Raw genomic sequence first — 65,796 nt, forward strand, 5'->3', positions numbered from 1 at the left:
CAATTTGTTGCCCAACTCGAGAACGACTAGTATCCAAGTTGGATTCATCTACTTTGTCTTGGTAGACAAGATGAAAGACTCGCTATCGACTATAACTGGATAGGTGGCGGCATATCAGCCCTATATCAAGTGGAGATCCAGACCCCCGGAGGGGGACAATGGAGGAAACTTAGACATCTGCAACTCGACGCAAGCACTAAGACTATAGGAGATACTCGGCGACATCATCCTTAGTTTACCTTAGACCCAATCTACTCCCTGTAATAGGTCTAGACACATTGTTTGACTCGAGAGATACATATACATCATCATCCATACATGATGTAGGGTATTACTCCAACCGGGGGTTCGAACCTGTCTACATCGTGTGTCTCACTTCGTGTTCAATCGTTAATCTCAAAATTAGCCCAGTTAATTATAGATATTATCAGGAACTAATCTTCGACAATTCGAGCCTTCAGGTCCTTCCTCAAATTCTCCTTCATCTAGTGAATGTGATTTATCAATGGAAGCAAATAAAGGACTAAGAACAACTAACAAAGAACCAAATAAACTCCAAAGAATTACCAAACTAGTGCATATGGATAGATTATGATTTTAGTTAATTTAGGCGAAAGGATCAATCGAAGCTGAAACAGGCTTTGAAAGTTCATTTGGAAGGTTAATTCCACAAAATGAAAAGAGGAGGAATATTCTTAGTATATTCCTCAAATTTAATTAATTTATGTTAATTAATAATAATTATTGGAAAATAAGAAAATATTATATGACTGGCAAGTGGGACCGATCAGTGGTCAAAGTCAACAGTCTATGTTGACCTGGTCAAGGGTCAATAGACTCTTAATTAGGTCCATGAGCCATGGACTAGAGTCGGTTACAAAGAGAGATTGAGATGGAACAGAGAGGGGAAACAGAGAGAGCATCGGGGCTCTTTAGTATCCCTTTGCTGCAGTCCGCCATGGCCAAGCACTACCACATAAACGCTCATCTCACATGGCTTAGAAAACTTCATCTCACACAGTTTCTAAGCCATCACAATTCTATTATCATATATTGCCGCCTATTATCTCCCACGAATAAGTAGCTGTGTGAGATACTCGCTATCTCCTGTGGTTTGCAACTGGAACCATAGGAGACAAGACATTTGTGATAGAGGTTGAAAAAGACAAATACACAGTAAAATGTGTCCCTAAAAAATTCGCCAGTGCGTCGCCATTACTACATTCAGGTGGTGCTGAAATTCCAGCCCATATTTTTTTCACCATTTTCGCCAATGCAGCACGGAGAGGAGCAAGGTTGGCAGGGGAGTGGCGGATCTGGTTCCTATGGGTGCGGTGAACTCGGCGGTGCCAGCCTTGACGATGGCGGTGTATTGGAGTAGCTCCAACTCGATCCAACTATGGTGGTCGGGGTGGTTCAAAGCAGGGATGTGTGTGCGCTTCTTCTAGGGGAGGCGAGGTGCAAAATCGTGTGCATGTGATGAGGTAGGCTCAACCGCAACGGTCTCTGGCTTCGAGGAGCACGGGTCTGGCCGGCGGCGAGGAAACAGAAGCAGCGGTAGCAAAAATGCCACGGCCAAAAGGCGAGAGCTTGTTCACGGGGTTTGAACGGGGAGCTGGTGCGCAGGAAGGCCCTTGGGCCGATATTGTTGGAAGAATCGCTCCCTCTCTCTAATCACTCTTGGGTTTAGCACAAAACACTCACGGACAGGCTCTCCTCTTGCCTTGCCTCTCTCACTGGTGGTCAACGCACACACACAAGAACAACACAAACTTTTTGCGACGCTGCCCACATAGCTCATGTCTCTTCTCTTGCTCTTTATATAACAATGCAAACCTGATTACAAGCTAAACTCCCAACACACCGCTAGCCACTAAGTACTATTCTTAAACCACTAATACATACATAACTTGATCCCGATCCATGATTTACATGAATCGGTCATCTAACCTGACCTCAGCTGACTATGCATGCACACATGCATGCATGTATATACACTAGCTACTTAATCCAATGACTCTACTTTAACTAACGTGGACCATGCTGTGATGCTGCTTAAACTAGCACACACTACATGCAAGACTCGCAAACACATGTACTATCTTACTCGCGTACATGCAGCTAACAGGACCATGCATTCACTAAGGACTCAAACACGCTAGTCAAAATTAATGCTAACAGATATGGTGTGCCGACTGAGCCTACGCGGCATGAGAAAGTCACTGGCGACGCCTATAGGCTCGGAGACGTTCGGCGGCGGTCGGCAGCAGGCAACTATGGCGGGAGTGCCCCGGTCCAATGGGGAACTCGCCGGTGGCGCGCGATCACGAGCTCGGATGTGTGCAGATGGGGTTTTTCACCAAGGAAATCGAGGGGGAACGTGTGAGCCGGACATGATGAACTCGTCGGTGCCGCTCGTGGTTTGGAGATGCGCGAATGGGGCCAACGGTAAGCGGCGGCGGCAAGATGCCTTGGCCGAACGGCGAGAGCTCGCGCAGGCGGCTTAGGCAGCAAACAGGTGCGCTCCTCGGCACTAGCGCAACATATATAGAGACTGCACCTAGCCCAAACTCAGCCGCGCTGGACAGCTACGGCCGCATAGCGAGGTTGAAGACGTCGAACAGAGGATCGGATCGCACGCGTAGGCGAGAGAAAATAGGAAAGCGGGAAGGGAGAGGGGCGTCTCTCTGCTCGGTTGGGCACCAATGCTGAATGCCCGCTGATGGTTGCGGTGCGGGTGCGCAGGTAGAGAGGGAGGAGGCCAACTGGGCCTTGTTGGACTGCAGAGCTAGAAAAGAAAAGAGGGAAACGAGCTGTAGAGCCAAGCCGGGCTAGAGTTTGAGCAAAAGAATAGAAAAGGAGTTGGACTTGATGCAAGACTGGGATTTGAGATGGAAAGGGGTTTCAGCCCAAGAAGAAAGGAGGGGAGTTGGGCCACACTGCTAGGCGCATGAAGGGTATGATGAAAAAGAATTCGGCCGGGAATAGATTGGAATAAAGGAATGGATTTGGAACGGAATTTAGGGAAATGGATTTGAACAAAGGAAAAGATTGGAAATTATTTAGGGGCTTTGGATTCAAAAGGAAATAAGCCCGAAAGATTTTAGAGAATAAGGAATACAAGAGGATATAGATTTGAGGTTTAGGAATAGGTTTAGAAAAGAAAAAGATTCAATCCGACAAGGGCGTGGACAAGAGAAAATTTTGGAATTTAAATAGTGGTTAGGATTTGAATTACGAATTAGAGTTGAATTCAAATCCTACAACACAAAGTACCAATAAGAACCAAATAAAATAACCAGCGGCATGATTCATTTTATGCATGATTTTTATGAATTTTGAAAAGAGGCAAAACACCGGGAGTTACAACCGCCACCTCCTTGCTAACCAGCGTTGTATCTAACGCTGACAAGCCTCTTCTACAAGCCTCTGGCCCACACCTCCTCTCTTTCTTGTCATGCTTGCCCCGCACTGCCCTCCTTCTCCGCCTCTAGCGGTGTCCCCGACGTCGAATCCGTGCCCGGTGCCTTGCCCCTCCACCATCCACGGCCGATGGTGCCCTTGCCGCCTCATCACACTATCCACAACTCGCCACCATCGTCGACCGGCGTACGCTCCCCGACCATTCCTCTAAGTTTGACGGCTACCTAACTCAAAATCCTAACCCCAACAACCCCTAACTCACCGGAGCGAGCTTGTCGACGGCGGGAGCTCATGGAGGATGGGGTGTGCAAACTTGGTTGTTGGGTCACCTTATGCGACTTGTAACATCCCGGTGGTGGAGGCTGCGAGACCAAATTGGCTTTTGGCCCATGCAATGGCCCAACCTAACAGCAAGCGTACCTAGATCTGCTCAAACAAAATAGAGAAAGGATGGTTCTTGAGGACAAAAACAGAGAGTACAAAGGCATATGTCTCCATGCATTGTCCTATCACAATACCAGACCCTTTTCGGCCTGACATTACTATGTGCACTACAATTCCACCCATTTTCATGCCCAACAAGAATTGGCCCTAATGGGTCGACATGTGAGATCCCAACCCCATTCGTTAGCTAGCTTGCGTCTCTTGGGTAGCCCACTGGAACTGCCTCGGGCTAGGCCCGACTGCTTTGCCCTCGCATTCATATGAACTTTGTAACGCGGTCGCCATACAAAGACCGACCAACAACTTTCTAAATTTTGTGATGTCACGGTTTGGCCCAACTCCAACCACCCGAAATCAGCCACCGCATGACCATCGGAAGGAGATCATGTGCGGAAACAAGAGAAGCCCACTAATCCACGCCACCTTGAGCTGGTAGCTCCTTCCCGCGGTGGTACGGGTGGGGGAGCGGCCGCAGGTGGACGCCGACGAGGGCAAGGGGGAGGAGGCGTGTTGGCAGCAACTGATGGGGTTGATAGGAGGAATGTATCAGTTAGGTTTAGATTATATTATTATATTTAGTGGGGTGGAGAGAGAGAGAGGAGGATTTGGATGTTGGATCCCATCCAATTGTTCAGAGAGAAGTCACTGGTATTATAACAAAGTTTCAGGCACATGACCAGAGTCAATCCTAAGAAATTAGTAATGCACTTTCACAAGTATTTGTAACAGACAGACAGACAGACAGAAAAAAAACCCCCACCGACTGGCCAGTACGTTCCTGCCCTGCGCCTAGGTTTCTACAAGTAACTATCCCATTTCAACCACTAATTTTGAGGTGTTTTTCCCCCTGACAATCATAATCAGGCTACACTAATCCTCATGCACAATAATAAAAAAACAAATTCAAAGTCCAAACCATAAGCAAGTTATAGCATCATCATTCAATTACTGTTGCACGGACGGGCTGCGCGTCCACACCACCCTCCCGTCGCCGAAGCCGCACGCTATCCTCGCCGGCCGCGCCCACGCAGGCGCCGCCGTCGCCGATGACGCTACGGCCCTCGCGGCCGTCTGGCCGTCGGCGAGCTGCACCGGGCGGCGGCAGAGCGGGCACTCGGGGCGCAGCGGCAGCCACCTGCCGATGCACTCCGCGTGGAACCCGTGCCCGCACGCCGGTAGCGTCCTCACCGCCGCCGACTCCGACAGCACGCAGTCCGAGCTCTCCGCTCCAGCCTCCAGCACCGACAGGCACACCGCGCACTCCTGCGATGTCGTCGGCGACGACGTCTCCACCGCCACCGTGGCGCCGTTTCTCCCGTCGTCGTACGAAGACGACGACGATGTCCGGGCAAGAACCGCCGCCGCGACTGTCGCGCAGGCGGCCACCGCCACGGCGGCGCCCACGATGACCATTGCGGCGAATGGATTCTTTGCTCTCTGGCGCTACGCGTGCGTGTGCCGGTGTGGGTGCACCATACGGTGCGTGCGCACGTATATATCCGCGAGAGACGAGGGCGACGTGGGCGCATCAACGCGAGCCCGCGCGCGAGCGACGGGTGAGGTGAGCACATCGCACAACCGAAAGGCTCCGACATGAAAGCAACGCCCTTCCATTCTTTCTTTCATTTTTCTTTCTTTTCCGGATGCTTAAAGAAAGGGATATATGCGCATTAAGCTAGCGATCAGCGACCTGATCTGGTCGTTGAAGGTGCTTGCTACATTAGTTACATGCATGATATCCTTGGTTGCATGATTAGGCAAATTATGTGCGTGTGTCATGTGTGCCTGCACCTGTCCAATAATTCAGATGCTGTGGTATAGTATGATAAAGAAATCACTTTGCTATTAGGGTCAAGTATATGCTCATGCTAAATTTCAACGGCTGGAATATAAACATCGATTGGTGGAGTGCCTCTCTAAGGCATGTACAGTGGAAGTAGTGCTCAGACATGGTGCTTATATAAGAAAACCATTTTTTCTACCACGTCAGATGAGTCCGGGAGGAAGAGGTGCTTAAGTTTGTTTCAGATGTTTAAGGTGTGCTAACAGGGTAGTTGAGTCTATTTAAACACCAATTTAATTTAGAGAGAACAATTTACATACAAGTGCTTAACGATGTGACAATATTATCATTTCTTTGGCACTCTGGTCAAGCATCTTGCAATGTATATATCCGCTAATGCGCTAGTTAGGCCGCTCTTAGTGCTAGTTTCTTAGGTATTAATTAGACGTTCATATAGGATAAAAGATGATGTGACAGAGTAGTTAACGAAAATAGAGAATGAGCTAGTTTCTTCAGGAAAATCAAACTAAGCACAATATCCTAAAGCTAGAAACCAACAAATATAGGATATGTTTGTATTGCTCCGCTCTAAGAATTCTCGTAACTAGAGCTCGGATGAATACACCGAAAATGTTTGAATGAGCTATTTTATTTTATTTTAATATAAAAATACATACTTAAACTATTTTATCTTAGCTTACAAACTTAAAAACTGACGTGGAGCTAAGAGCTAAAAGTCTGTCGAACAATTGGTGGAAAGCTAGTGCTCTTAAAGTGTGTTCTTCTATTTAACAATTGGTCATGAAAAGTTACACATACATCACACATAGATACTATGCATTGAGATGTTTTTATCTACAAACTAATTTATTCATTCTCTCACCTCTATGAAATAAGCATACACACTATGCACTAGGAGTGGCCTTAAGCCAGCGTAGAGCCTGGCTCTTAGCCTCACTTGGGCCACTAGCGCTTAGTAAATTACTAAGTAGAAGTCGTCAAAGAAGCAGCCAGATAACAAGGGCATTCGTTTATACACATGGCATCAGATGCCTAAGGCCTTAGTATATATCAACGGGCTGGGCTTGATATTAGCTTTCCATTAGTTATCAAGCAAATATGTCCGCCTTGAAGAATCCGTAGTAATTTTCAGGCGCATCGATCATCCAACATATGTACAGATGGGAAATTGGTGTATATACCTACTACACACCCAAGGACCACCTGCTTAAGATCCGCCCCGGCCTGTGCGTGGCTGCGTAGCTGTCTAATCTTATAAATATATCTATGATGTATGCGATACTTCCCACGGGAATGATCGTGGTGATTTGGTTTGTACAACAAAATACAATAGAGAAACTATGAACAAATTCGGTTAGATATCAATATTATAAAAAATAATTTAGTGGAACATCTCTGTACATATGTTTATTTTGAGTCGTCTACCCCAGACGGTTACAAATTACAATTGTCTGAAAAAATAACGAGAGAAATTTTCAAAAAATAGAATACTTTAATACAGACAATTCTCATTTAGAAACCATATATATTAATAATATAGATAGCTATCTTCCATATAATTATCGTATACTTTTACTTTTGTGTTGCTATTTGACGATCCGACATTGCATCCCGAAACAAACGACCATTTTGTTTTGCAAATATTGTAGACAGCATTCTTTTTTCCTCTGTGAAGAACAACAGTAAACTAACGGTTTAGGTCAACTCCAACAGATCCTTCAAATTTGCAGATTCAGTGATACAGTAGTTTACGTGTTATTGTAACAGCACTGTAGCATCTCCAGCAGAATCGGTACCGAGTTCTGCAGTGCGCTACAGTGCTGCTACAGTACTACAAGAATATACAAGTGCAAATCTGCGGAGTTACCGTAGCATCCGTAACACTGTAGAACTGCTGTATTAGTACTGTTTACCCTGACAGGGGACTCGGAGCCGAAAACACCGTCGGTACTGTAGCAGTGCTGTTTACAGAAACTGACCGTGGGACCGAAGAGAGAAAAAAAAAGTAGAAGGTAGGAAATGAAGTAGCTGCTGAAAATAAAAAAATAAGGATGATATAATAGTGATAAGAATATTGTAATGGTATTTTAAAGATAAAAATTTAAGATAGTTGTTAGAGATGGTCTTAGTAAAAGTACTGGCAAAACGTTTGCAATTAGAAAAGTCACTCATGGGACTGTCTGACGTGACTTGATCGGACGTGAAGTCCTACACTTCACGCAGTGTACCTGACCGCCCTGACATGTTTTGACTGTCACTCACTAGTTGGGATGGGCATACCATGCCCATCAGCCACTTACTGTACTCCAAATAGCTGTAGGTGGGCTCACGTGGCGTGGCGGTAGGGCCTTTATTTGTTGGCTAACCAACCGAACGTACACTGTGCAGTTGATCGCTGTAGCACAGATGGATTCGGATCTTGCTTCTATTACTGCAGAGGAAGAATGAGCTCTTATCTCAACCATCTAACTATATTCTACCTTACATTCTACCTTATCTGAATGGCTCTGATTTCTTGCACATAAAAAAAATGCAGCAGTACGAGAGGCAAGAGCACCAGCCTGGGAAGTAAAAGAGCGCCAACCACAGCCTGTTTTTTTGGCGCCAAACATTGATCCTTCTCAGGATCTTTCTCTCCCTCTCGTAGTCTTTCTTTCCTCCCCATTTGTCTCGTCATGTGAAGATTAAGTGAAGAAAGGAAATAAGTCACACAGGTAAGATTATTTTGCTTCAGTTGAATCATTAAGTTTTCTTTTGGCAATCGAAATTTTGTGAAAGATGTACTGAAGAAAAGGTAGATCAAACATCAAAATCATGAGAATCAGGTTGTCTTATTGTTAGGATGGAGAAGCCACCGTATTGGATGCCAAGGATAGACATGAAATTTAATAGTGTAGATGGGGCTTGGAATTTCTGGTCACATATGTGGTATGGTAGGTTTTGATGTAAGCCCATCCTCAACCATATTTCTTTCATTTTGTTCCCTTCTTGATTTTCCTTCTCGTTCCCGTTTTCGTTCTCTTTATTTTCTCTTATCTCTAATAGCTTTCCTTCGAAAGGATTTGTGAAGGAAAAGGAGAGAGAATTCCATCCTGGAGTGAATAGCCTCGGAAATCCCTTTTATGACGGGAACCGTGAAGAAAAACTATTGGAACGCTGAAGGGAACAAAAATCCATTTGCGAAGGGATTCTCGTCCATAAAGTGACTTCCTTAGGGATGGTATAAGGAAACAATATAACAACAAGAGTCCAGTACATGTAGTAATTACGTCTAGTAGATTTGTATACTCAAAGGATGGTAAAGGGGCAAGGATAAAATAGATCATCTAACAAAGAATCCTCGGATAGAAACGAGAACCGGTTGCAATGTTCGAATGGTAATAACATTAAATCGAGAAGAAGGAAATTATGAGTTATATGATTTGGTACTTGAGCACAAACATATCTGTCGGAAGATGAGCTCCACAAGCGGGGATTCAAAAGGACACCCTTTGAGATTCGGCCAGGGGGATGATTCTGAATCTACCTCGTACGTGAATTAATGAGAGTAAATAGGATACAGGTGGGATGGATGATCGGATGCTAGTGGAAATAAATGCTCAGGGGATTTTAGACAGGTTCGGGCCGCAAGGAGCGTAATACCCTACTCCTGTGTGTATGCTATAAATACTCTGGAAATGCCTCTCTGAGGATCTCTTGTGTTACAAGGATTTCTGTCTAAGTCTAATAGCGTGTCTCGGTATATTCAACTCGTGAGACTTGGTCGACTTCCAGAACCTCTAAAAACTTGTGTTCTGAAGCACTTGTCCTAGTCAAGGATGCACCCCCTCCTTTTATACCGTCGGGGGGGGGGGGGGGGCTTGGCGTGCCCAGAAAGGAGGGCACGAGTCCCAAGGTGCTATAAATAGAAAAATAACCATCATGGACTGTAGCTTGATGTTACGGGGGGGGGGGGGGGTTGAAAATGCGCCTCCTTCCGGTCCTGTCGTCATCATCCCGCTTTTCAGCGGGTGCAGCAGGGAGGGCCCACCGGGCAGTCACCGAGCAACCCCGCGTGCCCGCCTGGTCAGAGCAATCCTGACATAGCAGGGCGGCAGACGATATGCCTAGAGCCCAGCGACGATATCCCGAGGCGTGCCGGATGACGCGCGATGGGACCCGTCGCATTAAATATCCCCACGCCTCCCTGCCAGGCAGTGGCAGGGACTGATAGCAGGCGTGGGGGGAGTGGTTGGAAGTGACATGCCACACTCTCTCTTAAATGCAGCATCGGACCTCTCACCAATTGACACCTCACCGCTGAGCCCTTGTGGGGTCCACCGGCAAGGGGCTTCTCAAGTCATCGGGGAACTATAGGTGCTCGAGACTACTGTTCATAGCCCCGAGCACCCTCTCCCGGATATGCCTTTTCTCGGTCCTCGGAGAACTCGGGTACTCGGGGACCACTGTTCATGGCCCTGAGCACCCTCTTCCGGAACTGTGTCTGCTCGGGTCCTCGGGAAACTCGGTTACTCGGGGACCACTGTTCATGACCCCGAGCACCCTCTCCCAGAACTTGGTATTCTCGGACCTCGAGGAGATAATCCCCGAGGGAGGACGCCACGTGGCACTCTGCTGTCCTGACCTCGAGACTCGGGACCCCCGGTTCCCATGTCACCGACAATATCCTTCAACTGTCAAAAACATGTCATCTAATACCATCACAAAGTAAAATTTTCAATGTACAAGATTGTCAAATTGACATGGCAGATGCTTCTAGGATTATGCTTAAAGATGCTCACAAATTAGCTAGTAGACAAGTTGGTGGCTCAAGTAACCTTAGTTACACATGACTAGATTATAAGAATTACTTAAAGACTAAGAGACAAAGAAATTTGATGTATGGTGAAGCTAGAAGTATCTTGAGGTATTTTTAAGATAGAAGTGCAGAGAATCCTTCATTTCAGTCTGCTATGTAGCTAGATTGTGAAGAGACAATAATCAATATATTTTGGGTAGATGCTAAAATGCTTATTGACTAGCTCAATTTGGTGCTGTCATTACTTTTAATACCACATTTGGAACAAACAAAGAGATTAGACCACTTGGTGTGTTTGTTGGATTTAACCATTTTAGAGAAACTGTAGTGTTTGGGGCTGCTCTACTGTACGATGAAATATTTGAATCTTTCAAATGGTTGTTTAAAACTTTTTTGAAAGCACATAATCAAAAGCACCCAAGAACGATATACAATGATCAAGATATGGCAATGAAAAAGGTAATATCTGTAGTATTTCCTGAAACTTGGCATGAGTTATGTACCTTTCATATTATGCAAAATGATGTCAAAGCACCTGGCTTGTCTCAAGAGTGATGAATCCAACATCCTAGTAAATTTCAATGCTTGCATGTATGAATATGAGGATGAGACAACCTTTGAAGAAGCTTTTAGTGCCTTAAGAAGTAAAGTCCAAAATGATACATGGCTGGTTTTTATCTATCAGCAAAAGGAGAAATGAGATGAATGCTACATGAAGAATGTATTTACACTAGGAATGTGAAGTACCCAATTAGCTTAAACAATGACATGAAGAACTATCTAAAATGTGATCTAGACATTGCTCGGTTTTTCACACATTTTGAAAGGGTTGTTGCAGACAAGTGAGCCAAAAGAGTTTGATTCAGAATATAACTCAAGGAAAAAATTACCAAGGATAAAAATGATGATACCTTTGTTGATACAAGCAAGCACATTATATACTCCATGTATTTTTGAAGCTTTTCAGGCTGAGTATGAAAGATCAATGGTAGCGTACGCTAGAGCAACTGGAAAGACTAATGAATACACAGTAGGGATTGGGGCTCTTGACAAAAAATCTGCAATGGAAGAAGAGTACATAGTTGTGGGTGATCCCTTCACAAAAATGGTTTCTTGCAACTGTCAACAATTTGAAAGGCACTACCAGAAACTCAATTTTCGGCGACAGTGATCGATATCCCTGATTTGTCCACTTACACAGTCACAAAAAATTGTATCCCTGACTAGCCCACCTCAACTATCACAGTAGCCCATATCATCCCTAATTGACCCACCTCCACGGTCACGAATACTGCAACCGTGATGTGAATGTACCGCCAAGGTTCAAATTCCATTGGCGCGACCCAAGTGGGAGGGAAAAATGCAGCGCGCCAGACCAGTTTTCATTGGCAGGCTTGGCTCCCGCGCCTACCTTCTCTCCATTTCCCTTCCCCAAATCCATTGAGCTCTCTTCCCCAAATCCCACTCACTTCCCCCAAATATCACCGAACACGATGAACCCTAGAGCCACCATTGTTCCAAAAATCCCAAATCCACCAAACTCTCTTCCTCCCACCATCATTTGCATCCAAATCCTGCTCTCATCTGCCCAGCGCATACTCTAGATGACCTGCAACACCGCCCCTCCTCTGGTCCACCGGAGCCACCACGGAGCACCAGCGGCACGGTCCACCTCAGTCGCATCCTCCACTACTCCTAGGCCTACGCCTCCTTCCCCAACTCCCTCTTCATATTCCTACCCAGACCTGGAGGCACACCGAGTCCTGTTCTGGTAACAGCCCCCCTTTCCCTCTCTCTCACTCACTCTTCTGGATCACAATGATTATTTGTTTGTAATGTCATTTGTCGATCTGCAAGTTACAAATTTAATTAGTACTTTAATTGAGCTTTCCCGGGGGAAATTGATCTGTTGACACTCTAATGCGCCAAAGGAAAAAGTATTATACTCTCACAAATCAGACTCAAATTCTCTTGTTACAAAAAAATTAATTATGGTCTAGAGTAAGATATAGGCGCACGTCTGTTCTTCTTCTATGTACTAATTGTGCGTACTAATTAACAAGTAAAGAAGACTGCACTTTTAGTCGTTAGTACAGCCATTAAGAAACATTACTTTGAATTGTGTTCTCATTACATATCAGTTTGTTCAGCTTCTCTAATTGAAAAGAGACAAATGTCTTCACCATGCTTGAATACTGCCACAACCAAATCTGATATTTGACCCAAAGTAAATTACATAAACAGAGATCTAGAAGCATTATGAGTTTCCTTCTGTTTTCTTTTGTTTTTTGTTTGGTTCTGATATGAGGTGCTAAAAGAAAATTCATTTGGATGGACTAAGAGTGATGATTATGAGTTCTCTGCATAAACCTGACATATGATGTTCATGCATATAGGTCCTTTCAAAATATAATATGACCCTCTATGATGCCGTGGTGCAGGTCAAGAAATCTAATGTCAAACTTGTGGGTAGATCTAGTCTAAGACTTGTCTCCACGTGATCTGCTTTTTGCCTCCACCTGTATTCTCATGGTAAGACTTCTTCATATCTATACTAAATCATAGTGAAAATTTGCTTGTCTATGTTATTTCTGATCATTTATGATAATGTGCCAAAGTTTTTAGCGTTCTTTTCTGTTGAATCCGATATAGTGTGATGCTTTCATGCTGTTTGTGTGTGCTGACACATACACCCCTAATGAGTTATTTTTACAAATACTTTTATATTGTTTTGTTTATAATACACATAGCATAAACACTTTATTTACACATAAATGATGCCGAATTATAACCTGTAGTAGTAGGAAAAATCGCATGCTTAAATTGACTAAAAAATTATAGTTTTACTCATCTCATCCTAATGGTAATCTCAGCTATAACCAATGGCAAATTGTGAATGGATGTATGCTCGTTGGAAACGTGGTAGACCATCTAAAGAATGGATTGAAAACACTAATCACTTCTTGGATCATACCTTCTCTATGTCTAGTTTAGTTGAAGAAGGTATTGCCAAATTTCCATGCTCCATCTATAGGAATTATGTTAGGCTCAAAAGGAGAATGTAGAATTACACTTGTGTAAGAATGGGTTCAAGGAAAACTATAACAACTGGATAGCGCATGGTGAGAGATTTGTTGGTAGACAAGATGCAGCCGGCCCTTCATTTGAAAATGAGGGGTTCGGTGAAAATAATAGGATGGACAATATGTTGGCTAACATAGGTAATGAACAACAAATAATGGTCAATGAAGAGTCCATTCCTTCAGCACGAGCATTCTATAGGATGGTTGCTGGTGCCGATGAGATAGTTCATGATAAAATAGCAGACTCACACTTGTCTACCATAGTCCGCATGCTAGCCATCAAGTCAGAGTACAATATGTCTATTTCCTGCTATGATGATATGTTACAGCTAATCCATGAACTGCTGCCACCCGAGTCAAAGCTATCAAAAGACTTTTACCATTCTAGAAAGCTATTGGAAGGACTTGGTATGCCTTATAAAAAGATTGATGTGTGCTATAACAATTGCATGATTTATTATAAATATAACAAGAATAAAGAGAAATGTAATTTATGTGGTACCATATGTTATGAAGATGGCCATAATAAAGTTCCACGTAAGGTCTTAAGATACCTCCCAATTGCTGATAGACTACAAAGATTATATGCACATGAGGAAACAACAAAACTATTGCGGTTGTACAAGCCCTTAAAGTCCGGTAAAATGGTTCATCCATGTGATGGTGAAGCATGGTAGCAGTTTGATATAGATTTTCCAGACTTTGGAAGTGAGCCGAGGAATGTGTGGCTTGCTATAGCCAATTGATGGTTTCACACCATATAGTTTGGTTGCTGCTCCTTATTCATGTTGGTCGGTTTTTGTAGTGCCACTAAATCTTCCCCCTAGTGTTTCTATGAGGTCGGAGTTCATATTTATTGCCTTAGTAATCCTTGGTCCTCAACATCCAACAAAGAATTTGAGAGTCATAATGCAACCACTAATTGATGAACTACTTAAGTTGTGGGAGGGGATACAAACATGAGATGCTTCACTAAAATAGAACTTTGTGATAAGGGACGCCTATCTATGGTCAGTTCATGCTTTTTCAGCATATGGAATGTTTGTTGGATGGAGTACCCATAGGATATTGGCATGTCCGATATGTGTGAGTGACTCTAAGGCATTTTGACTTCATAATGGCCAAAAACCATACTAGTTTGATTGCCATAGACGTTTCCTACCTAGGAACCATGAATTTAGAAAACAAGCAAATGTGTTTCGGAAGAACACAATTGTTCTTAATGAACCATCAATTCGTTTAACTGGAGAACAAGTCAAGGCTCAATTGAACTCTCTTGTGGGGGATGAAACAAATTTTGGTAAAGAACACAATTGGACACACATAAGTGGCCTTTGGCAACTACCTTACTACCATAAATTATTGCTTCCACACAATGTTGATGTTATGCATAATGAGAAAAATATAGCTGAAGCTATATGGAACACGTGCTTTGACATCCCAGATAAGACAAAGGATAACATGAAGGCGAGAAAAGACTTGAAAATGATCTGCAGTCGTCCTTCCTTTCATTTAGAATTGAATAAAAATGGCAAGTGGCATGAACTGAGGGCACCTTATTGCATACACAAAAATGATAAGCCCATCATTTTGAAGTGGTTTCAAGAGCTTCGATTTCTAGATGGATATGCAACCAACTTTTAGGTGCGGAGTGAACCTGCTCCAAAAGAAGATTTTTGGCCTAAAAAGTCACGACTTCCATATCTTCATGGAACGATTGCACCCTGTTGCTTTCTGTGGCTTCATCCCAGAGAATATACGGGTTTGTTTAACTGAACTTAGTTTCTTCTATAGGCAATTGTGCTCAAAAGAACTTAGGAAAGATGTAGTATTAGCAATGGAACAGAATATAGTGGTGTTGATCTGCAAGCTAGAGAAGATATTTCCCCTGGATTCTTTAATGCTTTGCAACATTTAATGATACATCTCCCATATGAGGCTCAATTAAGAGGTCCTGTACAAACCGGTTGGATGTACCGTTATGAGAGGTATATAACAATCAACTAAAACTTAATTTTTTTATGCATCGGTGATAAAACTGAAATTATAGTTTATTTGGTCCATGTAGGTTTATCCAAAAACTTAGAAAAAAAGTAAGAAATAAGGCTTGAGTTGAGGGTTCAATTGTCCAGGCTCACCTTGTTGAGGAGGCCACAAACTTTCTGTTAATGTATTTTGCCTCAAAAGTCCATTCAATTCAAAATAAGCCACCAAGGTATGATGATGGTGCTACATCATTTACAGCTTTATGCGACCTTGAAATTTTTCAATGTCTTTGCCGATTATTTTGCCCTCAACCTAGTCGTGACCTCATACCAGAAGAGTATAAGGCATCATTCCTATATGTACTCACTAACATTCCAGAGATGGATGATTTTTTCACATAAGTAAAATTTCTACAATAGTTGGATCAGCTATGTATGTAATGTTTTTTATAGTTACTAATGCTACTTCACCTTTTCCATATAGAAAATTTAATGAAGAACAATGGAAGAGCAGAATTGGACCAACACAAAAGCAAATACATGACTTAAGATTGAATGGCTAGAAATATGGGAAGGCAAATAGACATGGCCCTAACCTTTTTGATTGGTTCAAAATTCTAGTAATACCCCTAAACCATTATTCATGTGTCTAATAATTTATTTCTAAAATCAATACAAAATAACTAACTTTACAATTATGTAGTTCCAAGGAAGCTCAAGTAGCCATAGTGCATTGCGCCAAATATCTTATGGTTTTTGCCTAAGAGTTAGTTCTTATGGTTGTTATGATGTTAATGGCTATAGATTTCGTTCGGAGAGATATGAGAGGTTAAGATCAGGATTAACTACTTGCAACAGCAGTGTATGTGTGTCCTGTGTTATGGTGTTATTGAAGACATTATCAAAATTTGTTGGGAGGGCATGATTCAGCTTGAGCTAGTGTTGTTTTGGTGTCATTCGTTTGATCCAACAGCTACTGTTGTACGACATTATGAACAATTGGGCCGTGTAGAAATCAAGCATAACTCTAGGCTATCAAACTTCGAACCCTTTGTGACGACAAGTCAAGTTACACAAGTTTTTTATTTACCATACTCGTGCGAAACCCATCCAGATTTGCAAGATTGGTCTGTTGTATATTGTGTACCACCCCGAGATATGGTACCAGCTGAGCATATGACTGATGACAACAACATTGTTGAAGGGTTAGAAAATGGATATGAGGTTTTTCAAGATGATGGGCTGGAAGGCACTTTTGTTATTGATCTAGGCATTGACATGGAAAATCTCTCCCCTATGACATCTGATGAGATAACTGGTCCTAAGGAGTTGGAAATATTAGTCAATAATGGATTCTACAGATTTTCCATGTGAAGATGTTCAAACAAATGATGATACTGATGATCAGCTTCAAGCACCAGATTACAATAAGAATGACTTCTGAATTTGTGCTAATGCAATTTAAGTTGTGTGTGCTTTTTGTTTTATTTGTGCTCACAAGTCACAAGTGAACTTGGAATGTATTTTCTAATTGTTTGATTCAAGTTGTGTGTGCCTTTTATTTTATTTGTGCTCACAAGTCACAAGTGAACCTGGATGTATTTTGTAATTGTTTGATTTAAGTTATGCTGAAAACTTCCATTATTTTGTGCTGAGATCTCTATTTTTTACCTTCACTATTCTAGTTCATGCACACTTTCATGGCTATATGTAAACTGCACTTATCCTTTCTAATTGTGTTTTGCAATGTAGGAGAACATTGGTTTTGTTCAGACTCACCGTTGATCATCGCAAATGGTTCCTGAGCAGCAGAACAACTCTGTTACACTTGATCAGCAAAATTGTGCTGCTGCGCTTGAGCAGTAGAACAACTCTGCTACACCTAATTGTACTAAACCTTCAACTGGGAATGACTCTATAGAAGCTTCTGCATCCCCATCTAAAAGGAGGTGCCTATCATCAAGACAAAGAGATAAATCTCCAAAGGGAAGGGGCCCAAATAAATATAAACAACCACCTAGGGGAAAGAAGATTTCACTTGAACTTGAAGGCGACGAGTGAGTTTTTGTTTAGCTTAAACAAATTATTGTATGTCCTGCATTCTTTTGACCGTGACTGATTAATGTAACAATTTTGCAGTCAATTTAAGTATGTTGATTATGATCCTGACAGTAGCATGAAGGTTGGTCCAATGCTTGGTGTTCTTGTCAGGTGTGAGTATCCAACAGTGGTATTTGAGAGGAATCATGCTGGCATTCCAATTGCAAATCATATTCGCCTTGCAAAGATATGGGATGACTATTATGAAAAGAAACTTGATGAAGAAAATACTGCTACAGAGAGTAAAAGATAAATTTTGGGTAATTATTTGTTCATGCATGTTGTACTAGTTTATTTGAATGTGTAAACTACCTTTTGTGGTTTAAACTAGGGTAAATGCATTCCAAACACACATAGAGTAGGTCTGATGCCTTGTTCTCTCCATTGCTAAATAGCTAGTTTTTAGCACATGAGTTGTGGTAGGAGCTTTTTGTTCCTAACATTTCATTAACTAAACTATGCCATTTCATTTGTAGCATATTTATGAAGTAAAGCTAGAAGATGAGTAGAATGCTGATCATGTCATTGGCAATTGTATGGCTAAAGCTGTTAAGAATATGATATACCAGACTCGAGTTGCTGTGTTCAAGAAATATCATAAAGATTATTTGCACAAAAAATCGATGACACTTTTGCTTGCACCATAGAACTTGAATTTGAATAGTACATGAAGGCCAAGCTGGTAACATTTTCCACAGCCCAAGGATGGCGACTACTTTGTCAGTATTGGTGTTCAAGTGAGTACAAGAAGAAGGGAAAGGTTGGTCAAACAATATGCTTACAATCAGAAGATGTGGCTCAAAATAGAGGTGGCTCTAGACTCTTCGGAGAGTACCAACAATTTCTGGTATGGGAGTGATTACATGTTATGTACCATACGCTAATCCTATCTGACCATGTCCAATGCACTATTTATTGAGCTTCATAAGGAGTCAAATTTGGAGTTCAAAAGGCCAACCCCATAAACACATATGCTTGCATGAAGGTAGGATAGAAGAACATTGATAGCAGTGGAAATGCTGGTCCCATCAGTAGCGAAAAAGTTTAAAAATGAATATTCTTCCCATATTACATTCCTACTATAATTTCAAAACATGGAGAATAAATATGTCACTATATTGTAGGATAATTATACACAGTTTACCCAAGCTGAGCATGGGGATGGTTGGGAGCAGCAGCTGCTTGATGGAAAAATTGTGTACAAGAGCATCGGTGGTATGCCACATGGCTGTCTTGCAATAGGACATGGTACTGTAAGGAATGCTTATGTTCTTATTGCTGCCAAAGAAAACAATATTAGACCAAGGACCTCCCTCTCTTACCGAGCTATGCTTGAAGATAATCGATGATTGGCTCGCCAAGCCATAGATGTCATTCATCATTATGAATCTAAAACAATCATCAATAGGGAGATGCTTCTGGTGATGATTGCTCCCTTTTCTATCTTCATAAATTAAAGTTTCATATTCATATACAGAACAAATGATTATATGTTGTCCATAGGTGCTTCATGCAAGAAATGGAATGGAAGTGCCACCTTGTGTAACCCCCTTAACTAGCCTTCATGTTGAAGACCATGTACTTCCATTTCTTCTTTGTGTTGACTAGCTACTAGTGGAGCACTTAGTTCAGTTCAAGCTAGATTTAACACATCATCCAACTAGCCAACTAGGTGCTAATTTTATTAAAACTGATGCAACATGGATTTTATTGTGATCTGTAACAACTGTACTAATTCTCCTTGTAGATTTTGGTACTTAAAAAATAACTTACTCTTTCACTTTCTTTTCATTTCTTGTACTAGTTATGCAATCCAAGACTCTTGCTTTTTTTATCTTGCACAATGTTGAATGGATTCTAACCATGTACTTTTTGTCTTGTCTTATATAGGCCGATACTGGATCTTTTCATGCTGACCTTGAACCATCTGACCACAATACAAACTATGATGAAGTCAATTAGTGAAAAATAACTGTGTGTTTCCTATCCTTTTGACAATAGCTGACAGAATATGATAGCTAGCTTTTGTTAACCATATGTGTGTGGTAGTTTTAAAGTAGATGATAACATCTTTTGTAGTTATGTTTAGCAGGTTGTTACTACTTGCTTGGACTTAGCACACTTGTTGAGATGTTTGACTTATGTAGACTGCAACTATGACCTGAATTGATATCTCTCTCTCGAAATTTGTGTGTTGCATGATGTGAATAGTGACTACAAGTGATTGATCAGTGAGTGCTATGTATAGTTCATAGTTTGTGTGCTGCACCGGTCAGGAAAAGCATAACTATGATGGTAGCTGCCCAGTCAGCGGAATTGAACTAACTCTGATGGTACATACACAGTCAGGAAAACATACAACAATTATGACCGCTCGGAACAATTAGGGATTGTTGAAAACCAACTGTGACGACAAGCAACTATCAGGGATCACTGAAAGACAACCGTGATAGCTAATAACCATTACGGATCACTGGAAACTATCTATGAAGGTAGGAGCCGTCAGGAATATCCACCGTCAGGAAACACCGTCATGGAAAGACATTCGTGACAATTTCCTATCAGCGAAAAGGAGGTATCCCTAACTGGAATGCTTGATGGACGCCTACCACGGAAGCTTATTCTTGACAGGATTAGGTGTTCCATGACGGTTTTTGACCGTCGTTAGAAGTCCATATCCTGGTAGTGAGGATTCAAATATTGTGTAGCCATGCTCTAAAAGTTCTTGACATGATGAATATTAAGTTATTGTCAGAGCACTATGTTTTGAAGAGGTGGACTCGTGAAGCAAGATGTGGGATTGTACAAGACATTCCTGGCAACAATGTTTTGGAAAATCCAAAAGTTGATGCGGCACGACGCTATCAGCTTCTGTCTCACAAATTCCTTACAATTGCTTCTCGAGCAGCTAACTTCAAAGAAATCTATTCATTAGTTTATGATGTACTGAACAACCTACACTGGCAAGTTGAAGACAATACTAAAGATACTTCAATTATTTCAAGTAACCAATATGAGGGATAAGAACCATTTAGACTATCTAAAGATTTCTCTCACATCACTAGAATAAAGAAAAGGGAGGTTCAGAAAAGGACTTCAAAGCGAACGGAAAGTTGGGTCGACAAGTTTCACAAGAAAAAGAAGCAAAGAGCAAGCCAAAATATCTCTCAAGATAATGTCAGCCAGACGTCTATGCCTCCGACACAAGAACAGAAAAGTTTCACAAATAATGATCAAGTGTTTGAGGAATTTGAATCTTTTACTAGCTACACTGAGCCGCTAATGGTAAATCTCAACATATACTTGATAAAATTGAGCAAGTTAATTTGTTCTTCTAACCCCCTGTTTTGATTCATGTTGCAGGGTGGCTCTAATACTCTAGATGTTTCACCAAGATCAAGTCATTTTGGTGGAAACAAATGATATGCTAGGAAATTAATCAGATTCAATGCATGTGCTTGCTTTTGTGATCTATGTTTATAGTAGTCAATTTACCTTTGGTGTATACAAGTAGTTTCAGAACCTTCAGTTTGGTTGAACTGAAAAATCTGAGTTATTACAGAAATGCTAAATCAATCTAGCCACATAATGGAGAACTCAGTCTGCAGTCACAGTTATGCATAACAGCGTAAATGAGTACACAATTGTACTGACCACCGTGGTGTTCATTCTTGCCGGTGGGGACGAGTCATGGTAGTCACAATGGCTGGCAGGGAGAATTTCATGGTCGTCGCAGTGTCTGACGAAAGAGCTAAGCATCCGGCAGGGACGAGCTGTGGTGCTTGCGCTATCCGCAGGGATGGAGAGAAAATAGTCCCCACGAGCGGGGGTGGGGATGGGGACGAGGAATTTTCCTTTGTTCGGGGATGGGAATGGGGAATTTCCCGACGGGTAATTCCCCGTTGACATCCCTAGCAATGCAGCTTAGTTCTGGCACATAACTGAGTTAGTTAGGATGGAGTCTGATCCGAATGATAGGGAGATGATTATTGAAGATGATACTTGGGTTGATATTGTTCTGAAACACAGACAGCTAAGATGATGTCAATCATTTCATTCTTTTGGAATACTGTGTCGACCAATGATGTCAATTATCTCTTCTTTCTGGAGGACAACATCTCCAATGATGTCAATCATCTTGTCCTTCTGGAAGATGACGTCAATGATATCAAGCATCTTGTCCTTTTGGAAGCAAAATGTGTATAGCTAGGAATTATGAATAACTAGCTAGATTTATGTACTCTAAACAATGTGTGATGTGCTGATGTGTGATATTTTTTTAACCTTTGTGATATGTAAATATATGTGTTAAAGTTCTAAACAATGTGTGATTCATGTTCTGAATAATGTGTCAATATGTGATATGTAAATAATGCTTGTGATGTTTAATTTGTAAATCATGAACTGCGTATGCCACATATTATGAGTGTAGCTACGAAGCAAAATAGTTTTCAAGAGGAGAAGGTCACACAGATAGTTTTAAAAAAAATCCGTTTATAATATTTTATACATACGGGTTTTAACAAAAACTGTATGTGACCCTTACTACTCATAAATGATTTTACAAGAAATCCGTCTATATGTATCTGTATGATAGATGAAGTTATAACCGTCTATAATATAGTCGATATTACAGAAACTTTTATATTGATTCACAAGGAATGAGTAGGCCTTGCAAATAAGTCGTTGAAAATTAATCCTAACAAACCTGACAATCTCATAACCACCGGCAGCACTGCAGCAGTACCCGGCCTGATCCTCATGTTTTCAATGGTAGCTTGTTGAAATGCAACTACCATCCTTTTTGTCAGCGCGTACATTCTGCTTAGATTAAGATGTCACACCAAATAATCGAACTAACTAATCATAATTGCCTCAAAGAAATTTGCCATCTTCAACCATGCTGGTTGCTTGCACCAGTGATCCTGCATGCCCAAAGGCTAAATCCGTTGTTGAATAGGGTCTTATTGTGAAGAGGCGAAATTAAGATGGTGCAAAGAGGTTGGGGAATTGGAAGAAATCCTAAGGCCGTCTCCAACGGAGACGCTATCGCCTCCTGCAAAGCACTGTAGCGCGAGATTTACCGTTTGTAGCTCCCGTATCCCTGTCCAACAAACACCGTATCGAGCGGCACAGTGATGCGGGGAGGGGGCAGGCGACGGCAATTTTGGGGCTCGATGTGGCGACGGCTTCCCTGTGCGCGTGGGTTCTCGCGAAGGAGTCGTTGCTCCCGCGGCGAGGCAGAAGCGGTCCTGGCGAGCCCTTGCGGAGGCGAGGCGGGCGGCTTCGGTGGCCGACGGAAGCGAGCAGGTTCCGGCGACCGGGGAGACGACGCATCCTGTCCCGTGGGTGACGACTGGGGCGACGGAGAGCCGGCGGCCGCGCTCGAAGGTTCACCACCGTCCGTGTGCTCGGCGGCAGTAACACGACCGTGGTCCTCCCCAAGCCTCCGGTAAGTCGTCGGGTTCCTAGATCCATATGTTTGCGTGGCCGACGGTCGGAGTTGGGCTTGGTCGCCGCCGGTAGTGAGGAAGATCCGTGTATTTCTCGAGGGCTTCCTTGCTTCATAGCTTTTTTTGCTTGGTTTGAGCTGATGCATCTCTTTGCTTGGTTGGATTATTGATTCATGAATCTGTGGGGAGACGACGTAGATTCGATTTTGGAGTGCACATATGTGATTGGGGACAAATGGGGTTAGTTTTACAGATGTCAAGTGTCAGATCTGCATCCATCTCGAATTTGCATATGTCAAAGCACTGAACAATTGTTTCTGTCTACTAATTTTGAACAATTTGTAGTCAAAAAATGATATATTACAGGCGTGTTATGGAAATGCAAGTTGATAAAAGCTGAAAAAGTGCCATAAGATGGGAAATAACTTGCAGCCTAGCATAAATCAGATACCTATCCTCGATTTACATGGTTCTATCTGTTTCATTCTGGATGCATTGCGGTTGTATTGCTCTAGCTGGGGTTCCTTGGCCTTTTGGAAGCTGAGATGCTGTTTGAATGACTGGTGTGAATGTGATGACAAGAGAGATGGGAGGGGGACAACAATGCAATTCACTTGTAGGGGGGTATAAGTTCTGTTTGCTGATTTGAGCTAAAATTGGTGTAAGAGCTTGTAGATTGGATTACTAGAGACGAGTAGACTCATTTAGGAGTTGGATCACTAGAGCAAAACAAGTTTGTTGCTGGTGGAAGAGAATTCCATGTCGCACATCTCAATTTACATACAGTAATTTGGTAAAGCAAAGTACTGTGCAAGTTTACCTCAAATTTAGTTTGTAACTCAATTTTATCTTAAATCAGCACCCATTAAATAAGTTTGTTGATCTTTAAAGTGGTGGACTAGTGCAGATCTTGAATTGGATTGGCATGTGCATTCAGGGTTGAACCTTCACTCCACATGCATCTTTAATACCAATTATATTGCATGAAATGGTTAAGCAGTGTACATGTTAATACCAATTATATTGCATGAAATGGTTAAGGAGTGTACATGTTAAGATAAAATTTAGTTCCTCGCTGTAGTCATTCCTCTCCCGTGCTTGTAGATGGACACCGCAGCGCTTGCCGCGCTTGTGTCGAAGATGCAGGACCGTGTGCAGGAGGTGGCTGCCGCGTTGAAGAAGGTGGCCACCATTGCGGAGGTCGACATCATTGCGGCGGACTTGGATCAGCTCGTGTTCGAAGTTGAAGATGCTGTGCGCGGTGGTGGCGTGGCCAACCATGTTGGTCACGCCGACAATACAAGCGTGGCAGTGGAAGAGGAAGCGTCGCCCTCAAAGGACGTTGACGACGATGACGTCGTTCCCATTGACTGGAGCCCGGATCAGCTTCTGATTTCGGACGACGGCATGTCCGTCGAATCCGATCGTTCTTGGAGGCTATAGTTGGGTAGGGTGTGTATCTAGTTCTTCGGTATTTGTCGTTACTCCTCGTATTGTGCGTAATATTATGACATTTGGCGTAATATTATTTTAGTAATCGAGTGTGCACTGTTTATGTTATGAAAAAGTGTTATGTGTTCATTGATCGCTTCACATTTACTTTGTTTTCTTATTCCTTATATTCTTCTATGGGTTTATGAAAGATGAAGCTTGTCTGCTTAAAAACAAAGTTCTTATCTGACCTCAATAACCAATTTACAGAGCTGGTCACCTTCAGTTTGTTCCCAGCTAGTTACTGTCATTGCTTTGTACCACCAACTTGTGATTGCAATGATTAATTGCATTTCTATGATCAAAATGTTGTTGTATTTCATTGCTGCCATGTATCTGGTTTGCAGGGACTCTATGGAGTACGCCCCGTTCCTGCGTGGTGACGACGATGGCATGAGCTGGGACGATTTTGTGCCCGACACCCAAGAAGGCATCATCGGGACACATTCTAATGTCAGAGAGGAGCAGCACCTAGAGGCACCGGGAGAGGTTGCATCTGCAGGTGGCCGTGGAAGCAGTTACAGCATGAAGGAGGACCTTCTTATTGTGTCGGCATGGCTGAACGTGAGCATGGATCCCGTGGTGGGGAGCAACCAGAGTGTTGGGGCTTTCTGGCAGAGGATCGAGACATTCTTTCATGAGCACAAAGACTTCGCTTCGAGCCGCAATAAGAAGTCTCTGGAGGGGAGGTGGAGGTTCATCAACGCTATGGTGCAGAAGTTCTGCGGCCACTATGGCAAGGCCACGCGTAATCGGAAGAGTGGGACGACTGAGGCCGACACGGTACGTTATCTGTCAACTTATTTTCAATTCGGGATTCCTGACTAGAACACCAAGGTTGACAATTGTAGCTTATGCAAAGATACAGGACCAAATCTGTTGCTTCACATGACTCAGTGCTTCTCTGTTGCATTTGTGTTCCTGGTTTTATGCTATTTGCTTATGACATTGGAACATCTTGCCAGATCGCGGCGGCATTGCAGATGTTCCAGGCTGCGGAGCACAAGGAGTTCACGTTGATGCCATGTTGGCAGCAGTTGAGGAATCATCCCAAGTGGCAATCGGAGTCTTCGCGCAAGAAGCAGAAGACCACCGCCGTGCCAAGCCCCTCATCGACGCCGCACGTTGAGTCTTCTCCCGGGCTCAACGTGTCTGAAGGTGTAGCTGCAGGACCTTCCATTGGCAGTCCACGTCCAAAAAGGCCACTTGGCCGCAATCGCTCGAAGGAGGTTGCCCGCGGTTCGTCCTCCTCGAACTCAGCTTCCGCCCCAATGGTTGAGATATTTGACCGACATTTGGCCATGAAAGAGAAGCTTGAGAAGGAAAATGCAGAGAGGTTTGCTGAGATGATGAGAATGGAGCAGCAAAAGCTCAGGCTTGAGGAGGAACGTGTGCAATTGGAAAAGATCAAGGAGGAGAGGGAAAAGGTAAGGGAGGAGAGGGAAAAGTTAAAGGAGGAGAGGGAGATAATGAACATGGATCTTTCGCAGATGGATGAAGACCAGCAGGCCTACTACAGGACCCTCAGGCAGAGTATTATTGCAGCTAGGCGCGCCGCCTCTTGGCCATCCGTCTAGTTTACGCTCTTTCTTGTGAATTAGGTTGTGCGAAACATATCTGCACCTTTCGAAACCAGTTTGTTCTCCTGTGTTATGTAGCCTGCGCCAGATGGCTTTGTTTGCATGTTGTAGTGGAATGACTTCTCAGTTGTAGTAGAATGAATTTATTGCCTTCCTGTCTTCCTGCTGCAAGTGATGTTCAGTACTACCTGGACACCTTCCGAATGCAGTATCTCTATAATGCTGTGCAAAGCTGATCAATAATATTTTGTTTCTATGTTCTGTGTTATAGGATAGGACACATTCTGATTCCATCTTAATGCAGTCCAAAAATATTTACAAATCAATTCACACTTTCGATGTATAGAATTTTCTCAGTCCCCAAAGCTCGAGCTGTTTTGTTGAATGGTGCTGTTAGAAATGGGGAGCGCCTGGTTCCCCTAGGTACATTTGACCTGTCCATGAGAGCATGCATTGTATTATTTCGTTTTTCATCTCGCATTGTGCACGGTTCTTTATTCAAAACAACAACAATCAGAGCACACCGATGCAAGGACTAACATAATACGCACTTACGTAGAACATAGTTGCATATGACACACTACTAAACATAATACGCACTTGCATAGGACTAAGCAGGTTATTGATCAAACAAGATGAGGTTGATACTACTCTCCTCCGTGGAGCTGCCAGAGATGCTCAACAATGTCGTCACGGAGTTGGTGATGACCCTGCCTGCTTCTTATAGCACGATACCTCTGCATAAATACTTGCAGTGGGGGGGTTGAGTCGTGCGACGTCTCCACAACCTCACCAGCACCCTCGTACATGTGTTCGACTTCCCCATCCGGTCTCTCATCTTCGATTATCATGTTGTGCATGATAATGCAGGCGGTCATGACGTCGTTAAGGGTTTCCTGATCCCATAACCTCGCTGCCCCCCGGACTATGGGAAACCGGGACTGCAGGACTCCGAAGGCCCGTTCCACATCCTTCCGTGCTGCCGCCTGCTGAACCACGAAGTGTTGCCGCTTCCTCCCAACTGCAGATTGTATGGGCTTCACGAACGTGGCCCACTCCGGATAGATGCCGTCTGCAAGGTAGTACCCCATGGTGTAATGGTGTCCATTAATGGAGTATTGTACCTTGGGGGCCTCGCCAGCGGCAAGATTGTCGAGGAGATGTGAGCGGTGCAGCACATTGATGTCGTTCAGAGAACCTGGCATGCCGAAGAAGGCATGCCAAATCCACAGGTCCCGCGACGCTACCGCCTCTAGAATGATCGTAGGTGCACTGACATGGCCAGTGAAAGAACCCGACCACGCCGTCGGACAGTTCTTCCACCTCCAATGCATGCAGTCAATGCTTCCCAGCATCCCGGGGAAACCTCTTCGCTCGTTGATAGCAATCAAGCGAGCAGTGTCCTCCTCATTCGGAGCACGGAGGTACTCATCGCCGAACACCTCGACGACGGCACGAACAAACCGCCTCATGCTCTCAACTATGGTGGACTCCCCTAGCCGGAGGCACTCATCCAGAGAATCGGCTGGAGCATCGTATGCTAGCATACGGAATGCCGCAGTCACTTTTTGCAAGGAGGACAGCCCCAGCTCGCCTGCAGCGTTCCTCCTTTGCTGGAACCACGGGTCATGCTCCTGAACCGCCTGCACAATCCTGAGGTAAAGATCACGTTTCATCCTGAACCTGCACGAACACCGAGCATTAGCACCTCAGACACCATCACTACATAATACTTACACAAGAGAGCTTTTTCCAAATTTGCCTGCGACGGAAAATGTAGTCGGGGTACACCGCTGGATCGGCAAAGTAGTCGTTGTACAACCTATTATGGCCCTCCAGCCGATTCCGGTTGACACGCCGATGACCCGGCACTGAACCGCCCCAAGGGCCTCGCTGTGATGCCTCCTCGTCCGCATGCCATGCGCTGAGAGTCGCTAAGACCAACTCATCTTCCTCATCGGCAGAATGATTCGAGAAACACAGGTCTCTCAAGTACTGATTCCAGGCTGAACGATGATCCATTTGGCTGGCTTGCAAGTGAGATTACCTTAGCCTCATATATGTAGTGCGATGGTGCGGCTTCTGCAGCAAGACTGCTGGCCTCCTTCCTCTACAAGCTAAATTGTAGTGGAAGCCACATCATTTCGTACGCTGCAAACAATCTTTTGCGACTGCGTAGTGGCAGGTGGCGAAAAAAATGCGGTCTCAAAAATTTATTACCAAAAAATATATTTATTTCCGACTAAATGAAATTTAAACGTACCACGAATTTTAACCGTGACATTCAATACCCGTTGCAATGGGAACAAGTGGAAAAAACAATGCTGCTATGGCGGTTGGGCAAAAATCAATTTAATATGGGAGAGAGAAGATAGTGGATGAGATATAGAGTTTCTGTTGAAGATGGATGGAATGAGGGAGGCTGTAATAGTGATAGGGGGTGCTATAATAGTGTTTTAAAGTGTGAAAATTTAAGGTTCCTGTTGGAGACGGCCTAATAGCGTGTAAATGTTCCTTGGGATATATATAGTTGTTAGTCGCGCGTAATTGTTTGATTCAGTTTTTCACAATAGAGTCCAGTCAATCTATACGGAGACCGCTAAAATAATACACTCATGTGTGGAAAAAAATGATACGGTTATTTGTGAATTGGCAACCGATGTTTAAAATTTGGGTGGAGACCTCGGCATTCTTTGGGCGCCAAATTGTATATAGCAGCTAGGGATTGAACCCTGGCTGGCTTGCAACCATCCAGTGTCCCGACTATGTTGTGTTATTTTCCCATGTAGTCAGTAATATTTATATAGTGCAATCGAACCGGTCCTTATCATCTTCGGTGGATATGGAAAGGTGCATGAACCGGTCCTTATCATCTTGTTCCCTTGCTATAATAGCCAAAGGAGACACCATGGCGATTTCATCAATTTGCCCGTTTCCCCTCCTCTGGTAGGCTTTCCACGATTGGAGCAAGTAGAGAACGGGTGGATCGACGTCCAGCATGGCTAGATAGGTAGTTAGAAGCGTTTATGTTTGTAGATTTGGTGATCTGGTAGTGTAGGTTTTGGTCTCCTAGAGGTGTCAATGGAGGTGACGCCTCGCTGGCTTTTGCTCTTCCTGTTAGTCATCTGCGAGCTCGTCGGCTTCTACGTCAGCTCTGGTTACAGCCATGGGGGGATACTTTTGATCCTCTTTTGTGATTGTTTGGATGTGTTGCTGGGCTTTATGCTGGCGATGGTAGCCTGCTCGTTTGGGTCTCCATCCTGCTTCTGGTCGAGGGTGGTGGTGCCAGTGGGTTTCCTCAGCTGATCCAGTGATGTGGTCGTCGGTGGGACAAAGACGTCTTGGTTATGGTCCGAGTCATTGGCTCTTGCGACGTTTCCAAGGTTTGAAGCCCGTCATCAAGGTCGGTTGGAGGGCTGAGCTCTGACATTGATGGTCTGCATCGAGCACTTGTGCGGGGCCACAACGGTCGATGTCTGGAGGAAGAAGATGTCGAAGAGGCCTCATTTTATCTCTTTGTATTTGCTGTTTTCATCAGGGGTCTCGATGTAAAATTGGGATGTACTGTGCTTCAATTTTGATATAAATCCCACCCCTTTTCGCAAAAAAAAGAGAAAAATCTTCAGTGGATGTTTAGAATGACTTGGCAAGAAAATACTGCTGACAAGATAATGTGTACTCGAGAAAAATATCACAAAGAGGATACAACCACTATCCATAAAGCAATAACTGTCAGAAACTTAGACTTCCTTTAAGCATTGTGGTGGTTTCTCAAAAGGACTTATCTATCTCTAGACTTGGTTTCTTAGAAGCAACTTTTTAGAGCCATAACAGAAAAATCTTACTAGATGCAGTAAAGATTCCTATAACATTACTATATTCCACTACGCAGCATAACACATCAACCATGAATTGGGCCTTGCTAGTTTGGGACCGTCGAGTGATTGTGATATATCCATTTACCCTTTGTGTTGATTAGCTGACAGTGTAGTCATATATCCTACAATCAGCCGAGTTTCATTTCTTTTTTAATCAACCAGCCAAGTTTGAGGTGGTGAAGAAAATGAAGGTCGGATCAATTCAGCTCTCACCACCTCACTAACATAACCAACAAACTTTTTTTTCAGAAGTTTTCCGGTGGTCCTCTTTTCAAAGTTGCAAAAATTTCAAAGCAGATCAGAGGTCGAGATTAGTTTCGGTTGATTAAGATCTGAAGGGTAATTTAGGGGGAGAGTACGTTCTCGGATGTTAGGATTGAATCGGCCAGGTTGCCCGTCGGTAATTCCGAGCCCTTACCCAGCCCGTAGCTCACTAAAACCCTAACTGAACGACGATGCATGTCTAAGGGCGTGCGCACGCAGCGGCCCAGAGCTTCGACGTACGCCAGCGACGCAGGACCGGGATCACTACTGTATTGTTTAAAATATCAACCATCCGATATAAACAAGTTACCTTGACCAATCCTCAACTGTCAATTGTGCATAACCGTTGTTTTTAACAGACACGCCACTTGACTCGCGACTCCTGGCCATGTTTACGTAATCGGTGTAAGGGAGGAGTTACTGCAGCACTGTTATGCATTGACGGGATTCATTTTGGGGTTTTGTGATAGATGAAGGTTGCAAAACTTTGTCTTCCAACACGACACTCCAAGCTTTGATGTCAATAGGCTTCTTCAACCTACCATCCGCCATTCCGCTGTGTCAATAGACCTTTGCGCATGAGTGCGGACTGGCTATAGGACATTCAATGAGTCGAGCTTGAGCGAGTCTATCGTCTTAAATTTGAGCTGGATAGAAACTCGAGCCGAGCTAAAGATGTGGCCAAGTCTACAACCAGACTTGAGCTTGGCTTGTTAGCATCTCGAGCCTAAAGCAAGTCGAGTTCAAGTAGCTCGCGAATCTTTAAACTTTTTTGATAGCTCTATCTATGAGTCACATGTTATATAGTCATATGGCCTTAATGTTAGGTAATTGAACTTTAGGTTAGATGGTGAGATTGAAAAATGAACTTGGCTAAAATGAATGAGATTTGTTTTCATACAGAAAGCATTTGGAGTTAGTCGAGCTTTTGACGAGATGTCCGAGCTCGACAAGCTCACGAGCTTGTGGCTAGGTTTGATCTTGGCTTGTTAGGGTCTTGAACCGAGCTTGAATAGAGCCTATATCAAGTCGAGTTTGAGTAGCTCGTGAGCATCGAGTTTTTTTTACAACCCTAACTGACTGTTTGTGCCGTTTTGGTCACGAGGCACACACTGTCCCTTTCTTTTCTAGCATGCGTGGAAATTCGGCACCCACGATTTACTAAGGATCCGTTTGGTTACCCACATGACATAGCCTGGCTCGTAGCCAGTGAGCTAGGATTATTTGAGCTAGACTGTGTGCATACAATGCTATTTGTTTAGTTGGCTACATGTGCTTAGCCTGGGTGGGAAGATATTGTGCTCGATTGCCTGTATGAGTATATGTTGTATGAGATTAAAATAAAAAATAAGTATTAATATGATGTTTATTTTACATAAATACACTCTATAATACTTAATTTATCATATTAAACCTTATTCTAATTTAAAATGTACTAATATGAGTTAACACTCACTAATTATATGTTAATATCATTACTGTTGCAGCCTAGCCCAAAAGAAACATCCGTTTCTCAAAAGCCAGGCTGCAACAATGATCTCGCGTGTAGCCATCCAAACAGCCCGAAACTACATCCAAAGATACTAGCCAAGTTGATGCAGGCTACCCAACAACCCCTAAAGCACAATCCTCCTGTCGTTTCCTTTACAACAAACAAGAATTGAAACTAGGACTCCGAACTAAATAACTCTTATGTTCTAGTTTAGACATAACTTTGACTAACAAATATTGATCTAAAACTTTAACTAAAATTTTTGATCCAAAACTTTGAAAAAAAGTTTATCTAAAACTTTAACTTAAAAATTTGAACTGAAACTTCGACAAAACAATTGATCTAAAACTTTGATAAAAAAGAAGATCTTAAACTTTAACTTAAAAAATTTGAACTAAAACTTTAACTAAATTTTGAGCAAAAGTTTTTAACAAAAAATTGTATGGTGAAGATTCACTTGATCATAAAAAACATAAAAAGGCAAATCAGATTCAACTTGGATAAGAGAAAAGACTGAAAACAAATATCAAACCCTAAAGTTTTGGGGAAAACTTTTTAGTGAAAAAAATGTAACCTTATAATCAAATCGGACCTGCAATGCCTAACGTCCCTGCACCTCCCATCCTCCAAATATGTGAGTAGAGAGAAGGGGTCGGGAGAGGGGGAGGGAGAGGAGGAGGATGGTGGCGATCGGTCATCCGAACGAGCTCGCAGCTCAGTCGTACCCTACAGCATGGATCTAGATCCATTTAGCTGTGAGGAAGGGAGAGATGGAGAGAGAACGAGAGATAGAAGATATGTTTGGATCCTTTGCCCTACCTAGCCTCACCTTGCCAGGCAAGGATATATGTTTGGTACTAGCTCTAGGTTCTGTTTGGCACAGCTTATGCTTTTGCACAATCCGCTTCATGGTGAATCCTGTGAAAATCATATTCTGCTTCTCCGAGTTGTACAGTTCATTACCAAAATCCGTTTACTGATAATCTGCTATAGAATCCTACCGTTCGATACAGCTTCTCTAGAATTCTTAGAATCTACAAATAGAAGTTATGTAAAACAGGACCCTAGAAACTTGATTTGTTAGGCAAGGCGAGCATGTGGTGCGAAGGAAACTGAGCAAGAAGGAAAAAGCTACATGGTGAGAATCGGGAGTCATGCTCACGTTTGGTTGACGATGTGTCCGTTACATGCTGCTATATTTTTTTAAACGGAGGAGCTAGTGTCCGGACGTCCGGAGCCAGCGCTCGCTCTAGACGATTCCAGGCCGTCGAACCTAAATAGCTGGACAGTAGCTCTGCCGTTCGATGCAAACCGAAAAATTCCCACCGCAACATGTCATCATGATGGCAATAAATGGCACGAATATCTCTTCTCCGTTTCGTTCTCTGCTGGAAAATTCCCACCGCAACATGCCATCGTGTTGCACACAACAAAAAATAGCTTACTGGCGTCCGATTCTAGGAGAGTAAAATCCCACCGCAATATCAATGCCATGTTTCATGGAACATGCCACAAGAAAATGATAAAACGATAATCTCAACATCAATAATTTTTTCCAACATTCCAAATCACTTGTCACAACATCCCAATCCCCTGCTGCAACATCACTAAAACGAGTTGATCCCACCAAATCACATGTTGTAACATCAGATAAACTAATGCAACATCCCAAATCATCTGTAAATATCCAAAATCAGCTGCTGCAACATAGAAAAAAGCTCATCGTCGCTCGATTCAATGCCTTACTGCTTCGTCTCACCCGCGCAGAAGTGCTGGTGAGCCGTGGTGCTCACCGGGCCCGGCCTATTGTGCTGCTAGCCACTGACCACGAGGCCACGACTGCAGCACTACAGTGGCAACGTCTACCAGGGCTCTAGGGGCACCACCTGTAGCGCCGTGAGCATGCCCAAGAGTGTCGATGATGTCAACAGCCTCCCGATATCCTCGAACTCTAGCACCTTTGGCCAATGCCAACGCCCAAGGGCAACGTGACCACCTCCAGGAGCTTGGCTATGACAACAACAGTGAAGGTGGATAGCGCGCGCCTCGAAACATCAGAGGCGACCGATGGTCATGGAGCAGCAGGCCTGGATCTAATCGGAGCGGGTTGGACAAGACAGAGAATGCAGGACAAAGAGCGGTGCTCTGTTGGAGACAAGAGACAGACACACTTCTCTGCAAACTCGATTGAATAAAAATTTTGGGTCTAGGGTTATGCGTAGTGCCATATGAAGTGTCCGGGTGGAACACAGCCTCGAACGTCTTAGGAGGAGCATTATCATAAAAAATTCCCACCCTAACATCACAAATCACTTACTGAAACATCCTAATTCACCTATTGCAGCATCAAAAAGACCGATTTGAGCCAAATCACATGTTGTAAATTGTTGAAACATTTCAAATCGGCTGATGGAATATCAAAATTTACCTACTACAACATTGGAGAGAAACAGTTGCATCCCAATAGTCATAATTGTTGTTGCAACAATCGAAATGAATACATGCTTGCAACATCTCAAAGAGGCCACCACAACATCCAATTGACTTGCCTATAAGATTGAGATCCTAGCCTCTTTCGATCCAATACGTAGTCAAACCTTCTCGACTCTGCAACTTCCTCCGCCATGACCCGAAACCCCAACCACTCTCCGATTAGGAAGAAATAACATCTTTTCAACCTTTGTTATTGCAAAATTTGTATTGAATTTATTCTACCAAACTTAAGAGCACTAATAATTTAATGCTTACTAACTTTATGATTTTATAGTATCAGTGTTATGGTTGGCAAGACATGTAGTAGGCGCCGACCAAGGATAGTAGCAGATCAAAGTGGCGGTTGAGGTTGCCTTAGTTGGATTATGGAAGATAGGAAGGTTTGGATTTAGCCGTTTAGGATTAGGAGTCCGTATTCAAGTCAACAATAAGAGTTAAGATTAGGAAGGTTTGGATTGTAATCTAATTCAGTTAGGAGTCTAAGTTGTTTGGGAGTTGTAATCTACCATGCTCTATATATGAAGAGTAGTAGGGCCTTTAAGAAATCAAGTAATAAAACAATATAGTTCTCTCACCTCAATTCTTTGTTATCTCATCTCCTGCCCATTCCTCTTCTCTGGTCGATGCCCTCCAGCCGTCCCAAATCTCACCACGGGTAAGAAACTGACAAAAGATCGACCGACAACTGCCCACAACTATCCTATTTCCTCACGGAGGTGACAACTTGGTATCAGAGACCATGTCTTCCAACACAGATCAGGACTAGTTCAAGACGATGCTAGCTGCAATGGAGGATTTGCTCTCAAGGAATTTCAGGCAGCCTTTAGCGACGTCACAATCGCGCTGTCCGATCTTACGCACATAGTGACCGGATTGGTGGATCGTATTACATCCCTAGAGAAATCAAAGTGTGGGTATAATGCTTCGATCCCGGGCGATTCTGTTTCATCTGCAGCAGATCAGTCCCAACCCAAGTTGGACAACTTGTCAGGTGCATCTCCACTATTGTTTCCCAAATTGGGTGACACCGGCATCTTGACCAGGGATGACAAATCTACTACCCCACTAGCCGAGCCCATCCCACCCTTGTCTGTTGGTGGCTCCCTGCCCAGATTAGAAGCCCAGATGGGCAACAGCAATACAAGTGCAATACCGCGTTTCTTCAAATTGGAGTTTCCACGGTATGATGGTAAGGACAACCAATTGCCATGACTTACTAGATGTGAGCAATTTTTTTTGGGGGAAACGAACGAAGGAGCAACACAAGCTTTGGCTTACATCTTACCACATAGATGGCAATGTACACCATTGGTACTTCCACCTGGAACGTAGCCGGGGTAAGCCACCCTAGGATGAATTCAAGATACTTTGCAATACTCACTTCGAGCCACCCATTCGCTGCCATCCACTGGGTGAGCTGTGCCATCTTCGACAAACAGGCACAATGGAGGATTATCATAGTCGCTTGTTGGCACTGCTAAGCCAAGCCAATCATATGACAGAACGTTAGGAATAGCAATTGTTCACTTCAAGGCTCTAGATGACCTTGGGTCGATGTCAAGCTTCAAGACCTAAGAGATTTGGAGGAAGTAATGAGTCTGGCCTGGGCGTATGAGAAGAATGCTACACGCATACCTCGGAGCAGCGATCTGCCCTAGTTTCCATCTCAGCGGATGGCACCACCACAGGCAACAACAACACAGCCACCCAGATCATCATCCACCTCACAAATAGAACAAATAGATGCGGCAGCCACCCGACAAGTTTGCCGGCCTTCTCCCGTAGAGATGGCAGAGCATCGTTGCCAAGGCCTTTGCTTCAATTGTGACAAAAAGTTTGTACATGGCCAACGGTGCGCTCACCTGTTCTACATCGAATGCAACGATACATCAATCGATGAGGCAGAGTGGAATGCTATGGAGGATGGTCCGGTCGAGCCAAAGATCTCCCTATATGCAGTGGCTGGTGTCTAGAAAGTAGACACTATCCACTTGTAGGTACAGGTTGACGGCCGTCCTTTGTTGGCGCTGGTGGATTCAGGGTTGTCACACAACTTCATTCACAAAGACCATGTGCTCAGTCTTGGCATCCCCCTCCATCCAGCACACACAGACGTTTGAGTGATGGTCGCCAATGGGGATCATCTCACCTTGTCAGGAGTCTGCAAGCGATTGCACATATGCATCGATCAGGACGAGTTTGCTTGGACTGTTACGCAGTTCCCTTGGGCGGCTACGACATCATTCTCGGCACACAGTGGCTGCATACACTGGTACCCATCCTATGGGACTTCAATCGCCTGACCATGTCATGCCACCTACAGGGTCGTGCTGTCACATGGCTCGGAATTCCATGACCCTGGGCACCAAGGTTGTATGCGATAGATGAGCAGGGCACTCTCCTACGAAGTCTCCTGCAAGATTACTGTGACTTGTTCAACAAACCTCGTAGCCTGCCTCCGTCGCGCATCCACAATCATTGCATACATCTGAAGCAAGGTGCGCAACTCAGCTGCAGAAGGACGAACTCAAGCATCAATGTGCTGACATGCTCACGTAGGTCACCATCCAAGAACATCTTGTTTCTCATCGCCAGTGCAGTTGGTAAAGAAACACGATGGTTCGTGGCTCTTCTACATTGACTACTGTGCCCTCAACACCCTTACCATCAAGGATAAATTTCCAATTCCGGTGGTCGAAGAACTTGTCGATGAACTACATGGTGCCAAATACTTCACCAAGCTTGATCTCCGCTTGGGCTACCATCAGGTCCACATGAATCAGGCGTATATTGAGAAGACGGTGTTCCACACACATCACGGCCACTACGAGTTCCTGGTCATGCCTTTTGACTTGACCAATACCCCGGTAACCTTCCAAGCTCTCATGAACGACATCCTTCAACGGTACTTGCGTCGCTTTGTTCTTAATTTTTTATGACATCCTCAGTACATCGTATCATGGGCAGAACATCTACATCATGTTTGACTGGTATTGGAAGCACTACGCCAACACTAACTCTTCATCAAGAAGTCTAAATGCACATTTGGGGCTTCATCCGTGTCCTACCTAGGGCATGTGGTGTTGGCCGTAGGTATGGCTATGGATCAGCAGAAAGTGTAGGCGGTCACTGAATGGCTTGTACCACATTCTATCCATGAAGTATGTGGATTTCTTGGTCCCAGGCTATTACTAGCCCTTCATTATGGGATATGGCTCTCTCGCTGAACCTCTGACATTCCTACTGAAGAAGGAGGCCTTCGTTTGGACTGAGGAGACAGCTCAGGCTTTCCAAACCCTCAAGCTCTCATTGTCTTCGGCCCCGGTCTTGTAGCTGCCAGATTTCTGTCATATTTTCTTTGTAGAATGTGAGGCCTCAGGGACAGGTATGGGCATAGTCCTCATCAAGGGAAGGGGCTGGTGGCTTTCTTTAGCCAGGCCATGGTGCCTCGGCATGCTGGACTGGCATCTTATGAGCAAGAGTTGATCGGGCTGGCGCAGGCTACCAAACATTGGTGGCCCTACCTCTGGGGTTGACGTTTACAGCTTAAAATTTCCTATTGGACCAGCGGTTAGCAACAATTCCTCAACACCGGTGGATCAGTAAGTTGCTAGGCTTTGAATTTGAGATGCAATATAAGCTGGGCAATACTAGTATCGTGGCCGACACTCTGTCTCGTCGTGCTGCAGATTCTGCAGCTGCATTTGCGCTCTCTACGCCGGCATTTGACATATTCAGCACTCTACGGTAGGAGGTGGTCACCAATTCTGCACTCCAATAGTTGGGGGACAATGTCAGAAACAACCACAAGGGGCCGATATGGGAGCTTCGTGATGGTCTGATCATTGTTGGCTACCATATCTATGCTCCTGCTACCTCTCCATCGGTACAGCAGCTCATTGTGCAAGCACACAACACCGGCTATGAGGGAGTTTAGAGGACATTGCAGCGGCTCCGAGATGATTTTCGTATTTCAGGGGACAAGTCTTTGGTGCAAGACTTTGTTTGCACATGCTCCATCTGCCAACAAAACAAAGTCAGCCACTTGCACCCAGCTGGACTATTGAAATCTCTGCCGATCTCAGCTCATATTTGGAGTGACATTGCGATGGATTTCATCGAAGTGCTTCCGAGGGTAAACAATAAAACTGTAATCCTCATTGTGGTTGATCATTTCTCCAAATATGCTCATTTTATTCTGCTCAGACATCCTTACACGGCCAGTTCTGTAGCCCGTGCTTTCTTTGATGAGGTGGTCCGTCTTCATGGGTTGCTTGAGTCAATTGTCAGTGACCAGGATGTGATCTTCACTAGCAATTTGTGGAAGGAGTTGTTCACATCGGGAACATGTTTGCATATGAGCTCACCCTTCCACCCATAGACCGATGGTCAGTATGAGGCTGCTAATAAAGGGATCGGCCCAAGCAGTGTTTGCGAGTGCTCCCGTGGGTGGAATATTGCTAAAATACTATGTATCACTTAGTACTACGGGACACTCCCTTTCAGGTGATCTATAGCTGGCAGCCCCCATCTATGCGGGTGTATGAGAGAGGTGAAGCGCGGGTGCCGGTCATGGAACAGTCTCTAACCGAAAGAGATAAGTTCATCAGGGATGTGTGTGAAAGACTTCTCCAAGTCCAAGAATATGCTAAGCTATACTATGATGCCAAACATACAAAGGTGGCTTTCGTGGTTGGTGATTGGGTGTGGCTCAAGTTGATTAAACGTCCAGCAGCCTCTCTTCCAGCATATAGCAAAGGCAAACTCTCTCCCAGGTTTTATGGACCTTTTCAGGTTTGGAACGCATTGGGGAGGTCTCCTATTGCCTTCATCTTCCTGCTGGAGCAAACATTCATGATATCTTTCATGTGGGAGTTCTGAAAAAGTTCTATAGTGAGCCATTGATGGTACAACCGCAGTTGCCTCCTCTGTTGCATGGCCATGCCTTGCCCAGACCATCTCAGGTAGTGCGTAGTAGATTGGCCCGAGGGGTTTGACAAATTTTGGTGCGTTGGGAAGGCATGCTTGATGGTGAAGCAACTTGGGAAGATGTATCCTTCAAGAAGCTGTATCCAGAGTTTCAGCTCAAGGACGTGCTGTTTCCGAAGGAGGGAAAAGATGTTATGGCTGGCAAGACATATAGTAGGTGCTGACCAAGGATAGTAACATATCAAAGTGGCGGTTGAGGTTGCCTTAGTTGGATTATGGAAGATAGGAACGTTTGGATTTAGTTGGTTAGGATCAGGAGTCCGTATTCAAGTCGGTAGGAAGAGATAAGATTAGGAAGATTTAGATTGTAATCTAATTCGGTTAGGAGTCTGAGTTGTTTGGGAGTTATAATCGGCCATGCTCTATATATGAAGAGCCGTAGGGCCTTTAGGAAATCAAGCAATAAAACAATCTAATTCTCTCACCTCAATTCTCTATTATCTCATCTCCTGCTCGTTTATGTTTATCTTCTCTGGCTGGCGCCCTCCAGGTGTCCCAGATCTCACCACGGGCAAGAAACCGGCCAAAGATCGGCTGGCGACTTCCCACAGGCCACAACTATCCTATTCGGTCATTTCCTCACGGACTTGAGAATCAGTGAGTCAGTGACTATACCCGTAAGTAAGAACTAAGCATCTAGCTCTTGTAAACTGTAAGATATTCAGCTGGAAGCCTGGAACTTCACTCTCTGAACACCATACAAATCAGTATACAAGTCATAATGTGGTACATGAACTTAATATGCTTGACTCTTGGAATAGGATTAAGTTGTTTCAATTACAGATCTCATGATAGTGTTAGTTTAAATTTTATTTTATTTTTCCTTTAATTTTGTTTCACATTTTATCATGGTGTAGTAATGGACAGGTGTAAGCCTGCCTTACAAATTTTTGTTAAACAATTGGAGCCTCAAATTCTGGTTGCTCTTATTCCAGGTTTTAGCTGTGAAAAAGATCAATTTCTCCGCCTTCCCAAACCATCCATCTGATTTGTTCATTGAGCTGGTTGCCAACATTGCAAAGCTAAATCATCCAAACCTCTCTGAGCTAGATGGCTACTGCTCCGAGCATGGATCTTACAAGACTGGATCTCTCCATGACTTCCTTCACCGGTTGGATGCGTACGGCAAACCGTTGTCTTGGAATAGCCGTGTCAAGATTGCGCTAGGATCTGTGAGGGCATTAGAGTAAGCCAGGCAGACTCATCAAATGATTGTTTTGTTCTGGAACTGAATATGCGCTACCTTTCAGGTATCTACATGAAACTTGTTCGCCATCTATCATCCACAAGAATTTCAAATCGTCTAACATACTGTTGGACAATGAAATTAACCCCCATATTTCAGATTGCTGGTTTGCAGACCTGATTCCTAACCAGGAACTCCAGGTATTAATCTGTTCGTGTGTACTTTTACATATTATAGCTAGGAATGTATGAATACGAGAAATGTACTCTGATGTCTGATCTTTAGCAAGTATTTTGCTAGTATAAAGTTAGTCATTGTTTGTAACCAATTAGATGGAATGAAATATGGAAGATAACTCAGTACAATAAGCAGTCTATCAGCATCAGAAATCTGAAAGTTTTGACTAAGCAATTATCTGGCAGTTCATGCAATAATTATCGTACAAAACAGATACTTAGTTTTTTTAACTTTAGGTTCCGTTTGTGAAGTATTTTTTTCATGCTTTATGCAATTTCATGTTAGTAGTGCGGATGTTAATGGGCAAACTTTCTCTAAAGATTTCCTGAAGTGCTTACATATTGACAACTTCAGGAATCAGATGACAACTCGGGATACAGAGCTCCTGAGGTGACCATGTATGGTCATTACTCTCTAAAGAGTGATGTTTACAGCTTTGGAGTCGTCATGCTAGAGCTGCTGACTGGCCGGAAAGCATTCGACAGGTGAACATGGAGAGGATTGTGGTGCTACTCTTAAATTTATCAAGAAAAATGAGGAAGTGAGTTTGAACTGAATGAAAATATATGCAGTGCTGCATAGAACTAACTGTTGTCTGAAACTATTTCAGCTCCCAACCAAGGCCCCAGCAATCATTAGTCCGATGGGCTGCTCCGCAGCTGCACGACATCGACTCGCTGGATCAGATGGTTGATCCTGCACTGGAGGGGCTGTACCCTGCGAAATCGCTCTCTCGATTCGCCGACGCAATCGCGCTCTGTGTCCAGGTAAACACACTCAGTTTAGCTGCTATTTCCTTCTCCAACCGTTGTGCAGTGTTGCTGAGGTATCCCGTTTCCAATTGCAACAGCCTGAGCCAGAATTCAGGCCACCGATTGCGGAGGTCGTCCAGTCCTGCTCGAGGGGGATTCCCTACAGTTTGTCAGTTTTTTATGAGAACGATAGAAGTTACAGATGTTGCAGCTAGCTTGGCATTGATAATAAACCAGTATCAGGTGAAATGTGGCTTTTCCTGTCTCTCATTTCACTACGAATCATACCTGTTTTGTGTATAAAAGCTACATAAGCCTTTCTGCAATACTGCTACATCCTCACTCATGAGTGAAAAAGAAGTTCTCTTTTGTATGGTTCAGGCACGTATATGCATCAGAATGTCCTTTATAGACAATCAACTTTCTCATTTCGGCAGGCATGATCAGCCTCCTAAATAAAATAGAAATAATTACCATGATTGGCACAGCACTAATCATATGTTATCCGTTAATAACTACGGAGAAGCTCAGCTTCTGCAGAGAGAAAAATCAGTAAGTGCCGATTAGTTAGCTACTTTGCATTCCCTCCGAAGTCTGAATCATAACCAAGAAACATCAACTGAGAAGAACATGACCACATACTCCAACCAAATTGTATATCAACATCTCTGTCATGTATATGTACATCAGAAAGAATCCGCATCAACAATTCGTTCAATGAGTATAATACAGTACAATAATCCCTTTGCCAATAATCCCAATGGTAAATAGAAATTTACCATCATGAACATCCTTATTTAATTTCACCCTTTAGTTGCTTAGAAAAATTAAAGAATTGGCCCTTTCTAGTTTCTAGCCGTGGAATGACAGTCTCAGTCTCACCACCCAGCCATAGTAAGGACGACCAAGCCGAGCACTAGCACGGTGCTCCACGCGGCGGACGCCCTACCGGCGGCCGACTTGCCAGCGAGCTCGTGGCGGCCGGTGTCGATCATGATCTCGAAGCGGCAGGTCCCCTGGGATGGGTCGGTGGTGGTGATGATGGAGAGGTTGTTGAAGTTGCACGCAGCCTTCTGCTGGTTGGCCGCCTGGAAGAACTGGTTGAATGCGTAGGAGACGTTGCGGCGCTCGTCGAGGCTGCTGCACGACGAGCCGGGGCTGAGGCTGGTGCAGTCCGAGTACTGGCACGCGTATGAGACGGCGCCGCCGATGGCTGGGTCGGCCGGGCTGGCGTCTGGCCGGAGCACGCACCACTGCTTGGACAGGTAGCGGACGCCCTTGGCCGGCACGATGGGGCGTCCGTTGGCGAGCCTGAGCGGGTACTTGGGCGAGCCGTCGTAGTTGAAGATGCCCCAGTGGCGCTCGAAGTTGCCGGGGTCGACGCTCTTGTTGTCCTCGTCGAGCAGCGCGAAGACGTAGACGTCGGGCATCTGCGGGCGGCGCGGGGTGCCCTTGCCGGCGGTGATGCGGTCGAAGAGGCCCTGGTTGAACTTCTGCGCGTCGGCGATGTTGGCGTTCTTGTCGCCGTCGGTGGGCCAGCCGATCTCGCCGACGACGACGGGGATGGCGCCGAGGCCGTGCTTCTCGAGGGCGGCGATGAGCGTGTCGTAGTTAGCGTCGAAGACGTTGGTGTAGAGCACGTTGCCGTCCTGGACGCTGGCCTGCGAGGGCCGCGCGCCGGGCGCCGGGAAGAAGGCGTAGTCGGCGGGGAAGTTGGGGTCGGCGTCGAGGGAGAGGAAGGGGTAGATGTTGATGGCGAGCACGCCGTTGTTGTCGAGGAGGAAGCGGATGAGGCTGACCATGAGCCCCGTGATGTCCGGGCGGAAGTCGCCGGAGGAGGGGCGCCCGTCGGGAGCCTCGTAGACGTCGGCGTTGAGCGGGACGGTGACGTGCACCTGCTTGCCCAGGCCGGCCTTGACGAGCGCGGCCTGCACGTTCTGCACCGCCGGAAGCGTGGCCGCCTCGAACATTCCCTTGTACGACTTGAGGAACGGCTCGTTGCCCACCGCCACGTACCTGCGCGCGCCACGCCATGCCATGTTACAAACCGCACGAGTTTCAAAGCAAAGTCAATCTAATCTAGGCACAACCGAACGAAACGAACCTGATGTCGACGCCGTACTTGGAGATGTATGTGGAGACGTTCTGGAGCACCCACTGCTCGGCGGCGCCGACGGTGGCGGCGATGGGGGCGAGGAGGTCGTTGGGGAGGCCGATCATGACCTGCATGCCCGAGTGGCCGAGGGCGCGCAGGGCGGGCGGGTCGGCCTCGAAGAGCTTTACCTTGTCGAAGCCGTTGTCACGCAGGAGCCTCACCGTGATGTCCCCGGGCAGCGGGTGCAGCGCGCGGGTGCCCCAGTTGGCGGCCAGCGCCTCCACGGGCCGCGCACGGAACACCACCGGGTACGCCACGGCCACCCACAGCACCGCCAGCGCCGCACACGATCCCATCGGTCACGCAGACTGCTTGCTGCCTTTGCTGCGGTGCCCCAAGTTATGGTGATCTTTTCGGCGACTGATGGTGACGATGATATAGGCCGGGTAGCATGCATGGACGACAAGTAAGATGGTGTTTGCACGGAGAGAGGAAAGTATATACAAATGTTGTGGTGTTGGAGAAATGAATTTGACAAGAAAACGAAGGGGATCAGATGCCCAACCCAACCCAACCCAAATGGACAAGTGTAGGCGGAGGAGGGATCAGGTGGGAGATACGTGTACCTTCCCTGATTCAGGTGGCTTTAGATCAAGCTAGGGAAGGAGGGAATCAATCACTTTTGCTTGCGTTCGGATAGGGCCTCGACACGATTGCAGCGTCTGCAGGAGCAGCGTCTGTTTCTACCTACTCGACGACTTGTCATCAAATCCATACCACCTCATTTTGTACCGCAAAAGTGATACCAGTATCTCCCAGTGTTGGTCCACGGCGACCGCAAAAATTCGTTTGTACCGACTGGACTTGTCACCAAATTGACACCACCTCATTTTGTGCGCATCTTCCTTTTTCCTGAATTTGCTCAAACGTTCAAACAGAGTGCCAAAACCGAAGTCTCATTCAACACGGAAACAAACTAGTAGTCGGGCTGTTTGGTTCATGCCCAACATGAGCCAAACCAAAATTTGGCAACACCGAAATTCATTTTTTGAATTTGAATGTCTCAAATTCAAATCTATTTCTTAGTTTCAATTCAGCGGAAATCCAATCAAATTCAATTCTTTTGAATTCAAACATCTCTTAAATTTCGAAGCTTCAAGTCCAAATCTTTTTCCTAATTCAAATACCCTTATTTGAATTACCCTTATTTGAATTAATGTGAAACCTAACTTCAATCCAAATCCAATCTGAATCCAGATCCAATCGAATCATCGTCACCGTATTCACATGCAATTTGAATAGTTCATGATGTATTCAAATGCCTTCCCATTCAATCGCTTCACAAATTCAATTCAAATTAATTCGAATCAAGTTCTATGTTCAAATCTCGTATTTCAAATCATCGTTCCAACATAATGTCCATTCAGATTCAAATACAATTTGAATTACCCAATCCAATTTAAACTCAAGTCATTCGTTTGAATTGTCAGACATCCAATTACACATTCAAATACAATTATTTGACTTTAGCATCTAAATGTCCTCTCTCCCTGTAGGATCGAGGAGGTCGACTAGTGGAGATGAATAGGAGGTTCTAAAAACCATCTATCAATTTAACCGATAAAGACGCAGAATTAAAATGACCGGTTATAACACATATTAAACACCAAAACTCTATGTCTCAACAAAGTGACAAATTCTATGTCTATGTCAATGTTTGCAATCTAGGGTGGCATATAAGCAATTATGGTTCTAGAAATATAAATTGCACAAGGTATTGCATGAAAGTAAATATCACAACATAAAAGTAAATAACACGAGAGATGACATTTGAAGTTTATCCCATAGTATCGGTGATTTGCCAATCACTCCTAATCCACGTTGAGGTGGATTCAAGCCTTTAACCGCTCCTATATCAAGTATGCAATTCTCACCATGAGAAGTGGTTTTCCACGAGCAATTTGATCTTGAGCCAGTTAATCTAATGAACCACTCACTATTTCGATTCCACTAGAGTTGCACTTTACCTCTTCGGCAAGACATGCATAAAGCCTCTCACAATCACCATCGTGGCTCCTTCACAAGCTTCTTTGAAGGGCTCAACGATGCAACCACCTCCAAGCCGTCTAGGAGACGGCAACCTCCAAGAGTAACAAGCCAAGAGAAAATCGACTCTCACAAGTGTCTAAAACTCAATCACTAATGCAAATGCACTTGATTCTTGCCTCACAACCCTCTCTATGTATAACACATGCATAAATGTGTAGTGAGGACTTTTCTTAGCTCAAGTATACTCAATGGGGGCAGAAGCTCACATACAAGCCACTGGACATAGGGTATATATAGGCCACAACTCGAAATGTAGCTGTTGCCCAAAGTCAGACTTCTCTGCGCATCTGGCAGTCAGATCACAATACAACTTGTGGTCAGACTGTCACTGGACAAATGGCTCTAAACCTAGCCATTACTAACTTTTTAGACCTCTGACGGTCAGAACGACCCTCTTGGTGGTTAGATCGCGAGCCTCGAACAGGGGTCTAAAACTCTCTGTTCTCTGGCGGTCAAACTGGCAACACCTGACGGTCAGACCGCCACCAGTTCTAGAGAAATGAAAGTTCTCTGCAAGTTCCAGGAGTCAGACCGTCCATCTTGGCGGTCAGACCGCCACCCTGGCTGTCACATCCCAAATTCCATAATCGCGTGATTAAGCTTAATCATGCATCATTAGTGTCATAATTATTTTTGAGGTAAATTATTTTGACGTACTAGAGCACTTAGTTTGAAATCAATTAGATGAGAGAAAGAAATTCGGGAGAGAAAAGAATTAAATTCGCATTTAAAATAGACCTCTTTCTCTCTAACATGTGGGACCCACCCGGCCCCACCATCTCTCCCTCCACTTGGGCAGCAGCCCCACTTGCTCCCTCACTCCCACTCCCGTGCCTCTCTCCTCTCCCAACCAGCCAAAGCAAGGGAGCAAGAGCTCACTCTCCCTCTCACTCCCTCTCTCCTTTCTCCCTCAAATTCGCGCTCTAGGAGCCGAATCAAGGTATGCATGTGGTACCATTGCTATCACAAGCTCACAAGTATTCCATTCCTCCAATTTGTTTGCTCATTCTTGAAGGATTTGAGCCGATTTGGATGTCTTTTGGTGTTAGGATTGAAAAGTGAAGAACACCAGAGTTCTTCGATTTTCCACCGTTTTCTCCTTCTCCCGGCGGTCCCCAATCTCGGTAAAGCACCTTGGGTAAGTCCTCTAGGCTTCCCATGGCTTGGATACACATTTGGTTGGTCGAAATCCGAATTTGGAGCTAGGTGGTGAAGTTTAGGCATTTTTGGATGTTTTAGACCTAATTTGAGGAATTAGATGAATTTGAGTTAGGAATGGAGTTTCTAGGGTTTTAAATGAGTTTTAGAACCCTTGAACTAGCTCAAACATGTTCCCTTTTGGTTTGGAGAAGATCGCCATTCGTTCCGGGCATTTTCCCCCTCAAAATAGTCCAGTTTGGAGCTTCTCCGGAGTCTCCGGGTGAGCCCCAGCCAAAAATAAAAGAGAGGGTGCTGCCGGAGAGTCTCCCGGAGTCTCCGGTACTCCGGAGTATCCGACCTTCACCGGAGTATCCGGGTGCACTGTTTATCAGCCTATGCTGATAACTTGTAAAATTCATAATTAATTCATACGAACTCTAAAAATCATGAAACTAATTTTATTGGTTTCCTAATAAACTACTCTATCTATTAAAAATATCCCCAGCCATTAAATGTCGATTTAATTTTTTAGGCTAATTAATTAGGCTTAAGCTTTATTAATTCACCATTAATTCTTTACAAGTCCAAAATGGATGAAGCCAATTTTGCTAGTATTCTTATGACTTTTTCTAATTACGAAAAATGTTTTCCTACATTTTAAAGCATATTTTCATGGTATTTCATCATTTGCACCTTGTGGCTTAGATTGTTGCATTTCATTTATGGTTATCATTTTACGCGTTATGTTTCTTAGAATACGCCGATCCATCGATCCCGGAGACTAAGGTCGATCCCGAGGTGCCGCACCTTTGTGAACCAGTGCATCAAGGCAAGCAACTAACATATTTCACCCATGTCAAATTTGAAAGTCTCAATTGATGAATATGCTTATATATGTATGCATGTGTCGGGTACCCTTGGGTAGAACCTATGCCGATTGCATCTTTCTACCTTGGTCAATTGTTCAAGTAATTTCCTTGTAGCCAAGAGATGGTGTTATGTCTAGGTACGAGTACGATATACATGCTTAGCAATGCTTAGGTATTTCGGTAGAAGTCGAACAACGGCGTTCTCCATTGTTCGCGAGATTAGGATCTACTACTGTTTACAATTACATGTTATTGGTGATGGTATGGTTAGTGAGTGGTGAGTATGAGATGAGATGTGGGCGGTGTTAGGGGTGTCGTCTGCCTCGGTGGAAAGTCCAGGGGGCAGGTCGGGAGAGGAAACCCGAGTACTATAGACCGCTTGCATTGTTTAAGGTCGTCCGTCGGTACCGTTGGCTTTAGTACTTACCTTACTCACCACATGCTGATCTAATGGTAAGGTGAGCCGAATACCTTCGCAGTTGTGGCTTTGTGGGCGTGAATATCGACGGTGTGAGCGGGCGGGCTTGCAAGCGGTACTAGTTTGCTCCGGGGGTAGTTCTAGTATCACCGCGCCGAGCGATGCATGCCCCATACGGTTGGGGCTGGTTGGGAAAGGTTGTCACGGGTACCCCCTTGTGTGCACTTTAGCGGGTGGCACAAGCCGTATGGTCCTCGTGTCGTGTGGGTCCAGGAGTATCCCCTGCAGAGTGTATAAACAGTTCAAACTGCCACGTTCTCGGTCATGAGCATGCTATTGTTTCATCCGTATCGGTCATAGAGGTTCGTTGTGGATTTGTGGTTCGGGTTTGTGGTGGTGGTTATGTGGGAGTGGTCAGAGTTGGTACTTGTTATACTTTTGATACACATGTTGATTACAATTACTTATGTTCAGTTGGTGATGCAGGGTAGTGTCATATATGTTGGTCAAGTTAGTTGCGCACGCATATGTCTAGGTTGCTTACCACTTTAATTCACTTAACCATGTTTAATCCTTGCTACCAGCTAATGCATGATCCTTGGAGTCGAGCTATGTATATGTGCTCTATATTGTGTAAGACTTGCGAGTACCTTCGTACTCAGGGTGTTGCCCTTAAGTTGATGCAGGTTCGCAGGTCGGCGAGGAAGAGGCGGTGTTTAGCTACTTTGTGCCTGCCGATCAGGGTGGCGGGCAGGAGTAGCACACTCTACTCCGAACTCAGTGTTTTGGTATGGAGCCTAAGGGCATGTGGCTTCATATCCTTTTGTTGTATAGTTTTCTTTCGCTGCGTAGATCTTTGGGGAGTTAGGAGTTGAGGGGTTTTTGTCTCCTCCTAGCTCGCTTTTGTTATAAATTATTGGAATCAGTTGCATGCTTAATATTTGTAATATAAATGTTTATTACTTGCTCTTTATTAAGCTATATTGCGATGCACTATGTTGGAGGCATATGTTCCGATCCTTGGGCACAAAACACGTGTCGGGACTGCCAGAATGGTATTCGGGTTAATTGTCGAGGTTGGATTACGAATAATGATCCGCCTGATGATTAATTTGAATACTGTTTGGACGGGTCCTCACACTGGCAGTCAGACCACCACCCTGGTGGTCAGATCGGAGTTCTTGGAGGTTCCACTGCCACTCCCTGACCAGCACATCTGACACTCATAGAAACGGCGATAACTTTCTAATCCGATGTCCGATTTAGGTGATCTTGGACGGACTCTACGGAAAACATATTCAAAAGGCTACACATCGCATTTAATTATTTAACCTCAAACCCATTGGATCAAAACTAGAAACATAATCCAAAGATCCACCACAATGAAAAAACTACATGAACCTTAAACTTTTGCAAAACAAATTTCAACCTAAAGGTTCCATGCGAAAGGGTTAAAGCATTCACTATGACAACATGCAAAACACCTATGCAAACTTAGTAACATATCACATGGAGTAGGAACACAGACTTGAGCTATTTGCAAAACCCATTTGCAAACAATAGCATCCTACCAAAAAGAGTTGCACATGCAAGATTGAGCTTAAACACATGGTAAAAACTCAAGCAATCGTCTTGACCCCTCTTAATAGTAAGACATTTATCCTATCAATCCGGCCATTTATCTTCTCTAATCACCATTGACCGGTAAAAGAAAATTCCCTACATTTTATACCTTTGCTTTGAGCTAGCCATCCTGTTGGACTTGACGAACACATCACCGAGTCTCGATGTCTCTTCTAGGCTTGTCATCAACTCTTCACTTGAGCTTGATGATGATGTTCATCCTCGCTTCCCATCTCGATCCTCTCTTGATCTTCCGGAAGCTTGATGACGTTCACTTGATTGTTTCCCATGCACCAAGCATGGAAGACTTTTCTTTTCACATCATCTTCATCCGGTTCACCACCGAGGTATGAACCGCAAACATCAAGCACACAACTTGTTCACTAAGCTTGTCTTGATCTTTCTCTTCCAACTCAGCACATTGAATATCTCAATTCAATATTTGCCTTCATATGGAACATAACCTCAATTTACTCTCAAGCATATAGCACATGAGTTAGTCCATAAAACTCAATTGACAATACAATACCTTTAGTTACTTAATCTCCACAAGTAACTTTTGTCTTCACGCTTATTGTCAATATTCTTGAGACCATTATCAAACTCCGAGCATACACAACGCCGTAGCATACAAACACTGCAGCAGGACCTCCTCTGCTCCCCTTCCTTCACCTGCACATACACCCATGCCATACACACCACCGAGCAATAGCACGTAACAGCAGTCGCTTGCACTTGCACCGTGCACTATCCCGAACCGACCTAACTCTACTACGTCATGCTAGTATGGCCTCCATTGCGTTATCCAGCTGTGAGCCACCGTCCCAAGACTGCGCGCTCCTCCGTGCCGTCAGCCAGTCGCGTCGTAGCTCCTCTGTGTCTCCAGCCGTGCCGCACTGCTCCCGCGACGTTGTGCACACAGTCGTGCTCCACTGTGTCGCCGCCTCCCGCCACCATCGCCCCCGCGTTGTTCACCCGTGCTGGTTCCCAACACCGACAGCCCTCGGTGAGCACGCACCATCCTCGACTCCCTTCTCCCTCTCTGCCCTTCTTTGCTGTGGTCTCCCACGCATCGCCCAACCCACCTGCCACTGACCCACTATGCGTGCCATCCCCGTCACTTGATCGTGCTCTGCTGCGAGCGTGTGTCGTCGCCCGCTTGTTCACACTCCCGTGCCTGCGTCTTCCTCTGCGCTGCAGCTCTCGCTCGCGCGCCGCACAATGCTGCGCCACCCAGTTGGACCAACCAGCATGCTCTGCCCACGCGCAGCCACTCACGTACATTGTCCCACCCAACGTCAAGCTAAACCCACCTCGTCGCCAGGCTGCCACCCGCACACACACAATCCCGCGCGTGCCACTGCTCACCTGCCGCGGTACGCGTAGCCGAGCCGCGCCCTTTCATCTGCCCAGCTCCTGCCGCCTTCACCTCCTCTGCACTATCACTGCCGACGAGTTGCCACTGGCAAGCCCCATCGTGACCTCGATCTAGACCGTCCGAATCCAATCTCCCCACTGACACCGCTTTGTACGTGTCGCTCGACTAATGGACCCACCGCTAGTGAGCCCCCTCTCCCTCTGTTCCCTCCAGCCATCTCCTTCTCCCCAGCCGCTCTACCTCACACGCCACCAGTCACCTCCTCTGGCTCCCTCTATCGCTCCCCCTCCGGTCTATCTTCCTCTCTGTGAGCCACACAGCTAAAAGCCGGACCGACCTCATCTCCTTTGGCACCCACTATCATGTGGCCTCGCTGTTAGGCCGCCCAATGCCCATAGCCATGGTCCAAAGTGGACCAACCACAGCACTCCCTCTGGTTCACCGAGTCCACCGCGTAGAACGCCCACCGGCCCATGGCCCCTGATCCACGGTGGACTCCCCTCAGAAAGTCCCACCGGCCCACCAAATCCATAGACCAAGTCCATGGTGCCCTTTCTTTCCCCAAAACTGATTGTCATATCTCCTCCATTTCAACTCCGATTTTGACGATTCTTTCGCTGTTATTCCTTTAAAATCATAATATATCTTTCTGCCAAATCTTGTAAATTTTTTGAGCTCATTTTATTTTTCTCGTACGGTATTTATTTTATGTCGCAACATTTAACCGAGAGTTAGACTTCATCTTTTATTCAATAAAGTAAGTCTAGAAAATTCAATAATTATGCTTAGGTTATAATGATAGTTTATTCTTATATGTTAACCTAGATTAAGTGCAGGTTTAATCTTTTTGTTAATTAAAGAATATTTTTTAGAATAACTAAAGGATTAATCTTTTTATTATTTTTTTGAAATATATTGTTATTCCATGCTATAGGTTATAGATTAATCTTAGTTTAAATAATTTAATAAGATTAACTGGTGTAGCTCCTAAATAAATAAATACTAGTCATTAGAATATAATAGAATATTTTAACATTAGTAATTAATTAATTAATTATTCCTTTAATAAGTGATAATTAGAGTCAAAGAATAATTTATCATAGTTAATTAATTGCATGCATGTTTTTATGATAGCAATAAAATATAACTTAATTAGAGTGGCAATTAATTAATATGAGGTAATTAAGTATATATACTAGATAACTATGATTTAGTGCTATAGATTAGAATAATTAATCATGACACTTAAGCACATATAATCGTTTAGAGATATACTTATGTATATATGTATACATGCTCACATATATAAACGTAACTATCACACGTACTGTATCGGTACACATGTACCCACCTATACATAGAAATCCTAACTATCGTTTCTGATAGTTAAGCTAATAGACGCTCACCTATACAATGACTTGTTAGGTCGATAGAACAATTAGGTGAACAACTTGACCTATCTTCGCTAGATAACCCCGCTAAGCTCCATATGTCCGTGTCGCTTAGCTAATAGTTACCGATCGTCTATTCACTAGGTTAGATTTCGTTATTTTCTCAGTCGTTCTTCTTTTGCTTTGGTGTTCCTTTGGTTTTATTTTGGTGTTCCGTTGCTTAGTCGATGTGCGCTTTCATCGTTAATTTGCGTAGACTCAAAGTCAAGAATCTAAGCAAGGATGCGAGGAAGGAACTAAAAGCGAGTCTTGATGATAAAGAACCCAGGAGACTCAAAAACAAGACCAATCAAGATTTGACCTTCATCGAGGCAAGTCCTATCTCCTTGGTCATGTTGAACCCTATATTTTCAATAATCTAATTGATCAACTTAAAACTTGACTTATTATCGCATGTGCTACGTATTGCGCTATTTAAACTACTGTAGTAGTTAATCCTATCAAACAATTACCATGCCTTAAATGACATCATCCAGAACACGTATCATCCTAGGATTACCTGTTGTTATATATATTAACGTTAGACAACGCCATGATATCTAGCATGCTTAGGATGGAATACATCTCTTCGAAGATGCCAATATGTAATACATCTCTTTAGAGATGTTACTTCATTGAATAATAATTCACTTCATATACCCTGGATCTTTGATGATTGAGGAATCCTTGATGTCGTGTGGGATATGGCGGGTGGTGTGTAAAAAGGGTGAACACCGTTTTTGGTAGGAATAAGTTACAGTACTCCTCCAGAGAGGATGCTCTTATGGGCTTGAGTTACCTGGTGGTATTCATTACCAATTGAAGATGTCTGCCTCGGTCATATAAGCATCGAATCATTGCACCGTCATACTAAGCCATCACGTGCAACCATATGTCCTGAATGGGTAGGACTTGATTTTTCTTCTCCCGACTGCGTTGGGCATCATACTAGGAGGCTAAGAGCAACGATAAGTCAAGTGATTATCTAGTCCTCTATTTGAATATTTTGATAGACAGCAAAAGCCAATCTGGCATTTAATACAAGGCCTTTGGTACTTGGAGTGTCTTGTAGAAATGTCCAGCAAGGAAAGGTGATTGAAGTGTCTCAGTATGATCCACTCCTCTGCTTGCAACGGTTACAAGCTGAGCATATCACGTGAGTACAGTGTATAACCTTTACAGAATGTAAATCTATTCAAATAGTTGTGTCCACGGTAATGGACAATCAAAAGTTGTAATCGCATTGATTAGACTTAGGGGTGTGTGATATCCTTTAGTGAATGTGTGTGTGGACTAGATGTCCGTATGATGAGGTTGCTTGCTCAATCTGCCAAGAGCTATGTAGTGCTAGAGGTACACCAAATATAATAATAGATATTGTGGAGTGAGGTGTAGCATCTCCCAGAACTGAAAACCCCTAGATATACCTCGTTACCTTATTTAAACTTTTTTTCAAAAGCTATCAGTAGAGAATATATAACTAGATACATGCATAAAACTGCTTTACGCTTAAAACTAAACCCTAAAGCTTTGTCCTTGCATTATCCTTTATGCATCTATCAACCCCTTGGAAGTAGTACATGACTTGTTGAGTACCTTCCGTACTCAGTCTTATTACTTTCAGATTGTTGAGATAGAGATCAACCTTAACCCATATGAAGTTAAAGAGAAGAAATCTAAGGTCGCTTCCGCACCCGAGTTGCTTGTGGCATTGGGTTGCTCTGCTTGTTTCACTCCACTCATATGTAGGCTCTTCTTCATGGCTGGTTCGTCGTCGATCCTAGTCCACAAGACCATCTTCTGTCCCTTTCAACTAATTATTTTATTCAATGTATGTATTTGATAATGTTCTGTTGAATCATGTGCATATCAGCTACTTGATCCAAGGACGGATACAGGAGGTATAGGGGAACCCGAGGTCAAGGTCCTAACAAATAGTCATGTTCATGTCCATTTGGGCAGCATCTCTTCTCGAACAGGTGTCTATTCTGAACAAGTGTGAGCAATTGTCAATCGGATTGCCTGATATTGGGCAATCGCTAGTCTATTGATGGCTTTGATCATTTGGTTTGTAACACTCCTCCTTGATCAATGCCTTCACTTGTATACATCACATTGAGAACTCCAAAAACCTTGTGGGAAAATATGAGGAGAGTGATAGTAATAATATGTACTATGCTATTAAAACCCCTTTAAAACTCAGTGGGAAAAGAAGGAGAAAATGATACATCATATATTGATTATTGTCTTATTGTAAACTCATATGAGAAAACCTTGAAAAGGAAACATCCATAAGTGAGTTTAAACAATAATAGGTATGATATGTGGATCAATATGTCTTTGATATCTCCCTTAAAATCCCTGATAGGGAAAATAGGAAATATGACATATATTCTTGTGTAGATATTGCTTCATTAAAACCTTTTATGAGAAACCTCATGAGTAAAACTCCTATAGGAAAAGGAGTACAATATGATGTATAAATAGGTTATCCCCTGAACCTTGCAAATCTCAAAGTCGTTGTATACCATTTCCATGAACATATTTTTGGAATGTAGAAGTTGGCAAGGACTTTGTGAATAAGTCTGCAAGGTTATCACAAGATTTAATTTGCAAGATGTTTATCTCTCCTACATTGTTGTAACTCATGAGGATAAAAGAATTTAGGGATAATATGCTTAGTGATATTGCTCTTTATGTAGCATGTTTGCATATGAGCAACACAAGCAGTATTATCTTCGTGGATAACGGTGGATGATTCAATGGAACCAATACAACATAATTGTTGTATGTGGTTGATCATTCTATGAAGCCACATGTATTCTCATGATTCCTCATATAATGTAATTATTTCAAAATGATTGGTAGATGTAGCAACTAGAGTCTGTTTGGAAGACTTCCATAAAATGATTGTCCTGCCATGTAGAAACATGAAGTATGTCTGGGATCTGATATTGTGGGGATCTAATAGCCTGCGTCAGTGTATCCAACCATGTTTGAATCCTGGTTTCACAGAAATTGAAAGAATAGACTAAGATCTTTGGTGCCTTGGAGATATCTGAGGATATTCTTATAACAGCTTAAATTCTTAAAACCAAGAAAATTAAAAAAACTTTTTAAAAAGAAAATAAAAGAGTTTTGCAAAACTAAATAATTTCCTAAAGTGTGTGTGTGTGTGTGTGTGTGTGCGCGCCTTTATACATATACAGATATATGTGGGCGTGTGTGTCATATGTATAAATACATATATACATTGAGGGCTATTTTCTTATAAGAATAGTTATGGGTGCTTACATGTTAAGTATATATTTTTGGTTGATTATTGTTTGATTGAGCTTGGGAGCTAATATAATATAATATAATATATATATATATATATAGTAAAAATGTTATACAAGTATATGTACATGTGTATACTTGTATTTGTGTAAGGGAATAGAAATAGAAAAGATAGAAAAAGGGAAGAAAAAGCTCTTTAGGCCGAAGCCCATATCCCTCTCTTTCTCTCTGTTTCGACCCAACCCACGTGTTATTCTTCCTTCCCTCTCTTCTCTTTCTATGGGCCGTAGCCCAACCTATCAGCCGAACCGCCCGACCGTCTCCTACCTCCAGCCACTCAACAACGCGATGTTTGAACTGGCTGCAGCAGGCTCGCTCGAATCTGATGCAATCCGAAGAAGGGGAAGAAGTCCAAATCAGCGACGACACAACAAAGAATCTGTTAGGATCTCGATGGGAGATTCTTCTGGAAGCTCGAGATAGACCTATGGTCACCTTTATCTCCAAGCAGTGAGCATTTGAATGAAGGAAATAGACTCGGGCATGTTCTTGCCACCGCCAAACCCTAATAATACCTAATCCAGACTCCTGAAACCTTGGGGCTATAAATAGATGCGCCCTCAACCCTTCTCACCTCGTTCTACACCTTTTGCCCCTTAAGCTGAGGCGAATCCGCCGCTAGATGGCCCGAGCCGCCATTGCCACTCCTAGACTGAGCTCTCCGACCCACCCTCAAGCTTCTCTGACGTCTCCTGAACACGATGGTATCCTCGCCTTCGCTCCCCGGTCACCGGAGCACCACCGTTGACAAAGACCTGAGAAGTCATCGCCACCTCTCTCGTTGACAGCACATCTCGCCACCTCTCCAGTCATCATGAACCCTTAGGTAAGCTTGCCGCCCTCATGTGATGATGTACCGCCACTCGTCGTCGACCATAGCCCATTGGAGCGCCGTTTCACTGAACTCCAGCCATGCGATGTCGTGCTAAGCCCTCCTCCATCGTTCTCTACATGTCGTCGGTGCCATCTCTCCCCAGCCATTCAATCCGAGTTCAACAACCAGGGTTATATCCATTTCATACCCCTTCGTTGACCAATAGAAAATCACCACATGTTCAACCAAATCCCAGTCAGTCTAGCCTTACCATCTCATCTTGTCACGTCAGCGCTCTAGTCGATGTGTCATCTGTGTCATCAAGCCACACCAGCCAAACCGTCCAGTCAGCATGCCCACTCAACTTTCTTTTTCTTTTTTTGTTTTATTCCTGTGATGACGCCATAATTGTTATATGTTATGCAATAAATAGATTTTTTAGTGTAAAAGTAATTCTAAAAATAATAATAAATAGAGAATTAATTTTTGATAATGTTTAATAATGTTTATAGATTTAGTTTTATATAGTTTTATAATTCTATATAATATTTCCTTAGTAGAATGAATTCCAACAAATATATTTTCTACAGTAAAAATAATTCTAAAAATTAGGATAAACATTTGTAAGACGATTTTCATGATGTTTATAGTATTTTTTGTAATGTTATATGTTTCATAATAAATGTTTGTTAATTGTGTTTAATGTTTTTTCTATGGTTTAAATAATGTTTTCTAGAATAACAAAATTCCATAAATAGGATAAAATCTGAAATAGTTTAATAATGTTTTATGATTTTATTTAGTTATTCTTAATGTTTTATATATCTTAATAATTAAATTAAATGCTAATAAAATTCTAGAAAAAAAACTAGAGAATTCCAGAAAACCATAGATGACTTTGGAAAGATTCTAGAAAATTTCCAAGCGACATAATTTCATTTGTAGCTAATCTTTTTAGTCCTTTTTTGATCTTTAGAAAATTGTAACTTGTTAACCATAGTTCCTTTTGATCTGTTTTTTTCGTCGGATTATCCGAAAAAGCGTAATCTTATATTCGACTATATTTGTTGTGTGATATTTGATTCTTTTTGGATCTTGCTGTTTATTGGTGTGTGCCTTTTCATTTGTGTTTGCGAGTAGACACCAACGTTCTGGAGGAGCTACAATGATTCCAAGATGAAGACTTTGAAGACCCAACTGAGTCAAGTGAAGCCAAGTTATGTTCTGGATCATAGTTATTCCAGCTTATAAAATGTTTTGTTTTACAAACATGCATGCTAATAATTTTGTTGGGAATCCCAAGAGTTAGGTTTTACCATAGTTTTCCTTTATCATCTTTGTCGCCATAGTATGATTTTGGCTAATGGAAGGGTAGATAATGCTTAGCCTTGTTTTGGGATGATAATCATGATAATTGCTCTACAAAATTGATAACGGTCCTATGCAACAATGATTATAATTTGGTTTAGGACGAGCCTAGCCAAGTAATTTACTTTACTCTCAGCATAGTGTAGACCATTTAGTGGTATGGGGAATATAAGGGATGGACTTTCTTAGATCCATAAGGTGCAAGGGGGGCTTCTGTTGTTAAGATGAAATCACGCGACGTTGAAACCTTAGCGAGTAGACATATGCTAAGAGAGGTATTATAAAGGATTTGTAGTGATCTCTTGTCCACACACCTTGAAAGTGTGCAAGTGTCTAGCTAACAAAGGCAAAATGGAGACTTAGTCACCTACTTGCGGGTGATGAAATCATGACATATGTCTAAAGTACAACCTCTACAAAGTTAAAACTGAATATTCAACCGTGCTCACAGTCACGAGGGGCATAGAAAACTTGCCATGATTATAATTTGATGTATTGGTCAGTAGGGTCAACTGTGATGGTGGGAACCATAGTTGAGGTGTGGTGGGTCAATCACGATGGTGGGAATCGTGGTTGAGGTGGGTTGTCAGTGGTTCAATCATGGTGGTGGGAGCCATGGTTTAGATGTTGTGTGTTCAACCTTGGTGGTTAGAACCTTAGTTGAGGTGGTCAGTTGGTCAGGTCAAGATGGATGGAATCTTGAGGTAGTTGGTTATTTACAGAAATTTATTTAATTACTATTGATTTTCAAAGATTTTTATGTAAATTTTGTTTTCTGCAAAAGATTCATATCAACCATATTCTTGTTAAAGTCTTCATATGCATACTACTTCCATCACAACTTGCTGAGTACGACATGTGCTCACCCTTGCTATAACCAAATACTCGATTGGGGAAGAATTCGAAGACCTCGTGGAGAATGTTTTCTAGGGAGGTGTTCTCCATCGACTCTCCTATGGAGTTATCATTGAAGATGAAGACTATGATTAGGATCCGCTGCAGTTCTATTTGTTTCTTCGACCTTGAAGGTCTCTTGTAGGATGGTTTACCGATTAAGGTATGGATATTATAATAATTATCATCAATGAAGTCACTATATGTTGGGATTGATTCCTGGGCTCAGCACATAGATAAATTTGATTTGTTTTTTAGACCGGTATCGACAATTCTTGACTCCCGCCTAATGGCATTTAGTTGGAGTAGAATTGGGTCTAGCTAGTAAGTTTACTACAAATGTGATATCAGACCTAGTGCAATTTGCAAGGTATATGAGCGCTCCAATGGCACCAAAATATGGAAAATCGGGTTCCAGTATCTCCTCTCCATAATCCCATGGTCTAAATGTATCTTTCTCCATATCTAGTGATCGAACAATCATAGGTGTTTATATAGATATGATTTGTACATATTGAATTTCTCTAATATTTTATGAATATAAGCAGCTTGGTGTACTAAAATACCTGAGGGAAGGTGCTCGAGTTGTAAACCCAAACAAAATTTGGTTTTATCCAAATCCTTCATCGCAAATTTTGTCTTTAGATGATCATGTGCTTCATTGATATCTTGTGTGTTTCCAATGATATTTAGGTCATCAACATACACTGATATAATACAAAATCCTATCGAGGATTTCTTCATGAACACACATGAGCAATCATCATTGTTAGAGTAACCCTTTTATGGAAAGAACTCACTAAGTTAGTTGTATCACATTCGTCTTGACTGCTTTAAGCTATATAGTGACTTATTGAGCTTTACAAAATATATATTGCGGTTTGTGTTTAGATTCAAAATTTGGATTCCATCGGGAACCTTCATGTATATGTTCGAATCAAGTGACCCATATAGATATGTGGTCACTACATTCATCAACTTCATAGATAGATGATTTTGAAATGCCAATGAGATGAGATATTGGAATGTGATTCCACTCATGACTAAAGAATGGATTTCATTAAAATCAATGACGGGTCTCTGCGTGAACTCTTGTGCTACTAGCCTTACTTTGTATATCACCACCTCGTTGTTCTTATTCCGTTTTCAGATGAAAACCCATTTTTATCCCATAGGGAGGACAATTGGAGGTGTTGGTATAACTGATGTGAAAAACTCTCTTTTGGTGAGCGAGGCTATCTCTGCTTGGATTGTATCCTTCCATTGAGCCCAGTCTGAGCGCTTTCGACACTCTGCCATGGTCTTGGGATCTGGATCATTTTGGAGGTAGTTTGCAATCATTGGGAAGAAGTATGTATTGATAATTGTAGTCTTTCGGTCATATGATTCTCCGGGATATAGATAGGTGGTGGAAATCTCTTGTACAATTGGTGATTGTTCATGATTTCCTAATACGATTGAGTTAGGGCATTTTGATGCCCTAGCATCATGAATTGAGTGCACTATTGAGCTGAGTTGTAGATGTTGCTCATCCATTGAGTGTATACTACCCATTGGGTATTTGTCAACTTGAGATTGACTTGCACTTACTGTTTCAGAAAGCTTCTTCCTATGTTTTCTTCTTTTTTTTGCACTTGCGAGAAGTTGTATCCTCCTTTGTGGTCATACTTCTCCACTTCTTATTTTGAAAAGGGAGTTGAGTGGTTTTGTTTGATACCTCCACTCTTTCGGGCATATTTTTGGCATGATTATAGGATTTGGTGGCACCTTTCTTGCTAGTAAATGCGTCTGGCAGGTTATTTGCAATGGGTTGCACATTGATGATTTTCTAAACTTGAAGTTTAGATTCTTGAGTACATGGATCTAATGTGGAAATGTCTTGGATATTCTAATTTATTTTCTAGCATTCTTTCTGGTACTTCAAATCTCCCCCCTAATGTTGGGAAACGGTCCTCCTTAATATACAGTCAGCATATCGGGTTGTGAATAGGTCCCCTGTGAGGGGCTCGAGGTATTTAATAATCGACGAAGACTGATACCCAATGTAGATCGCTAATTTCCTGTGTGGGCCTATGGATGTACACGGTGGTGGTGAGATCGGTACGTATGTAGCACAACCCAATTTACACTGATGGGAAATGCTTGGTGGATTTCCACATACTAATTGTAGAGGGGAAGTACTATGATATGTAGTAGATCGCAATTAAATTAAGTCAACAGCATGTAAAACTACATGACCCTAACATGAGGTTGGTAAATTGCAATTATGTAATAAGAGTCGTGCAATGAGCTTAATTATCTTGGTAAGAGACTCTACCAAACCACTTTGAGTATTGACATATGGGACAGAATGCTGAACTTGAATTCCTAGGGCCATACAATAGTTATTGAAGATATGTGAGGTGAATTCTACAGCATTGTCCATTCGAATTGATTGAATTGATGTTCAGAATAATGTGCTCGTAATTTAATAATTTGAGATATTATTTTACCAAATGCATGGTTTTCTATGGACAAAAGACATGTGATACCATCGTGTAGATGCATTTATTAGAACCATGAAATACTTGAATAGTCTAGATAATTGTTGGATAGGAACACATGTATCACATTGAATTTGTTTAAAGAATTTAAGTGGTTCCGTTTGAATTTTAAGGTAAGAGGGCCTTAAAATTAGCTTTCAAGTGGCACATGCAGTACACATAAAATCCGAAGGTTGTGAAATTTAGCTTCACTTAAATCATGACCTATGGAATTGCTAATGATTTTCCGCATCATCCCTATGCCGAGGTGACTAAGGCGATCATACCAAGTTTGGAATGCATTAACATTCTGAATAATTACCTTGTACGTAACATGTGCTACGAGTTTGATTTATGTATAGTACAATCCTGACAATAAAAAGAGATTTTTTTTTAAGTACTTGTTTGCCATATCCGTTGTTTCTCATTAAGAGGAAACATTTCTCTTTGTTGTCATCATGAGTCTCAATATGAATATCATTATGATAGATATCTCTATAACTTAGTAAGGTACGAGTTAAATTTGGATACAATAAGGCATCATTGATTATGACTTGAGTACCCATAGGGAGAGTAATTATGGCACAATCAGAGCCAACAATCACTACATCGTGTCCAGGGATTATCAAAACATTTCCTTGTCTATCGGATTGACTCCCGTAGAAATATATACATATATAAAGAATTCAATATAAAATTCATTAGCAGATATATATATTACATACAAACTTTATTTAATATCATAAGTGATGATACAATATTATGACATACAATATATAATAATGACAACTTATTTATTACAACAACTAATAGACGTAGGTAATCTAATATCTAAGGAGTTGGGAGACTATTTAATGTCCCCAAACAAGTCGTTCGAAGCATATTTGACGATCATATTCTCCATGCCCATGGGGTCTTCTAGCTGCTGGAGAGTCTGGTTGTTACTTGGTTTTTGTGGAACTTGTTGTAAACATTTAGTCTTCTTGGAATTGTCCAATTGAAGATTGAAGTGTGTTTCATATCTTTGCCCTTAGAGTAGGTTGGTTATATCCCAATGTTTGTAAATACGGATCAATTAAATGTCTCAGGGTGTGGCATTTTTTAGTGGTGTGCTTGTAGCATCCACACTTGCGATAAACATTAATTTTGTCACATTTGGGTTTAGAAATGTCTTTGCCCTTCTCCGGTGCACATGGCTTCTATTTCCTGTTGTGTCTACGTTTACATTTAAATTTCATTGGTTGGCATCTAAAAAAGCCATCGGACTCGTTGTTATTCTAGACATTTAGCATGTATTTCAGGTAAAGGAGCAACGTCTATTGGGTGTTGACGATGATTCCTTAGAAAGAGTTCATCATTCTTTTTGACATGAAGTAATACATGGATTAAGTTACAATAAACTTAGTATTATTATTCCTATAAGATCCTATCAGCAGAAAGCATAAAAGATTAAGTTTTCTCTATCTTCTCTGCATCAGTAGGTTCTTTTTTTGAAACGCAACTTGGAACATATTTTATGAACAATATGATTGTAATCTTGAAAGGACTGATGTTGCCTATAGGGGTGAATAGGCATTCCTGAAAAAATAAAACTATGCAGCGGATTATACAGACTCTGGAACTTCCGGGTTCAGAGCTTTGTCGCGGATCATACAGAATCTGGAACTTATTGATTCAGCTCAGAACTTCCGGCTATACAAAGCAAAAAAGGAGATCTAGCTACGCCTAATAAGTTTTAGCTCAAACCAAAAGAAGTCGTATGTTCCAAATGATGATTCTAAGCAAATCCATGGATCACCTGTAATCAATTTCACACGTGCAAGTAGATCGAGCAAATATGCATAAATAGAGAACAAGAACTCAAGAAAAGCAAACAAAGAGAGGAGATGTGCGATTTGTTTCCTGAAGTTCAGACACCTCCACTTGAGGTTCCTACATCTTCGTTGAGGGACTTAAGCCAGGTCTCTTTCAGCCATTTTCCTCACCAAGCTCGGTCACAGTTCTTGGATTTTCACTCTTGATTTCTTCCCTTGAGGAGGCAAAATTCAAGCCTTCACAAACTTCTCGTAGCACACCACAATATTGGATGCTCGCTGGCGAAGCCTAGCTGCCTAAGGGATTAAATCCCAAGAGTAACAAACACTTCAAGAAACTTCTTGATAATAAACTCGAGTGCTCAAGAATAGAGTTTAGCTCACTTGCACTCAATCTTTTAATCTCTCAACCCAACTCACTTTTCTTCTCAAATCTCACACTAAATGAAAGAGAGGAGAGCTCTAATAGTTTTGGCTTTGAGTATTTTCATGGAGTTACCAGCAATATAGCAAAGAGTGGGGTGAGGGGTATTTATACCCAACCCCCAAAAACTAACCGTTAAAGCCAACAGACAATACAATCCAAAACTTTTGGGTTCAATCTGGAACTTCTAGCCAATTCGGAACTTCTGGATTGAAACTTCAAACCACGGCAGAGAGCCCCAAACCGGATGTCATTCGAAACTTTTGGCCAATTCGGAACTTCCAAAATCAGCATAGTTGATCCTCTGAAAAACAATGATAACTTTGGATCCTTATGTCCGATTTTGACGATTTTGGACACTACATAAAGCTTATTTAGAGGGATAGCCATCCCACCAGAAAATATGATCTCAAACACATTTGATAAAAACTAGGAACACTGTAAAATATGATTTGGACACTTCCACACTTTCGACACCGGACTCATAAAGCGAACTCTCAACACAAACTCAAGTTGAAAACAGGTTCCCGGTGTTCGTGGGTCTTTTGCGTCTCTCACTTTTCGGTTAGTTACATACTCTTGAGCACTGAGACATGTCAAAATGTTATACATTGCATCCTTCTTAATTGCAGCACACCTATACTCAAATTCAAATATAAAACTAATATGAACCATTTTGAGCCTTTGAATACCTTCAAGTACCACTTCTTTCTTTCAAACCTTAAGGGTTGCCAACTTTCATATAAACTTCACTACATCTCTTCTTGATTCTTTATGTGATTGATGCGAATCACCTATAGTATCACATGGCCTCGCACGGTCCATTGGCACAAAGCATTCACTCGCACTTCACCACCTATTGGTCCTTCAGCGTCAAGCCATTCGCTTGCCCTTTACCGTCTTATCATAGGAAGCCACTTTGTATCCAGCATCTTCAATGAATTCACTTTGTTATATATGAAATCCAAACTTTGTTCTTCACTCTTAGCATATTGGATATCTCAATTCAACTCATGCCTTATTATGAATCATAACCCCAACTCACTCTCAAGCACAAAGCACATGAGTTAGTCTATAAAATTTTATTGACAAATTTATACCTTAAGTTACTTAATCTCCATAAGTGACTTAGCCTTCACACTTATTGCCAACCTTCTTGAGCTTCTTATTGTTCTCATGAACATCACCTAAGAGCTCATTTATCTGGATGTATATCTTTGATCTTCATGACATTCCATATGCATCTCCTATGGAATAACCTATTAACAATTCTCAATAATATTGTTAGTCCATAGGTATTATCATTAACTTACCCGAGTATCATCTAGAGCTTATTCATCATGATGCATATCTCTTCTCCATGCATCACCTATGGAACAATCTACTAACAATTCTCAACAACATTGTTCTTATATATGTATTAATTATCAAAACCATACTTAAGGGCTAAATGCACTTTCAAATCTCCAACGGACTTAAAGTCTTGTAGTCGAAGATGTGTCCATTCATGACTTGCATTAGGCAGAATGACTGTTATGTGCTGTTCATATCTAGTTTTTATGACTAGCCATAAAGTGCTCGGATTTTTTTCCATTAGATACTCAGATTTGATATCCAGATAGATATGGAGCCTTATTATGTATAATGCTCCATATTTAACTTGATATGCTAGCCGTACATCTCCCTCTTAGGGAGGTTGGAGTGCTGCTACTATTCCGCGGAATGTAAGACTAACCTTGACGTTCATTACTCATGTTGGATAATTGTGACAGTCAAGCACGAATTCATCGAACTCTTTGTTGGTCATCTAAACCTATGTGGATTTAAACCATAGACAATGTTGTAATAATGATGCAAAATTTGTAAAAGTCAAGTTGAGACTTGAAGTGCATAGTGTAGAACTCAAATTATGTCGTTAACCCGTTGAAGATAATCACCAAATATGATGTAGATCTCGCAGTAGTATGAGCCGCAATCTGACATTTATCAGTAGATGCATATGTTCATATTACCTTATATTATGCTAAATAGAATATTTAGAAGAACACATTGAAGGTAGTCATTAAGTCAAGATGACAAAATATAGACCTCACAATACTGATGGATA

General features: G+C 42.9%; 4 protein-coding genes across 4 annotated transcripts; 1 reads left to right on the plus strand and 3 right to left on the minus strand.

Annotated features, from left to right (window-relative positions):
- Positions 1 to 4,556: 4,556 nt before the first annotated feature.
- LOC133914290 (E3 ubiquitin-protein ligase Os06g0535400-like) lies at positions 4,557 to 5,322 on the minus strand. Its single transcript, XM_062357410.1, has one exon. The coding sequence runs from the start codon at positions 5,278 to 5,280 to the stop codon at positions 4,813 to 4,815; it is 468 nt and encodes a 155-aa protein (XP_062213394.1). The 5' UTR covers positions 5,281 to 5,322; the 3' UTR covers positions 4,557 to 4,812.
- A 21,361-nt stretch (positions 5,323 to 26,683) lies between these two features.
- On the minus strand, positions 26,684 to 27,940 carry LOC133914292 (uncharacterized). The gene has a single exon (XM_062357411.1). The coding sequence runs from the start codon at positions 27,835 to 27,837 to the stop codon at positions 26,809 to 26,811; it is 1,029 nt and encodes a 342-aa protein (XP_062213395.1). The 5' UTR covers positions 27,838 to 27,940; the 3' UTR covers positions 26,684 to 26,808.
- An 11,369-nt stretch (positions 27,941 to 39,309) lies between these two features.
- Positions 39,310 to 41,667, plus strand: LOC133914698 (protein STRUBBELIG-RECEPTOR FAMILY 7-like). The gene is made up of 6 exons (XM_062357749.1): positions 39,310 to 39,408; positions 40,213 to 40,463; positions 40,528 to 40,681; positions 41,055 to 41,185; positions 41,311 to 41,467; positions 41,551 to 41,667. The coding sequence occupies exons 1-6, from the start codon at positions 39,310 to 39,312 to the stop codon at positions 41,665 to 41,667; spliced, it is 909 nt and encodes a 302-aa protein (XP_062213733.1).
- A 424-nt stretch (positions 41,668 to 42,091) lies between these two features.
- On the minus strand, positions 42,092 to 43,970 carry LOC133914293 (glucan endo-1,3-beta-glucosidase 5-like). The gene is made up of 2 exons (XM_062357412.1): positions 43,557 to 43,970; positions 42,092 to 43,468 (listed from the first exon to the last, which is right to left on the minus strand). The coding sequence occupies exons 1-2, from the start codon at positions 43,901 to 43,903 to the stop codon at positions 42,331 to 42,333; spliced, it is 1,485 nt and encodes a 494-aa protein (XP_062213396.1). The 5' UTR covers positions 43,904 to 43,970; the 3' UTR covers positions 42,092 to 42,330.
- Positions 43,971 to 65,796: the final 21,826 nt, after the last annotated feature.

This window comes from Phragmites australis, chromosome 4 (genome assembly GCF_958298935.1).
Source record: "Phragmites australis chromosome 4, lpPhrAust1.1, whole genome shotgun sequence".
Classification (NCBI taxonomy): domain Eukaryota; kingdom Viridiplantae; phylum Streptophyta; class Magnoliopsida; order Poales; family Poaceae; genus Phragmites; species Phragmites australis.

Bases quoted from the DNA above. Each gene is read 5' to 3' on its own strand.
- LOC133914293 (XM_062357412.1), bottom strand. From the start codon at position 43,903: ATGGGATCGTGTGCGGCGCTGGCGGTGCTGTGGGTGGCCGTGGCGTAC. The intron at 43,469-43,556 runs GTTCGTTTCGTT...TGGCGCGCGCAG, and splicing joins AAGTACGGCGTCGACATCAG to GTACGTGGCGGTGGGCAACG.
- LOC133914292 (XM_062357411.1), bottom strand. From the start codon at position 27,837: ATGAAACGTGATCTTTACCTCAGGATTGTGCAGGCGGTTCAGGAGCAT.
- LOC133914290 (XM_062357410.1), bottom strand. From the start codon at position 5,280: ATGGTCATCGTGGGCGCCGCCGTGGCGGTGGCCGCCTGCGCGACAGTC.
- LOC133914698 (XM_062357749.1), top strand. From the start codon at position 39,310: ATGCTTGATGGTGAAGCAACTTGGGAAGATGTATCCTTCAAGAAGCTG. The intron at 39,409-40,212 runs GTTATGGCTGGC...CTCTTATTCCAG, and splicing joins TTCCGAAGGAGGGAAAAGAT to GTTTTAGCTGTGAAAAAGAT. The intron at 40,464-40,527 runs GTAAGCCAGGCA...GCTACCTTTCAG, and splicing joins GGATCTGTGAGGGCATTAGA to GTATCTACATGAAACTTGTT.